Consider the following 72,089-nt stretch of genomic DNA (forward strand, 5'->3'; position numbering starts at 1 on the left):
TGTAACAAAAGACAAGTTTAGAGTCTCAGACCATGTCTCAATGGCAGAGTTTTTGATCTAGAACAATTTTAAAGGATTAGTCTAGGTTAGACTTATGTTTATCACTCACAAAGGGCAATGTATAAACGTTCCCTCATTTAAACCTAAAACCTACAAGCTGAATTGTCCCTCTCAGGTCTAGGTCTGGACAGTCCTCGGGTGTAACTGTGGCAGTTTCAGGACTACCACCAAGTAGGACGTACACAACGGCTGGGCTAAGTCCAGATAGGCATGGGCCTCCATGAAGAAAGGAGTGCCCTACCATTCTCCCTGCCATAAGGAACATATCACTTTCCACAAGAAAGTGAGATGCTGATGGTATGTAATGGCCTGGCTCTCCCTCAAAAACTGGAGTAACATTAGAGTTTGCTATAAGATAAATGAAAAGAAAGAAAAAAAAAGATTACTTCCACACAATACAGAGGTTTTCACAAAAAAACCTGACAGTTAATTAAGTTATGAAAAGTTATACAATATAATGATCATCAAACATAGGTATCGTCAACCAAAAACAAACTAACCAAAATTGATGCAAAAACCAGACATCAGCTTCTCCATGCAGGTTGATAAGAAAAAACGTATTACTCCTTGTCCGATAGCTGTATCCCCTGTCAGATCACCAAAATAAAGTAATGAACACAAGTATTTCTTTTAAGATATATTTATGTATTAGGAATTCACAACATGCAGTGAAACAGAACTTGTCCTAAAAATACTTATTAAACAGCAGGATCAGTTCCTAGTTTAATTTAGACAATGCATCCTAACACAGTGCAGATTTCATACACACCCCCAGGTTTGAACAGCAGCCAGCCACCTGTTACCTCCTTCAGTTTGGGAAACAAATCATTCAGGGCATCCTTTAACTGAAAGCAATAATACAAATACAATCTCTGAGTCTACAGAAATGACACATTTAACATTAATTATACCAACTTTACAGTTCCATTTTCATGATTAATGATGAATATCCAATACTAATATTATTTTTTGTAAATGCCATCTGTGACTTGCAGTGATGGTCACATTCAATAACACTTTCATTAAGCGAAAACTTCTCAGTTTTGATCAGTGAATAAAAAGAATAAGTTTATACCTCTTCATGTGTTGTGCTCTCATCAAGATGTCCTGTTCTTTGACCCATTCCTGCCTGTGTGTGGATATATTTTTCATGTTCATTTGGGGTCTTCTCCATTTGTTTTGGGAGCAAATAAAATACCACTTCAAGAGGTTTAGGCTTCTTAGCAGGCACCAGAGATGTAGCAGGGAATCGCCTTTTCCCCTTTCCTCTTGAGAAAATACCAGGAAAAGACCTGTCACAAAGATTTTAACAAAATTATTTAAAAGTGACTATTATGAATTGTTTATTTAGTTTGTTTATATTCAACACAGCACTAACACTGCAGTATACACAGGGCTGGAATTACGGGGGAGCTAGACAGAGTTCGGCTCCCCTGAAATCCCCCAACTGACACACTATACAGGAGCTCTATAAATAGCCTACTTTTAATTTAGTTTACATTGTGTTTTAACTACACTCCTTAGGTGTTTAGATTTTAAAAGACATCTAAAATTTTCTGTGTTAAGTTACATTTCACACATTAAATTTTTGTAATACTTATGATAATAACTCGCTTAATTTATTCTGTCACCATAAATGCCTGGTGGCATTGTTTTGATTGATGTAGGATTGACTGAGATTGCTAATCAAGCACGTTTGAAACATAATAGCCTCTACCTGGAATTAGATTGGCCAGAGTTATCCTCAAGTTTTGGATATAATGTCTAAGCATAAACTGGAGCATTTTGATTCAATAAACTGTAAAAAGGTGAGCTGTGAAGACTAAGGACAAGTGCAGTTCACAAGTTTTCTACCTAAGAAATCCCAGAAAATTGCATGGTGTCATTGCCCAGCAGCATGAAGCGACAGTGCAGAGGAAAAACTGAACCCGGCTCAGTACCAGCAGCCATCTGGGTTTGGAGGAGAGAGACAGAGACACAGAACTACCAAAAATATTTTTTATGTGATTGACTGTTGTTGTAATTCAAGCCCTGAGTGTAGAGCAGGTAAGATATAAAGTTGCATCCTAAATTTCATGCTCATGCAGAATGTTTAGTTTATGACTTTTTCACCTGGTCATTTCTTGCTGAACGGATGGTCTTTCAGGGTTGACCGAGCTGGTACCCTGGCCACCTTGACTCTGTTCTCTGCAAGATGTTGCAAAAAACAAAATCATATAGAGACAATATTGGACAAATAAATAAATATATATATAACAATTTAGTTACATGTAGCATTAAGTCATAAGTCTTGCTAAAGTAAACCTTGTATTCTGATTCATCACAGCAGCAGTTCGGTTGGATGATGTCAGCAACTGCAGCAAGTGTCTTGCTGACTGAATAATTTCATCTTGCATAATCTGAAACAAACACATACAGACAGAAAAAATTTATAAATTAATGTTCGATAAAATCTAAGAATTAATCATGTATTAGATACCAATATGAATATGTCTACCATAAAACTTGTGTGGAGCGAAGTTACATTCAATCAAGATGGTCTCTCAATGTCTTTGATGGAGATGTAATAATTGGCTTATTTGTCATTGCGTATTTCTTTACCCTCAAAGTCTTATTTTTAACTTATGCTAATCTGTTTAAGTTTAGATAGTATTTTTAAAGATGTTGACCACATCCTTTTCTGAAAGTGTGGATATAATGGATGGGGTAAGGTACTGGCATGCTACAACTTTATAGTTGTTAAATTCTGGGTACAAGTATACATGGCCATATTGTACATGTTTTTAATATTAATATTATTTTCATCATCCTACCCATGTTCCTTTTAATCAGGTTATGCTGTTTTAATGACTTTACAATATAATTTACATTGTGTTCCTTAAATTTTCCCTAATTGTATGTTATATTAATCCTATCTTTGCGTTTTAATATTTCTAATGTTTGCCTTGCTTTCTTCACTGCCTAGTCTGCCTCTGTCTCGCCTGTATGGATGCATTTACACCTAAATTTCCCCAACAAAGGATGTTTTAATTCACAGCTATTCCAGTGAAACACGAGTCTCCCATCTTCCTGCTACCGGTCTCGAGTTTTTGTTCACCAAAGCACACACCAGCTTCATACTGACGGACTTATCACTGCCCTATTCCCGCCTTGTCTGACCGTGTTTTGTGGCTTTGGTTCACTTCACCTCACTCTTCCCCATTCTTGTCATTGAATCAGGCCGTTCTGCAACCATGGCACCCATTCACTCTATGGTTTTATTCATGGTGTATTTTACCCCTTCACCAAATGCCGTTCTCGTTTCCCACGTTATATTTGCAGTGTTCGTCTATCTATCAATATCTGCGGAGTATGGTTTTGTATCGAGTATCCTATTTTGTAAAGCACAGCATGTAAAGGTTAGCTCGGTTAGCAGGATGCTAGCATATAGCGCTTAGTGAGACACGCCTCAGACGAGTTGAGCAAAGACCCCATCTGTGTACTTTATACGTGACCAACGGATTTAAATAAAATTAACGTTTCAAAAGACAAACTTGAAGATAAAATACAATATACTTACCGGAGAACCGCCAGGGTTTGCCGCTGCCATCTTGCCGCTCCTAAATTCAAAACTGCCTCTGCAGACAGGCAGGGGAGGCGCGGAAATTTTCTTTGAGTTAGTCAAACGTTTTCCTCAGTTCGAGTAGATGATAAAATAAAAGAAAAATGAATGGGATTTTAAGTAGGACTAGGCGTTCTGTAATGATCCCTATTTAGGAGAAAAACTTAATCACTCACCTCTAAACAGCTCTCTTTTCAGGAGACACACTGCTGGCTAACGGTGTCATGTGATCAAACAGCATAATTTAATTGTCTGAGAGCCGCTCGACTCGATCTTGTGCTGATTGCTCTGGCTTGGGTCATTTAAGTTCATCACTTTTGCAGTTGAAATTTTGCAGGTGAATTTTTGCAGGTGAATTTTTGCAGGTGAATTTTTGCAGTTGAATTTTTTGCAGGTGAATTTTTGCAGGTGAATATTTTTGCAGGGAAATTTGGAGGATAAAAATTCAGTGTTATAAATTCAATGTCTAAAAATAGTTGGATTCTGATGATTTCTTCCATATAGTTCTAGCCATTTTGCTTTGGACCTTATAAAAGCCCCTTTAGCCATGTTAATATATGCCTTATCTATTTCTTCCTTTAGTCTTTTCAATTTAATTTCTTCATCATCTGATAGAGCATCTTTCTTCATTAATGTGTTTAATTCATTCATAATACTGATTTCTTTAGTGTCATTTCTTTTTTTAATTTCTTTGCTTTGCCTTATTGCCCCTTCCCTTACCTTGAATTTGAAAAATTCCCATTTTAGTGTGTGATTCATCTTGGTATCCCCGAATATCTGTTCTGCCGTTTTTTCCACTGTACTACAAAATGTATCATCATTCGATAAATTATTATTTAGCTTCCAAAAACCACATAGTTTACTTTGACTTTGTTTATTGCCAACTAAGTGAATTGTGATCAATTTGTGATCAGTTAATGGAGCAAAATCATGAGAAGATTCTGAAACAAAATGTAAACATGAAGAAGATATTAACCACAAATCAATTCTGGATTGTAAAGATCTATTTGCATTGCTCCAGGTAAACTCTTTTGTATCAGAGTTTAAGAATCTCCATACATCTATAACTGCAAGTTGTTCACAGAGAAACGCAGTGCTTTTAAATTTTGAGTGTTGAGATGTTCTTATTGGTACTCTATCTATAAGATCGTCTGGAGCATCATTATAATCTCCTCCAAGAATCATGTGGGCTCCCTTATATTTTGATTTAAAAAAATCAAGTTTCTCAGATAATTGTATGCACATAGATTTGGCCTGAGTTGTGTTGTTATGACTGTATAAATTACAGACTATAAAGAAGGTGTTGTCCAATTTGAAAACCAGAATAATCCATCTGCCTTCATCTGAAGACAATGATTCAATAATATTACCTTTAAAGTTGTTAAGGAGAATGCCTACGCCTGCCCAATGTTGAGAGGCGTGGCAAAAATAACACTGATCACCCCACTGTGCTTTCCAGAATTTTACATCATTATTAGTCGAATGAGTTTCTTGTAGAAAAATCAAATCAGCATTTTTCCGTCTACAGAAAATGAAAATTGACTTTCTTTTGGTACTGTCACGAATACCTCGAACATTAAGGGATAGTATTTTTAAGGAACTGAAATGTAAGTCTGTCATAAGAAAAGAAGGGAATGAATAAAGTGAACTGGATGTCTGTTGAACTAACTAGAAATTTATAAGGTGCTAAGGTATAAACACCTAAAGAAGATACTCTCAAAAGGGAACACTAAGGCTACGTTCACACTGCAGGCGAAAGCGCATCAAATCCGATTTTTTTGACCCTATGCGACCCATATCCGATCATGGTATGACAGTGTGAACGGCACAAATCCGATATTTTCAAATCCGATCTGGGTCACTTTCGTATGTGGTACTGAATCCGATACATATTCGATGTTTTAGAAAGCGACTGCTGTTTGAACGGTCAGGTCGCATTAAATCCGTCTTTTACGTCACTGACACAAGACAGACGCCAATTATCAGCACCGGAGAAGCGCCCGAGAGGACATCGCAAACGCTTCCTGGCCATGCCGTGTAGATGTCAGTGAAACTGTTGGGAAGACAACGTAGGAGAAACGTGAACATTTTATCAACTATCCTTTGAAGCACCGCTCCTCTCTAAAACAGCAATAAGGATCATTATTAGGTTATATACATTATTAAAATAACTTAAAGCAAAAATTGGGAAACGTAAAGTCTGAAGTCTTTATATTAAGGCCATCAGTCAAAAAATATTGTTTGCTCTGGGTCTAAACAGAGCGCGCTGTTTGTGACATCTTCTTTTGCGCATGCGGGCCGCTTTGAGCGTTCACACTAGAGCGCGTTTGCTGTCGCATTTTATTTGTAGTGTGAACAAGCAGACAAAAATCGGATTTGATCAAAAAATCGGAATTGAGCATTAAGACCTGCAGTGTGAACGTAGCCTAAGTGTTGAGTACCTAAGTAAAATTCTTCAGACTCTTTGTTTTTCTTTTCCCCGATGCAGTGACCCAAATGCTTAAGCAAATTAACATTTATACACCAATAAAAGTAGGATATGTAACTACTCACACTGTAAAACATAAGCAAGTTCAAATAGATATTGGTACAACTAACTTGGAGGTATAAAAGTTTTATAGAAAATTTAAAGAGGATATTATTAGTTGTAAACATATTACCTAATGAACCTGAGGTATTTCAAGCAAAAACAAAAAAACAAAAACAATATACAAGTGCCTCAATTGTTAAATATTGAACAGTAACATTGGGAGCCTGAGGTAGTTGAAATACCTGTTAATGTTAGGTAACGTACAGAGTGAACTTAAAGTATTTCAGTCATCTTGCTGATCTTTTAATAACCTCTTATTTATGCAGTGTGTCTTACACCATCAATGATGACTACAGGACCAATCCATTTGGTCTTCTTTCCCTCGTCACGGGCTTGTTTGACAGTTGGCCACAGTTTATTTCTGCACTGTCTCTCCATGTAGGTGAGATCTTCAGCCAACCTGAGATTCTTCTTCTTCATCACATCAGAGTTGAGGGAAGCTCTCCACACTTTGTGTCGGAAGGTGCGCATGGTGAACTGTATGATGATGGGGCCAGAGCTGTTTTCATCTCTTGTTCGACCAACTCTATGAACAGTATCTATCATGAACTCGAATTTGTTTTTTTCCTCTGGGATGATCAGGGCAATTATATCCATCACCTCTTTTCTTATATCTTCGTTACTATGTTCAGGGAGATTCAGCAAACGCAGGTTCCACCGCTGACTATATCTCTCCGTCTCCTCTTGTTTCTCCTGAAGTGCAGCAATGCGATCTTTCAGCTTCTTCACAGTAACCTCTGTCTCTTTGCTCTGTATTTCAAGACCTTTCACGTGATCCCGCACGGCAATAATCTCCGCCGTGTTTTTGTTCACCATTTGTTCGAATTTGGAGAATCTGTCATTCAGCCCATCAATAGCGTTCAAGATGTCGGCATTGGATACAGCTTCCTCTCTCACCTCATGCGCTTCGATGCGGCTCTTCTTTGGGTTGGGGCTGTTAAGAGGGGTCTGAGGGAGAGGTTTGCATAAGCCTGCAAAGGTTTTATCTGGCTCCAAGTCCATTATCAGTCCTTCCTTTCTTCTTGCCTCTTTTTTGGCCATTTTGCAAGCTTATCCCGTGGCTATTAGCTAAATGTTTCTATACAAGCTAACACTTCACCGTGTTGGAATTTGGCAGGGGGAAAAAAAGAAACTCAGTTTGGCCTGATTTTATGTTATAAAGATGTCCTGTACGTGCGCAAAACACAAGTGCAATGAGTCACTTCTAATAAAGGAATTATCTGAGTCCGTTTAGATCATTTAAAACATTTGGTACTCATCAGAGATTCACGAGCTTACAGAGAAGCGTCCACACAGGTCGCCATCTTGGCTCCTCCCCAGGCGCATACTCTCCTGCACGCAATGGGCTTTGGAGTTGAAGTAACGCCGCAATGCATTGTGGGAGCGCAGCACCATATTGGCAGGCCACGAATCAAAACAAACACACTCTTTGTGTTGGAAGGAGCAATTCTGAAAAGTAGCTCAAAAGGAAAAAGGATGGTATAGAGACAGATTGTGTCCAGATGCAAAGAGACGGTACTTGATTGTTGAAATGTGGACCCGTATGAAATACGGCCATGGAGTAGAAACCCTTAAGACCAAACTGCTATTGACTTAGCATGATATATTCTCGTACCTTGTCTGTGAAGTCAGCACATACACGGCACACCAATTTCGCCATTATAAATCTCTGGAGGCGCACATCCAATTCACCAAGGACTGGGTACAATTGTGAGTACGCTGTCATTCAAACAAAGGTAAGTCAGCTCGAGTATTGCGAGTAAAATGCGTTTGATTCCCCCCGAACATTCGGATTAGTGCAGCATGAATTCATTCATGAGGGGGAAATTACAGTGAGAACATGTGGAGGCTCTGTTAGATGGATAGCATAGTGAGTTCAGTGCACTGATGTGACATTGTCCTGAAGGATTTAATTATTCTCTATGGTTAAAGAAATGCACTAATTAATTCATATTTATTATAAATAATCTTAATTACACTTAAAGTCGAACTTTATGCTTTCTCACTCTTGAAAGTGATTAAGTTTTTTGCTGATAGGTTTCTAAAAAGAAACATGCAGATTTAAAATATAACATGCAGCTTTCTATACATGGATACATAAAAACATTTTATTTGTTACATTTATGATTTATGTATTTGAACGTAGATACAACACATTTGTGTCAGCCTTGGCTTATTAAAGTTCTTGTCTTGAACTTTGTCTGTGTGTGTTTCAGGTACTGCACTCTCAAAGACTGAATCAACCAGCATTGCAGCCATGGGTCACTGTGAGCATCACAGGGAAGGTTGAAGCCGCCCACTGCACCTGTATGGCCGGAGTCGTGGAGACCTGCACCCATGTCCCTGCTCTACTGTTTAAAGTAGAAGCAACAGTGAAGATCCGTGGCACAAGGACTGTTACAGATGAACCTGCATACTGGGTTTTGCTGGGTAATATGACCAAGATACAGCCAGAGGTTGGCCAAAAGATAGACTTCTCCTCTTCAGCTGCCCAAAAAACGGCTCTCAATCAAAACATAAACAAACCCTCCGTAGTGACAGGTAAAAGAAGCCGTCCTCAAAACAGAAAAATTCCACCTGGAGTTGGATCAACTGATGGGAAAATATTTTTCCAAGCATATTTCTGTTCTGAATAACCCATAATGTTTTAATTTAGGGGGCCATGTAAATAATTTGCATTTACTGAATATGTACTTACTAAGCACCACTGTTCAAAAGTTGAATAAAGAAACAAACAAATGTTTACCTATTTTTAATTAAACCCACTTTGTAGAATATCACATCAGTTACAATATAGAATCAATGTCATAATACTAATAATGTGCATGTGTTAGTCCCCGTAGGGAAATTACTCCTCTGCATTTAACTGGGCAGCCACCAATGCAGCGCCCGGGGAGCAGTGTGTAGGGACAGTACCTTGCTCAAGGGTACCTCAGGGTAGCTGTTCAGTGGAATCGAACCCCCGACCTTCCAATCATGGGGCAACCACTCTACCTACCGAGCTATCCCTGCCCTATCACTGCCCTGCCCTCATGTATAGTTTACAAATGACAAAATGTTCACATAAAATCATGACAGCATTTATATAATATCACCCACTACTAGCATTCTGTAATTTACTGTCTCTTTTGAAAATGTATCACTACATATACAGCACAAGACTTTTAAGAGTATTTAACAAGAGCATTTTCCCCTGGTTTTACTACCACACTGGGGCACATGTTCACCAAAATGCAGTAAACCTTTGCCATCTTATCCAGGAGGGTCACATTTTCACCCTCACATGGAAGAAGTAATCTGATTGGCATGGTGGTGTGTAGCATGTAGTTTGAAGCAGGGATTTCGTAGTGCCCCATGTGTAGTGTTGGAACCCAGTCAGGATTTGTTTCATTCATTTCATAGGCTGGTTTGCTGCAATAATGCCAAATAATTAGCAAGTCTATAAATAAAGGTACACTGTAAAAACTGTGACTAGAGGTTACTTAAAAAACCTATGGCAACAAAGTGACACTTAATTTACTTAAGTAGATTTTAATTTCAAGCGACTTATGTAAAATTTATATAAAATGTTAATTAAATTTCAACAAAAAACAAAAATAGATATTAATAACATACAAACGTATACAAAATTTATAATATAACATTTTTCTGATTAATTTAGATTGTATGCACTGAAATTATTCACTAGTGCTTGCCCCAAAATAATAGGAAGAATAGGCCATAATTGAAAATAGACTTTCAGCCAACTTCTCGAGAATGTCAGTCTTTACTTTGGAGGTGGGCAGAAGATTTCCATTCTTTTTATACTCTCAGTGGCTCTTTCCAGTTACATTTCAGTTTTGTATGCAGACTGTGGAATGGGGAACAGTTTCGGCCAGCGCTCACAACGTTCTGTGAACTTCTGCCTTTTGAGAATAATGGTGTCCTGAGAAGTGGTTGCAGCAGAGTCTGCATTGGATACAACTGGATTGGATGATGAGTCATAGTCAGTTGACAGTTGATCAGAGGGGCTGCCGAAAACTGGCAGGATGACCAGGGTGATGCCAACAACCTTCACAGTGTCTTTGTCTTTTATCTGGTAACTTCTGTGAATACTGAAGTCATCCTGAAATTTTGGTTTAAAATACTGAAGACTGAAGTCGTTTGAAATCCCAAAGGTATCCTTCACAACACTTTGCAGCTCCTCTACTGTTGGTGGGATCCCTGATGGAAGAACCAACTTCTCGATTTGGTCATCAGTGATTACATGGAGCTCTATCTCGTTCAACCTAGAATAAATTGTAAATGGGCAGAGTTAACTTAGATTAAGTAGGGCCAACTTGGTCATTTTCTGCTGCTTTCAAAACTAGTAGTTTAATTTAATACAATCATCCATCACAACCTATTTAAAATGCATAGTCTACATACAGATCTTCCCATATTTGAAAAGACGTCCTTTTAATCAACGCAATGTCATCTCTGTATCCAAACACCATTGGATGTTAAACATAGAAATTATGAAAGACTTATGTCAGATTAAACACGTATTAGTATATTATTTCCTGAATGTACCTTTGTCTTGAAGATCGTTCTACAGAAACATAAACATTGTGACTGAGCATGGGTGTCACTGGTACACCGACCAAGTTTAACTGGAAACTCGCATCATCCCTCTATGTGAGCTGTGCCTGCACTAAAGTCACAGGGCTCCGACAGCATGAAAATGAAAACCAGTTATGTTGCTGGACTGAGCCACTTTAGCTTAATTACCACAACTGAAAAACACTGCATGGAGACAAAAGCTTCAAAAAACTGTGACTGACAAAATCCCGCACAAATGATTTTAAGTACATCACTCACCACTGAGTGCAAAACTTTTTCATAAAATTTTAAAAGTAAATGAGGGAGGTTACAGCACATCGAAATATATCATTGATATATTTTTTTTAATATGGTAAAACATGTGGTTAGTCAAACCTCTGAAGTAACACAGCTGCGAAGGCTTGGAAAGTGACCTTACGCTAGCAGTCCACTTCGTGCCATTTTGTGTAAAAATACAATACTGTCATTACAGTGGTCATTATTAATCTAATTTTAACGTATCATACTGTTTAGAACTTTTACTCAAAACTGCTATACGTTACTGTTTAAAACGTGTCGTATATTCGTACAAATTAAGATAATCTTAGCTCAGACAAAATGGAGATCATCCACTGCTGAAGCCTGTGTGTCCTGCACGTGGCACAACTGACTATGGGTGGAAGTGTAGAATCATTGAAATGAAAATGCTTTCATTAGTTAAATCTATTAGATTTCTTAATTTTTCATGGTACTCATACATTTTTGTTAAATCTGCTCAACAAACTATTGCTTAATTTACCCCAAACAAAATTGTGTAAATTTAAATAACTGAACATCTCAAAAATGTTTAATTTTGCTTAGATTTAATTAAAACAACACATACATGTTTTTACTGAGTAATAGTTACTATTACTTTCCTATTAGATACTAATTAACCCAAATCACAGTTTTTACAGTGTAGTTCTGCATATTTTGTTCTAATTTGCTATGACCTCAGAGCGCATTGAAAATAAAAAAGAATAATATGAACTTATTTAGAACTTACCTGAATGAAAATACTGGAGCACACCAACAGATATCTGTGGATGGTAGAGAACTGAATATCAGCTCGTCTCACAGCTGCTATCCAGGCTAGACGCATTCTTTTGGTAACATCCAACATGTAAGCTCCCTGATGATGCTTCCAGGTGAGGAAATAATGAAAAGAGAGCCTGTTTTTAAGCTTATTCCTTTGCCAGTAGTGCAATCTAACATTACAACCGACCACACACCAAGCATTTGTTTGGCCTGCTAATATTGCGCCTTAACCAAAAATCCTGGCTACGCCCCATCCGGTAAGATCGCGCTCCAGAGCCCTATTAACATACGGATCTAGAAAGAAGACGCTGCATTTTTAACTCTGAGGGAGATGGAGAATGAGCCTATTTCCAAAAAAAGTGGTGTGTGTTCCTTTAAGTACTATAGTGTATATATTGTCAAAAACTAAAGTGTACATAGCAGTTGTTGTATCTTGTTTACTGTATCACTGACAGATAATTTCAAAGTCAAGTGAACGCTACATTATAGTGAGATATTGTGTAATGTGAAATACTGTAAGCAAATGAATAAACAACCTAATTCTTGCTAGACCTTTGACTCTGTTTTGTTTGAATCCAACTGTTTTTTGTAAATGTAAATAAAACATGTTGTTACTTTTAGTATTATTATTATTATCATCATTATTGCACTAAATACATTTTAAATAAAGGATACTTTGATATACATTCTACTGTAAGGTTGGAAATGTATTTTCTTCACCCTAAAATATGTTTTGAAATGTATTTTGGTTTGAAAAAAATATATTTTCAATTTTAAAAATATATTTTTTGAGCATCACAAATACAACATATATTTACCATATATTTGAAATATATTTTGGCCAGGAAAAATATATTTTTTTACCGTATGGGCTTGATTGTGGCCATCGGACTGTATCATGTTGGTGTGACAGAGGAAAAGAAAATATTGAAAACATTGTCTTTTCATGCATAACTTTTGATTCCCTGATTTTGTTTTGCTGTGCTGCACAATTATGTGCTGTTAAGCTAAAAGTGAATGTTTTCAAAGCAGCAGTAAACTGGAGTCACTTCACCTTAAATATTGTGGCATGGAAAAATGTGCAAATTAATTGCATTTGACATGTAATGTTTGCAATCCTGTTCATTTTTCTTGTGCATTGTTCTGTCAGTCAACAAAAGTAGATGGTTAAGGCACAACTGAGGGTCAAACATGTCAGAACAGAGATACTGTGTTAATATTTTCTGTTAATTTTTATTGTTCAGTGGAACAGAAATAGCATTTATGATAAATACTTTGTCCACCCTATATTTAAGAAATTCTTTTATTACAGCAGCTGAAATAATAATTACGATGACACTATCTAGCAGATGATTCTCTGCTCAAGGGATCTATTGTCTGATTAGAGTAGTTTTCAAGTTTTGAAATCAAAGTGGGTGTTATAAGCTAAATGCCTTGCACAATAGATAGCTCATTAATGTTTTCATGTTTTTCTTGAGTTTTCCCTGTCCATAGAGGCCACCAGACTGAATGCAGGTAGGGCAATGTGTATTGTTGACAGACAAAAGAAGAACAAGGAAGGTATGTTACTCAGCATTTTCCAACAATGGTAGCACAATATTTTTTCTTTGAAGTCACAAGCAGAAAAAAAAGTACACCGTCTGAATGGTTCTTCAGTGTGTATTTGTTATTTATAAATGTGCAGATGCTAGTGATAATTTAAGCTTAGTGAACTTGTGTCTGAAATGAAAACTGCATAGGGTTTAAGTGTGAAGCACCTCTTTTAGACAGATATACAGATACAGATATATTGTATCTAAAGTGAGGGTTGTGAATTTTCTCACACAGTTCAGAATAGTTACATGTGGCATGAACGTTTGACATGCGTTTCATTTCAACATAAATTTTTAATTGAATAAACTTATGATATCAAAATTTTCGACTTACAAAAGACCCTCGGGAATGAATTAATTTCGTAAGTCGGGGTTCCACTGTATATTCATGAATGGCAATTAGTCTTTTACGGCACTGTGAAAGAATATTGGCTCACTCATCTTTGCAGAATTGTTGTAATTCAGCCACATTTTTGAGCATGAATTGATTTTTTAAGGTAATGCAACAGAATCCGACTATGCCATGTGTAGAAATGTTTAGCTTATTTTAGAGTTTAGACATGTAGGAATGTTTAGTTTGTTTTAGAGTTTAGAAATGTGTTAAGATAGAATGTAGAATTATGGTAGAGACACTGACACTGCCCTGGATATAAATAAAGGCCTGACTGTGTCATGAACTTAGGAGTAGATCTTAGGAGACCCTCCCCAGTTGAACTGTGAAAGTAAGACAAAGAGGAGTTAATGCTGAGTGGAAATTCCCCAGAGGATACCTGTGTGGGGGTCTCAATATTTAACTTGATAACTGTGGTCTGGAGGGGAGATGGTATTTATGGCCCCTAGGAAGAGACACACACCCACAGTGTTTTAACTGTTACACTCACACATCCACATGCACACTCACTCACGTGCACTCACATAGACACGCGGGTACGCGCACACACAGGCACTCACGTGCTCGTGCACATAGACACAGACACAGAGTTTGCAGCACATTGTGGGGAATTTATGATGGGGTCGTCTCTATAAAGCTGCCTGGAACTAACAAAGGGGTGAAGATTGTTTCAGAGGGACACCGGCCTCGTCTTCCCTTCTAGAAGTGCATGCTTAAATGAAGATGAATAAAGATGAATAAAGGTTTTGTAAAAATAACTACTGAGTTCCGGTGCCATCTCTGGATCCCTCGACGAATAAAAGAACCGGGGTAAAAACTGATTTCGTAACACATGCCAACATTTTTTTTTGTTTTTCTTAAACCATTCAGAGGTGGACTTGCTGGTTTGTTTTAAATCATTGTCCTGCCGCAAAACCCAAGTTTGCTTCAGCTTGAAGTACAAACGGATTGCCGAACATTCTCCTTCTGGATGTTTTGGTAGACAGCAAAATTGTTGGTCTAAACTACAGTAAGTCTTCTAGGTCCTAAAGCAGCAAAACAGCCCCAGATCATTAGACTACCACCATCTATTTTACTGTTAAATGTAAAGTAATCAGGCCTGGGTGTGGCTAGAGAAACTGTATGTATTATTGTATGGTCTACCTTACAATACAAAATGCCTTGAGGTGACTGTTGTTGTGATTTGGCGCTGTATAAATAAAATTGAATTGAAAAATAGAAATTGAACTCAGCCTTCCAGAGATGTGATACACCACAGTTAAGACTCAAGACACATACTCACAGACAAGACTCAGCTGCATATTTGCATCTAAAGGACAAAGGTAACTCTTTTGAGGATGCCAATGTTCACATTTTCAACAGAGAACACCGATAGTTTGAAAGAGGAGTGACGTCAAGTCTCATAATGGGTTCACCCGAAACCTTGGCTGATAATGAACCACACCAGTTTTCACACCTTGGCTCGTGTGTGTGTGTGTGTATATATTTATATTCTTTTTACAATAAATGCACTGCTACAGCTTGTTCAAGCACGCACTGTGGTCAACCACTGATTTGAAACTGTTGCATTACCTTTTTTTTCTCAAACAGACACACCATGTTTGGAGTCAGGACAAAGACACTGTGAAAGAGCGCTAGAGATTAATAATAACTAATAATTAAATGCAAAGTGGTGTATAAACACATAAACAGTGAAAAAATGTGACTGAAGAAAAAACACTGCATCACGGAAAGCCCACAGCAGCCTAGATCTGTAACTAAGGGGGGATTCAGGGTCAACTGATCTAGCCCCAACTAAATGCTTTGTGAAAAAGCAAAGTTTTAACTAATCTAAAAAGTAGAAAGGGTGTCTGTCTCCCAAATCCAAATTAGGGCTAGGTTCCACAGAAGAGGGGCCTGGAAATGAAGGTCCTCCCATTCTACTTTAAAATATTTTAGGAATGAAGAACCAGCAGTATGAAAGCGAAGTGCTTTATTGGGGCAATACGGTACTATGAGCTCTTTAAGATAAGATGGGGCCTGATAATTCAGGACTTTGTATCTGATGAGAAGGATTTTAAAATTGATTCTGGATTTAACAGGGAGTCTATGGAGAAGAGATATGCTCTCTCTTTTCAGACCTTTTCAGTACTGCTGCATTTTGGAAACCAGCATTTTGGATCAACTGAAGACTTTTCAGGAGTTTTTATGACATCTTGATAATAATGAATTACAGTTGTCCAGACTAGAAGTAATAAATGCATGAACTACTTTTTCAGTGTCACTGTGAGGCAGGATATTTCTCATTTCAAAGGCATTGAGCAAATGGAAGAAATCAGGAAATTAGAGGTCATCCAGGTCTCAATGTTTTTAATACATGCCTACATTTTTACTAATTGGTGTGTGTTATCTGGCTTTAACACACATCAATTAGGATTTTTAAGTTGGGTTTCATCTGCATAGTAATGAAAATGTATGATCTGCTTTCTAATGATACTGCCTGAGTTGAAGTGAAGGTTTTGAGGCTTTATTTGTCAGAGGAGCCACAGTATCCACGGTCGTACACAGTGAATATGTAAAACTATTAACAAGATCTATCTGTCTGTCTGTCTCTGTTTGTTTATATTTGTTTCTGAATTATGACCCAACAGCATATCAATATTTCAACAATGGTTTGTACAGCAGCCAAATCATTACTTTGGGTTTCATGCTAATAAGGGTGTGTTAATGTTAATAATTACAAGTTACATTGAAGATGGCATTAGTTTGAATTTCCCTGATGGTCAGCTGGCTTCACGACAACAGCAGCATCTCTGCTTCTTTGAAAGCTATTTTTAAGTGCTAAGTATTTTTTCAGCAGGAGAAATGAGTCACACAGGAAGAGACTGATGTTCACAATTAGCAAGACATCATGGGGGTTAAAGCTTTTTGCATCAAACTCAGTGAGTACTTTCTCTGTTTCCACATTAAAACTGAAATATAAGGAATTTGTTTAAGTTAGCAAAGTTATTAAACTACTGTGTTGTTTTAAAAATGTCATTTAGAGGAACCATAAGAAATGGCAAATAACAAATACATTTGTCAGTAGCTTCACAAGCATGGGAAAAAAAAATATTTATGTGCAACCCTTTTTTAGTCTTTTCAGTAAGTGTGATGATTCTGTTTTGTGCATGACAGGGGATTTCTCTAAATCACCCTGCCGTTCTTCAGCTGAGACATCTGAGTTAGAAAACACAAACACTGCAGTTGGTCAGTGCAGTCATGAAACGCAAGACCTGCGTCTCATCACTGTCTGCGTTCTTTATTTATACAGTTCTGTGTCTGTGTGTGTGTGTGTGTGTACAAAGATAACAACGTCACTCAGAGCAGCGGGTTTTTCCCTTTTCTACATCTGTATGTTCTTGTAAAAGAGCTGAGGTTTCACTTCTCTACATCTAAATGTTCTCTGAAAACAGGAAGCGGTTATTTGCTGAATAGGTTCATCACAAGTTACTAGGTGAAAAGTCATGTAGACATGTGCTTAATGAAAGGATACATTTCATGTAGCTGATCACATATATACAATTTTCCTTTGACATTCCGCCCTGTTTATCAGAGGAATGAAATGTACAATAAGTAACTACTTATCTTTCACATTCTTAGTTACTACATCATTAGCACTTCATCTTCATGAAACAAATAGGAAAAGAAGTCTTCATGATCTTCATCAGTTTGTGATGCATCTGCATATGCTGTAAATGACAAACTTATCAGCTGTGAAATTATAGCTTTTAAACATGGAATAAGTCAAATAAAGAAAACAAAATAAAATCAGGTGTTAATTTTGCTTGTTTATTCTCCATTCTCAAAGATTTTTGCTGGGCCGTCACTGGCACGCTTGACTTCAGAGTGGTTTACTGATACGGCCTTCTACTTCATTTCTAAAAAATGAAGCGGTATCAGTTTTATGAGATGAAACTCAACCGTTCTCCTTTTTCACCAGTACGTGAGCCTCAGCAAAGAAAACAATAAAAACAATGGAAGTAGTTCAGCAGCGTATTGTGCTGTAAAATCAACTTACTTCCAAAGACATACACAAAACACATATACATACACACAGATAGACATTTGCGCGCTAATTTGTCACGAAGTATTTCACGGTCACTTCTAAAACCATTCTAAACACAGTTCCTTGTGGCGAACTTAAACCTTATTTATCACAAAGTATTTCACGGCTACCTCTAGAACCACTCTAAACACAGTTCCTTATGGTGAACGTAAACCCTATTTCACGTGTTTTAAGAAGTAATTGTGGCTACTTCCAACCTACTTTGCGCATTTCACGAAGTAATTTCGGCTACAGCAACCCTATTTTGCGCATTCTTCTAAACCTTTCTGGCGGTTTAAGACCAAACAGTGTTTTCTTACCCTCAGTCGTCTTTTGCTGGTTATTCAGGTCTTCTGAATCCCAACGTCGTGGACCAGGACCGGCCTGGACCCGAATTCTGACGTTCCAGGACTTTTCCTCTACCTAAAGAGGGCTGTCGACAGACTTCAGTGCTGGCTTCTCACGATGTCAGGGTAGCAGTCAGACCTTACATTGGAGTCACAGAAACGTGTCTGCTTTTTCCATCGCTAAGCTCGAAGGACCAATTTAAATGACAGGGGATTTCTTTAAATCACCTTGCCGTTCTTTGTTCAGCTGAGACATCTGAGTTAGAAAACACAAACACTGCAGATTTTCTTTAACTCGCGAGGGCAGCCATGGAACGCAGGATCTGCGTCTCATGACTGTCTGCGTGCTTTATTTATACTTTTCTGTGTGTCTGTATGTGTGTGTGTGTGTGTGTGATACAAAGATAACAGAGTTATTCTCAGAACTCAGAGCTGAGGTTCCCCTTTTCTAAGTCTGTATGCTCCAGAACAGAAAGAGGAAGCTGTAAGTTGTTTATCACAGAAGAGTTCATGTCAAAAGTTATTATACACGATTTTCCTTTGACAGGTTGATATAAGTAAATTAATCGCATGTGCAAAATATCCAAGATTTTTTAAAACCCTGTGTATCCTTCAGGTTACACAGGGTTTTATCTTTCTAGTAACCATTTTGTCTTCCTCTTCTCTTTTAACTTTTTTTCCACACTGTTTCAAAGAGGCGAGCCTTTTCCCTTCTGTGGACGCACACTGGATCCTTGCCATTGCTTTAATGAGCGCTCTGGTGCTGTTCCTCGGAATGTACCTTGTCAACGATTGCTTGTACGTAAATGAAGGTAATATTTTGTACACTAAGAGCCATGAAACTTTGTGTTGATTAATGTTGGAAAAAAAACACAATTGTTTTTTTGAATAATTTTTTTATGGAAATGCTTTTTTCTGTCAACAAAAGCACATCATTCAGGCCATTTATTTATTTATAAATAAATAAATAAATTTTAAACAAATGAAAGCAAAGCAAAAAACAGTCTGCTTTCTTGTGTTGTTTTTCCTACATTTTTAAAAATCTGTACACATTATTTAGAATGAAACATTTACTCTAATTTTAATAAAACTAATTAATTAGCCTGAGAGGCTCAAAATAATGATATCCAAAAGCGTTTTTAAAGTTTCAGTACTGAGAAAAAAATGCTTTGTGCAATATAAGCCACATGAGATGGCGCGGCCACATCCAGACGCCTTCCTGACCGCTCTGCTCCGACTATGAACCTTTTTAGTTTTTTACCTTTAACCTTGAACCTTGAAGTTTTTTTATTTCTGAGTTCTGTAATGCTACGAAAGCAACACTGAAGCTTGACTATGTAAATGAAATGTAGGATAAAAATGAAGAAGCTGTTTAGAGCAGCTGATATTTATGTCATTAAGATTTATGTCTCACTCCGGCTATATCTCTCCATTAGATGATAACATGTTATCTTCTAGAGCCATTTACTACATCTTACGCGCGAGTGAGACTAAACTCAAAGGTGAGAGTAACTTTGATTAATGATTCCTAATGCATTACATTCAGATAATATGTAATATGTGATGCGTATAAAATATTAAATACTAGCAATATTAATAAATTGTTCATGGCAAAAAATTCATGTTTGTTAAGTAGCTGCTATGTGAAGTTAATTCTGGTGTGTAATACTAACAATAGCATTTTTTAATCGTTAAAAGAAAATAAATACATTTTTTGTTCTGTACTTCTTGTAAATCTGACAGGTTTCAAAAAAAGAGCAGATTGAAGACAAAATCACATCTGAGTGAAATTGAAGACGATTACCTAATCCACATTTATCACATATTGTTATTGCAAATGAACAAGCTGTACATTGTCTGCTGGGTATATAACTAAACTAAGAACTATAAGTACCAATAAATTTCACATGCTAACAAACGCTTCTGTCTGTTATGTAGACTTTTAAATTAAACCACTTGTTGCTTCTGCTCTTTTTGCTTGTGCATAAATGGTTCTCAAAAGAAAAAAGCTGCTGCAGCTGATTTCTTCTAAACAGCAGGTTCTCACTGTGGTCAACCACTAATGTAAATGTGTCGCATTGCTTTGTTTTCCAAAACAGATGAAGCAAATTTGTGGTAAGCAGTGAACTATAACTGCAAAGTTTACTACTGAGCATTTCTCTATGTGTGGTCTACTGCACAGACTGAATAACTGGTGGCTTGTTTCATGCTGCACTAGAAACTGTTCAGTGGAGTAAAAGAAAACAGGCTAATTTTGTAGGTCAGACTGTGTCTCTTGAGGAGTGAGAAGAGGATATGATTAAGATGCTGAGAGGTGGCTCTCAGCTCTTTTTTGCGTCAATATTTATAGTAAGCTTATAATTAATAGGGCAAATATCAGTATAAGGACAACAACTTTCAGCATATTTCATGATGAAGTGCAATATGGATTTTAACAAGGTACTAATTTATCAACCATATTTAATATGTTTACATCACAGCAGAAAACGTAAATATGGAAAGGATTAACATTACTCTTGTTTTTTTAATTAAATTAACTCTTAAAATTTAGACATTACTGAAATTTGTGTTTGTCATGATAAAAAACATTACTTCTAATTCAACCATGTAGGTGCCAATATGCTACAAATAAAGATTCTGTATATAGTGACGCCCTCAATGCCAGCCTGAGAGTGTACCTGAACCAGATGAGTTAAAAACTAAACTTCTCTGCCATCAGTGACTGTTGGTCTTGACACTGAACTAAGTAAAACCTCCAGGAGTTGTTTTCAAAATGAGCTTGTATAGAATAAATACTTAAATACTAAACCTGCAGAGCATGATGAGAAGTCTCAGTGGTGGCCAGTAAGAACAAAGCCTGATCTTACTGTCATGCTGATCACCACTTAATCTCCTGCTTTGAAATAGAAAAGAAAAAAATTCAATACATGAATGTGTCACAGGGCCAACTAACAAATAAGTGTGGACAAGAAAACACATTATAAATGCTTCAAATGCAAGAAATATGTTTGCAACACAACAAAGTTCAGCAGTTCATGTGAGTTAGAGGCTGACATGAAACTGATTATTTTTTAACTCTTTTCTTTAGTATGTATATCAATTGGAACTGGGATGAAGTAAACATGGGAAGTGTTTATGTAAACAGTTATGGCTGTACTGATGCACCAGCATTGGTTGAGTAGTAAAAATATAAACACACATTAACACGTATTACTTAACATGTGTGTTAAGTAATACAATACTAATTCTGTTTCTTTAGCGCTTTTGTTGATGACTGATTATCTGTGGAAGAGCACACATTATTATGTAATGAAGGGATAAACCTTTCCTCTGCTGCCGTCTAGTGGTTACTCTTGGTATTACAACGTGCTGCAGACTTATTGAACTCTAAAACTCCTGTGCCTGTGGGTGTGTGGCAAAATTTAAACTATATGTGGTTTCATTGTCCTGTTTAAATTGTCCTCTAAAGTAAAGATAAGAGAGATTCTTCAGGCCCAATGAATTTTATCACTTCTAACTAGAAATCTTAAGAGGTGTCTTTTGTTTACTGACAGTCCTCTGACTTCTTGATTCTGCTTCTTTGGAGGGAGAAAAAACAAACAAACATTTTTTACATCCAGCCAGTTTTACTATGGCATTAGTTTCTGTAATTTCTGCAGCCAGTCACACAGAGACTCAGAGAGGCCACGTTTCAGAGCCTGACTGTCATAATTACATTACCATCATGCTTCTTGCATCATGTATTTGTTTGCTTAACAGTTCACTGATTCATTTTTTGTTGTTGTTTGCTCTATTTCTAGAACCAGATGCATCATGGTCTGTGACTCTATGCTGTGTTTGTGGATAAATACGTGACCTGTGACTTTCTGGTTTCATATTCTGTAACTGAAATAATAAAGTCAAATAAATATAATTATGTGAAGATAATAAAGATCAGAAACAAGGATTTTCATATACAATTGCTTGATTTTAATGCCATTAATTGGGTGATATGTCAGCCAAATGCACTCAGTGTCAAGCTGTACCAGCTAGTTCAACAATTTTGATTTACTGCAGAGGGCAGACTGAACACAGCCAATAATTTTGCACAGTTCAAAAACAAAATGTTTAATATATTCTGATCAGAAAAACACATTTAAATCCACCTGTGTCTTTTATACATAATAAATAATCTCTGCAGACACATTCAGAGAGACCGCGTCATATTTACCTCATCTTACAGACTGTTTTCATAGTTGTGATTGTGGCTCTGCTGCTGTTGACAGTTTGTCTAGCTCAGACTTTCTAACTTGTGTTCACCTATCTGTTAATGTAACTGTCATGAAACAGAATACTGTCCATGCAATGATGAGAAATGGATCAATGAAACCAGTTATTATTCCATCATACTTCGTGTAGTTAATGAACAATTCACTGATTCATTAATTTTGCTTGTAATAGTGACCGTCTTAAGAAATGAACTGGTTGATCTGTTATTTCTACAAATACCTTTCTTCTGCCCTCAGCTGAATGTCCCTATCCAGCTTATGCAGAGAGCTAAACATTAAATGGCTTCAGTAAACACTCAGGAGACCATGTCGCATTCTTCAGAGCTTTACTGATCCTTATTTTTCTTTTGTGAAATTGTAATAACAGAAACAGAATACAGTGTATTCACTCTCCATACAAATACACAAAGATTGCATTAAATATTGTTGCCTTATGTAAACAGTCACTACACAATGTCAGCATCGACACTACACCCGCGTAGCATGTCAAGAAATACAGCTAACACAACATGCTGGTATGTTTCATGCTAGCAGGCTAAACAAAGGACTAACAGCTAGCTTATGCTAGTAATGTAACAAACTCTCTAAACACACAAGAAACTCATTACTTTGCTGAACAAGGTACTAGTAAGTGAGAACAATCAATCGTTTCGCCACACTTACAGATTATGCCTTCTCAAGAGCAACAGATGCAGGGATTTACAGAGACACGGAGAAATGGACCTTCCCTGTCGAGCGCTGGGAGAAAACCACTGCTTGAGCTCTTACATGGCGCTTCCCTGTCGACCCACTAGATGGCAGGCTTTGCCCAGAGAAGATCAAGAATAAACATATTTACTGACACATTGCTACAATTAATTACAGAACGAATGATTATGACCCATCATATAACAGACTTATAAAAAACATTTTTTTTCAATTTTCCTGTTGACTCCTGGGGGAGCATAGGTCCGCAACAACACCACGCCAACGGACTCTGTTCTGGGCTGCTCTCTTCAGCTGGGTCCACGTCATTCCAGCGGCCTTCACTTCGCTCTCGACAGATCTTCTCCACGTCTTATATAAAAAACATACCTCAGACCCGAGGGACAGAATAACCTTTTTTCACTCCTTTGTTTCACTTTGAACATAACTGATAAACATCTGCTCTGCGCTCATTACCGATCACATTGTGGTCTGTAAAGTTCAATGGAAACTCAACCTGATGTAACAGGACTCCCAACTTAAAACCATCTGTCAGACCAACTACACAAATCACCTCTAACTTGCTCTTCTCATACATGTGCATGTATGACTGCAACCCATCCACAGCATTGTTATTTCTCCATTCGTAGATTCTGTGGTGACTTTGTCTTTGTTGAAATGTATATTTCTCCTATTGTGTGTTGTTTTTAAGGTCCACATTTTATATACTTGAAATTAGGGGTGGGCGGTATAAACGGTATACACAATATAAATTTGGCCAACGATAGAGATTTTGACTATACCGTTCTACCGCGATAGCGCATGTTGATGGTGTCATCAAGATGTGCCTGTTTTGGTCAAAAGCATGGCAGCGGCTGCAAACAATACCCAGATAGCAAGACGACATTGAATCTATGTTGATTTTTCATCCGAACCGTCGTATATGGTCGGGGTTGAAATGCCAATGTTGTAACAACATTGAAATACTGTGGTAAACCGACGGTCTTACTATAGAGACGTTGTAACAATGTTGATTCACCGTTGTTTTTTTGTCATTGATATTTGATCTATTTATAGTCGACCAGGTGACAACAACAACGTCGAGAAAACGTCTATTTATAGTTGACGATCATTCGGCTCCGCGGAGCCGAATAAAAAACCATCGATTTGTAGTTGAGCATTAAATTGCATTGCAACTGATAGGGTATAAAGTACCAGAGAAAGTAGATTTATTGTTCACTTGTTATCAATGACTTGGTCTAGTTCACCAGCTTTAAAAAATCGTGTCTACGTGCAATTTATGTATGTTGACCGGGAAATTAAAGCAGCGATCACTTGGACTATTCCGCAGCACCCCTCTCACATTGGTACATCCCCCCAGGTATTCATTTTCTTCTACAGTAGAGCGGGACATTTGATTTACTCTCAGCGGAATTGACCGGAGAAGGCATCAGTTCATGCACTGCACTGGCCCGCACCACGATTAGTATAAGGTAAGAATGAATGAATTGTTTTTCTACTCGTTATTTCCATGTTTGCATTTGAATAACATTAAAAAACTCGTTAATGTTGTACATTAACAAGTTTTTTACTGTTATTTACGTTGCTCCTACAAAATGTGGGAGCCCGAAATTGTGTCTACTTCTTACAATCCGGCAACAAATAAATTGCACTGCGAACAAAGTATATCAACAAAGAAAACATTTTCGTTTCATAATTTCTTCGTTATATTCCCTTACAAAGCTAGCTTTAACGCTTCGAGGTTTCCTTTGTTCTTGCCGTCGCCTCGGCGCTTGACCCAGACTTTCGCTCATTTGTTGCTTAGTACTACAAAAAATTATACATCTGTTTTATGTGATTGATAAACGTAATGGTAACTCTATAAATGTGTTCAAGGACTTTGTTACTTTTAATGACTGGGGAGCACCCGCTTCAATTCGCACTCAATTCAAACTTTACGTTGCACGCTCACCGAACTTTACGTTGCACGCTCACCCAAATTTACGTTGCACGCTCAACTTTACGTTGCACGCTCAACTACCAATTGCGTGTGCACCGTTCGTCCGCAGTAAACAGCGTTTTTGGTCACTGAAAATGGAGATGTCTAAAAACGCCTGTCAGGGTGGATATTTTCGAAAACTCCGTTTTTGCATTTATGTGTGGACCAGAAAAACGGAGCAAACCGTCCACACGTACATGGGTATTTTTGAAAACGGAGATTTTCCGTTTTCGTTTTAAAAAATAATCCCGTCCACACGTAAAGGCAGAAATTAAGGAAAACGCTGCTAGGAACATGCCAAAGCAGCAGGTGGCGCTATATTCCTAACCGTGTAGAAATGTTGGCCAATCAGAAGTCTCGAAGCCTCGGTGGGAAATAGTAAACAAAGCTGGGGCATAGAAGCAGAACCGAGTCGTATGTGTGGAGGGACAGTAACTGTGTGTGTATAATGTTACGGGTTCGAAATTGAGGATGAGAGCAAAACAATGATAGTCCAGAAGAGGTCGTTCAAACAATTGATTTTAATGAATGCACGCTGCGTGGAGAGGTGCAAACTGCAAAACAGTTGTACATCTCTACCCAAAATACACTCTAGATTGCTTTTATAACATCAGGGTATTGTAACGCCCCTTCTTGCGTTTACAAGCACATAATTTGCATGTACAGAACATTCATGTATTTTAAGAATTAACTGCAAACACAGAAGTTCCTCCTTGTGGCATACTCTTAAGAATACGGTGATGATCTAAAGCCTTTGAGGTCACCATGGACTGGACATCCTTCCGTCACCTGTAACTAGGCAAACTCAAATCCCACAAGAAGCTGAATACATTCAGGCCTTTGCTCAGCTACTCTTTTACTGTACCAATATACTCAGCATATGAGTTATGATACATATATATTTCACTCAATCATTTTAAAGTAGTTATAACTGCACCTGTAATAAACATGTTAATATTTGATTATGATAACCCCTATAATATAAATTATAACATAATGCCAGCAGCTTCAATAAACACTTTGATGAAATGATAATTAATGCAATGATAATTCCACAATTCCCTCTTTTGACATTCCAATCAGGAATGTCACCACACTTCCTGTTGCATCCCTCCCTGCTCGGCTCTATGGGTTCTAAGTTCATCCTATAGATGCGCTCAACCCAGCCAGGGTTCACAACCCATTACCTTTACCAACAGTCCTCTTACACAAGGAATGATACAACAACCAGCGCTGACCAACATTCCCAAAAATACAGCCAATGAACATATCACTGACATAGCCACACCTTTCCATTGTCCAAACACAGATGTCATCCCGGACGCCAGCGGATTTCCGATACCTGAGTGCTCATGCATTGGTTTAGACAAAATCTTCAGACCCACCAGAGGTCAGGTTACTGAGCCATCTGGGGCAGTATTATAGGGATAAAAGTGCCGCACACGTCTCCGAACATGGCGCATACGCCTCCCCTCTCACGTCAAGGGTCATTTGATTTTACACTCCCATCAGCAAACTCAGACCCAATTGTTCTTCCACCCCATCATGGCGTCCCTGGTGAGGTTAGAGAGTCTCAGCAGGTTTTAGTGAACCAAATGCGGTCAAAATTTTGATTAGGCATTACCCAAAGAAATATACTCTCAAATCCTGCAGCTATCAGATTTACCAGCTTGTACTCGTCTGGAACTCCCCTAGGCACTCCTATGGAGTCTACCCAGGTAGGTGAGTTTAGGCGAGGATCATAAACATGTGTACCCTAGGTCCCTCTTTTGGCCAAAATCTGTCTCTTATGTCTGGCAGCTAAAGTTCGCGAGTTGTGTTATGGAATAGTCTTTACCTGGTTTCTAATCAGCATGAGTGGAGCTCCCAGTCGCTCTGTAAACAAACGTGGCCTGGCTAAAGCACAGGCAACATAATCAGATACATGTTGTTCTCTTGCATTTTGAGCCACCCAATCAAGCCAGAGGTTACTGTCCTTGAAACCAGTGACACGCTCGATTAAATCCTTAAGCTCCAGTCTAGAGTAATCTGTGGTCAGAAGTACTCTCCCTTTTGGTTCCTGTTGCTTTTGAGCTACTGCTCTCAAAGTTAGCATCTGATCAATCAGAATGGTGATAGAACTTTCTGCGAGCGGCTTGACTTTGGATCAACTAAATTTACCTAAGCATATCATGGGGTGATTGCAGACCTGTACATCATACGCTCTCCAACTACTATTAACTCCTGTACACTTAATGACGTTACACAAATCAAACGTGAATGAGCTGGTAGACCCTTTAACATAATTCAACTCTATGCCATTATTACTGCTGAGACACTCATCACCTTTACCTGACACCTCGCGCTTCTGTCTTTTTACCGATCCCATTTTAGCAACTACAGTCTCAGGAAGTGCTGGACTGGACTGGCCTCTGTGTTCAGACAAGGGTCTGGAGTACCCTGCAAAATATAAACAGTATACAACACAGCCATGGTTGATATCATTGCATACAATAAACATGTAGTGGCAAGGAACATTTTAATAAGTTTCTTAGCCCAAAGGGATTTTTATTTTACTCCTGTACTTGACAGGATAAGGGAAGTTGTTTTTTGTTTTGTTTTGAAATTCTTCCCTTCTGTGTGTGTGTCTACATAGGTAAGCATATTATAATCAACATAACATCCCTGATTTGCAAATTATTTTCTGCCCCCGCTGGAGGGCAATATCCTACATCATTTTGTGGTGAGTCTATGTTGGCTAGTTTAATACAGATATGTAACAGTTTCTTGATTCCATGGCCCACTCATAGTTGCGCAGTGTCAATGTATGTGGAGAGTTCAATACACATTTCTTGGCTAATTATTTTCCCAATAAAAGTGAAATCATACATTGCATTTGATTTCACTTATATATTATCATGTTCTGGGCTCTATCCATTATATTAACTTTATTCAATCTCAATACTCTTTATGTGTGTGAGCAACGCTTGTAGTTTTATTAAACACAACCCCAGTAAAATACACACCATCCCCATGTCAGCCTAAATCTCTGCTAAAAAGCACACTTCAAAATTTTCTATCTGGATTTACGTCTCTTTTGGCTTCAAGCATATACATAACATGCAAAGGTTACTGTTAATGCCCATTAGTCAAGTTTCCATTATCTACAGCATTTTGTTTCACCCGGCTCACCCTCACATGTTTCCTGTTCACTTATTGCATATTTATCTTTAAGACCTTTTACCTCAGTAGTTGCTAAGCAGAAACAAAGCAACCTGTGGTCCACCTTTACCCTGTAAAATAAACCCCTGTCATGTTTGTGTCTGTAAGCATGTTTTGCTTTCATTCATTACACTCCACGCCATTCCTGCAAGTTAGGAGCTGTAAAATTGAAAGCTGCATCAAGTCCAGGCCTCTGGCCTGGCCTATTTATAAATCATGTGTGTTTGTAAGCGTGCATGCAATTCACCTGCTATGTTCTCATCTTCCCTCAACATGTATCACCTGGACACTCTCACCAGTGAAGCTTAAAACCCTTTTGGACGGAACATTAACTCTAAACAAGCACAGTTATGCATTGTGTATAAAATGAACTCAACCTGTAAATAGAGACATCACTGTTATGACCAACATCGACCTCTGCTCAGCAAGAGCTCTTAAACATTAGAAGCATCAACTGTGACTTATATAGTGTTATTTCGGTACTTTATACTTCACACATTTTTGAACGTTGTTTATATGGGGAGTTCCTCTTTTTGTGTCTATATTTATTAATATGCCTTGTGCACTAAAGCTTCCTGTTTTTCAGTCTGGCTGAGCACTTGTTTGTGATTATAAACTGGCCTCTACAAGCCTTCATTAGCAGATACACATTACAAATGCTTCATATATACAGAGAAAAACCCAATAATCCACATTTCACTATTTTGTTCTTTGGTTCAGATTTGGATTCTGTATTGTTCTTTATTTGTTATCATTTATATTCAGATTGTTTTTTGCTAGTCTTGGTTTCTTATTGTCTGTTTGGGAGCTGACATAGTCTCTGTAAATAAACTTCTTTTGGTGGAGTAGCATCAGGAGAGAAGCTCCAGAGAGGCATCTTCCATGTTAAACACTAAAATATAACAAAAGAGATCTTCTCAACGTGTTGTATATTTTTAATATTTCCTTATTATTTTGTCATAAAATAAATCAACCAAATAACTTAAGCTGTGTGACAGCACCTTGCATTTACGCCAGGCTGTGAGCTGCCCTGAAGCTACACCCCCTTTTACCCCATTTAATTTCTCAATCTTAGTTTAAACTATTCCTGACCTTCTCCTTCTCTCGTCTGATCATCTCAAGTACGTCCTGTACCAAATTTGCTTCCTCTTTTCAGGTCCCACATTTAATTACAAGCTCTAAACTCAGAGCTGAAGTTCCCCTTTTCTAAGTCTGTATGTTCTACAAGAGAGCAAATCGGTAAACAAGTTTATCACAAAGGTTGTTAGGTAAAGGTCACATAGACATTTGCTTAGTAACCCTAAAACAGCACATTTCATATAGCTAATCGCATATATTAACACCCCCCTTTTTGTGACACATCTCATGTGTTACAAAATCCAAATCCTTCACTCAGGTTTGGGAATTAAAGCAAAAGTTTACTCCTATCGCATTATGTATAAATGCTCCAGAACTTCAAACCTGTGTGTTAACCAGAACATCACCTGTTATACCACTTATGATCCAACCTGTGTTATAAAACAAAAGTTAAAACAGAACAATTATCAGTCATGTGTTCAACCTGAGTCCAGTCTTTTATCAGGGTCCAGTCGGTCCAACCTATGGTCTGCGTGGTCCGTCCATTCACCTGTCCATTCCCACACATTCACTCACACGCATTAACATCTGGTAGTGGTAAACGTCCGCACAAATAATCAGATTTCCACTTTCAGTAAACTCAGTTAATTTATATAATCATTTATTTTCTTTTTAGTCGTTTCTAGGAAAATATTTCTTTATACTTTTGGACTGGATTGGCTCGCTGCAATCCTTTTAGACAGGGACTCACAATCTGATCAGATCCCCACACGTGGCCTTTTTCCTTCGCCCATTGTAATCAGAAAAAGGTCACCTTATTTTTTGTTTTCCTGAGACTATTGTCGGCGCCGTTATCCATTGTTTTCTTTTGCAGGCCTGCTTAGAACAAAAATGAGAAAAAAGAGAGCTGAGTATTAGCTCATCAAAGTACCAAACAAAATCACCTGACAGGTTTTTTCTTTATAAGTGCACTGTTACAAAACCCCTTAAGCATGTCCATGTTTATTAAAACTCCCTCTTTAAAATAAAACAACAACCTCAAATATCTTCAACAATCTTAAATTTCACCCATAGAACACACCCAAAACGTAAAGAGCTACACCGTTTCGTACACAATATCCCCCTTTAAGCATTTTACCAAACTCACATTCATCCTTAACATATAAGCACGTTCTCACAATATGTCAACACTAATTTAAAACCTCTTAACCAATTTTGCACCTCTGAACAATCTACCCCTCCTTTAAGGCCTCAATCACACACACAGCAACCTCCTCTGTCATCAATCACATAAGCTCCTTAACTAATTCTCATATTCAATCACATCTCAACAACTTAACTTGGCAAACGAAATACATGATTACACTTCATCACATTATTTAATTATTGTCAATTTCTTCCTATACTAATCCCTTGTTTTCATCAGTCAGTGCAAAGCACTCCTAAGTCACACTTTTAAACTAGTTTAATCAGTTTATTCAACATTCACACCATTCTATCACTCATACAAGTAGCAAGCCGATCTTCATTGCGTATGTTTGTGTGTGCTATTTTGCATATATGGCTTCACAGTCTCACAGACACTTTCCCATTCTCCAGTTAAAGAGTCAGTTTTCTCCGTCCCCGAATCACTAACCCAAATTTTACTTCCCCACCTTAAATCACAGCCCTGCTGGTCTTCCACCACCAGTTAGGGCTTGCTGTCAGGTTCCTGGACACTGTAAACAATTCAACCAGAAACTTGCCTTAACATATCCATTCATGTTAACCTGTACTTTCGTCCGACTCCTGCATCTGGAGAATTGGCGTGGGTCTGTTGTACCCCTGAAAATAACAAACTAAAACATTTTCATTATTATCACGGACGCCTAAACGACCCATTTCTCATTTTCTATTCAAAAATACCAATTATGTCATGTATGTAAGCGTGTTCTTCCTTGCGTTATGTGGTCATGTAAATGCAGTGTAAGCTGTTGTCTTCATTGCATGCCTTCATTGCGTTCTTCATTACATTCTCCTGTATTCATGTCAATATACACTAAGTGTAAGCTGTTTCTTAATTGCATGCCAGGTGATCATCTTAATTAAGTGTAAGCAGTTTCTTCATTGCATGAGTGTAAGCTGCTTCTTCATTGCATCCTTATGTGTTCATTGCATTTTCATGTATTCATATTTAATTTATGCATCTTTTCACTGAGCTCTAGATTCAAACTATCTCACTTCTGATTCGTTTCAAAAATAATCTCACATGTAACAATTTGTATATGTGTGTTTTCTATTCATTAATATAGTTGTCAGTTATTTTGATTATCTTTACCTTTTGTATTGTTTACCTCTTTGTTGTGAGGTGGTGGACATCCCTAAACGATCCCGAGTTCAGGGTTCAATTTCAATCCAATCATCTCCTATCTTCTCGCAGTCAAACTCGTCCAGCTTCATCTCTCACTGGTCCTTTTCCATTCACAGTGTCCTGTTCGGGCTTCAGGGCTCCAGCAAACACAGTGTGTTTCTTCTCTGTTTTGATCTTTCAGTATTTCCTCTTCCTTCAGTCTTATTTTCATTTGCTCTGTTTTCTTCTCCATTCATCTTTTCAGTCTTTTCTTCCAAGATTGCTCCAAGCTTGGCAAATATGACAGTCAGTGCCTTCAAGCAGACCTATCACGCTGTTCTTCACCAGCATGCATGTTGCATTTCGTGCTGTCTTCCATGCTGCTGGACTCATCAGTCGTTGTCAGTGTTACTGCTTTCGCCTGCACTGTCTTTTAGCTTTCGTTACTTCTTCACGTCCACGATGTTCTATCGGTCTTCATCAGGAAATTGGCTGTCCTTTGCGTTTCTTCTCGGGGTCAAGGACAAAGTGAGAGCTCAAGCTGCACAATTTCGAGCCAAAGACTGGCTTATTTTCTCCCAATTCATTTAATCTACTCTTCTGCTGCTGAACTCAAGGTTGCAAAGTTGAGAGAGGCCACCTGTATTGGCACACTAAAGCATATAATTAGTATCATATTTATTTTTATCTTAAAACCTCCCTTTTGCTTCATCTGCCCAGAGTTAAATCTCTCTCCAATACTCTGGGTGCACACTTGTCACCGTGAGCTTCCCTTTTATGGGCATGCATTTCCTGTCCCAGACACACACACACGGTTTCCTGTTTCTACAGCTTCTGCAGAGACTTCCTTTTAATAATCAGTCTCCAAATAATCAGTAATTCTACTGATACTTTATCTAAAAACAATATGCCTTCATTTCACTCACACACATTTAAATAGCGCTCTTTCACTCACACACATCACGCTTCTTTAGGTCAGTTTTGTAGCATCAGTCACACAATCATTTCTTGAGTGGGTGTACTAAGTGCATATACTTATGTGTTTTTAAACAGAAAAATAAAGTCAACCTCTCATAACATCACTCAAAGTCAAATATCTTCATAGTCCCAAAAGCAAGCATATTATTTCCCTAATCAAAAGTCAAACCGTTACTCACAGTAATTTTTAATCTCACAGCCTTTGTGTTTTGAGTCATGGTCAGTGGCCCCTATTTCACAGCAAACACGCACCTCTGTTTCAACCAGCCCTGTCTGACCATCCGTTATTGGAGTCAACACAAGACTAAACGTAAAGCCAGTCATATCTCTGCTATCTTCTTCCAAAACTCCATGGTCTGTTTCCTCCATGGAGTGTACAGGTTACATTACAAAACTACATTTGAAAGCCAATCGCACACATGCAAAATGAGACAGACATGTATCATAAATTAGTCATCGTATTTAACAACCGTAATGCCAACAAAGTAGAAATAAAAGCAATTCTTCCCTTAAAACACCAATATACGTCGTCCTTCACCCAGGCTCTGCAGTCAGTCATTAGCCACTCATTAGTAAACAGGAAATATCACTCTAAATAAGTCACAGGCATCTCATTTACATAGACACACTCTCAAAATAACCAGCCTGCTGCAGTGCCTGTGGCAGACAGAGCCTATATACAAACATAGAAATTATAACACAGAGACGTAAAACATCCTACTTTACATCAAAAAAGAAATATATCTCATACACACTTTTAAATATTCTAACCTCTTTCAGACGCCATGACCCGTCTCACACACACTGCCTTTTCTCTCTCAAACATCCACTTTCCACTCACTCAGACAAATCATGCAGAGTCACTCAAATCAAATACTGACAGCATTCACACGGTTAAAATCACTCGAAATACGCTTTCATACGAGTATTTTGGACATGCCTTCCATGTTCAGAAAGAGCAGGTCAAAAGAAAAAATAAATAAATAAAACTGAAACCTCTCATCGTCCTCACAGCTTCTCCCCACACACACATAACTAAAAAATAAACCACACCAACATTTATGGCTCACGAAATATACATCTATCAAAATTCAGTCATTTACTATAGATCCACACTAATATATTCAAACTGTATTCATACTCTCATAATAAGCAAAACCAACCTCTTATATACAGGAAAATTGGCAAAACGCTCAATACTGTCGAAACTGAAACCACCCTCTCTGCGCGTCCCCACTGCTCATTTGCATTTACACACACCATCAGTGCACATCCGGCTGTGCATTACTGACCCAGAGACTGATCTTACTCATAGATATCATATTTTATATTACAGACGTCTTTATATTTACAACTGCACAGATTTTTTAGGCCTTTAAAACACCTACCGAATTTCGACAAATTTGATAATAACCGCCCTGCGGAAAACTCCCTGAGTTTTTTGCGACCAATTTAGCCATTCTCGGCCCCGGGCCGTGGTCACATATCTAATGTTCTATCACAATTTAAAAGCGTCAACCAACTCAACCCCTGCCGAAAAGCTCTGTTTTGGGGACATTTCACATCCCAGGCTTCCCCGAAGTTTTAAGTTAAAAGTTACACGCCCGAAACCCGGTTTCTACTGACCAAAAAAGTGCAAACCACCGTCCCGGACGGCAAAGTGGTCCAACCACTAGTTATTCTGGAGTGCCCCAAGCTCCACAGTGACCAACTGACTATCCCTCAACTGAGGACAAGGTCTAAGCGTCCTTGACCTTGGCAACCGTTACGTCTGAGCAATGCACTTGTTAGACTCCCAGAGTCCCGTTCTATACAATTTAATTATTTTGAAGACACCCCAAAACTCACAAACCCACCATATCGGTGTCCAAGCCCGGCTTTATATTCAATTGAGACTTTAATGTCACAAACTTCACCAATTACCTATTATTCTAAATCCTCTTTATTCTAAATCCTCTTTATTCTAAATCCTCTTTATTCTTATTCCTTTGGGACTTTAACCTTTAGTGAGACTCTAACTCACTTTTACTCTTTTTCTTATCATTACTTCAACTTCAACTTCTCATGAGATTTTCACCAAAATCAAAACAGACCTTTACCAGTAGTTTTCAGTGAGTAGACTTTCAATTTGTTTTCAAATCCAATTCAGCACTGTTTGGAAATAATTCAACAGGTAGTGCCTTACCTTTAAATAAGCCGGCTTATGTCCACTCACTTCGACCACTGACTCGTGTCTGCCTGTTTGAGCACCTCGGACCCTCTCCGTCTCATTCTCCAACTTATCTCCCTCAACCCCGGGCCAATGCACCAAATGTTACGGGTTCGAAATTGAGGATGAGAGCAAAACAATGATAGTCCAGAAGAGGTCGTTCAAACAATTGATTTTAATGAATGCACGCTGCGTGGAGAGGTGCAAACTGCAAAACAGTTGTACATCTCTACCCAAAATACACTCTAGATTGCTTTTATAACATCAGGGTATTGTAACGCCCCTTCTTGCGTTTACAAGCACATAATTTGCATGTACAGAACATTCATGTATTTTAAGAATTAACTGCAAACACAGAAGTTCCTCCTTGTGGCATACTCTTAAGAATACGGTGATGATCTAAAGCCTTTGAGGTCACCATGGGCTGGACATCCTTCCGTCACCTGTAACTAGGCAAACTCAAATCCCACAAGAAGCTGAATACATTCAGGCCTTTGCTCAGCTACTCTTTTACTGTACCAATATACTCAGCATATGAGTTATGATACATATATATTTCACTCAATCATTTTAAAGTAGTTATAACTGCACCTGTAATAAACATGTTAATATTTGATTATGATAACCCCTATAATATAAATTATAACATAATGCCAGCAGCTTCAATAAACACTTTGATGAAATGATAATTAATGCAATGATAATTCCACAATATGTAAGCATTTAAACACTGCAGAGCGTACAATTAACAGTAACAGCATTGTAGAAATTCATTTCACCGAAACAATAACGTGGCGCACACTGTGTCGTCAAAAAAGGCGCACATCTTTGACGCTGCGTTTTCTCCGTTTTTCTCGTCCACACGTAAATGCAAAAACGGAGTTTTCGAAAATATCCACCCTGGCCGGAGTTTTTAGAAATCTCCGTTTTCAGTGACCGAAAACGCCGTTTACGTGTGGACGAAAGGTGCAAACGCATAGAAAAATCTGCGTTTTCAAAAATACCCGGGTACGTGTGGACATAGCCGCAGAGTCAACGGTCGGCGCCAATTTTGACGTCACACTGCGCTACGTTTTTGTCTCGGTGCTATGAAATCCTACAATGGCAGCCTTAGACAAAATACTGTTAATTTAAGTATATTCAGTGTTTAAATGCTTACATTTACACACACAGTAACTGTCCCTTCACACAAAGGACTCGATTCATCTTCTATGAGCTGTCTTTGTATCTAGTTTTCCCTCTTTATTGACGTTGTTCCTTATTTCTCCTCTTTTTTTCAGATCACATTTGGTTACTACCATCCACCCATCAATACGTAAGAAACTCACGTCCTTAAAAACTTTCCTATTGTTAAACATTTTGCTTATTTGGCTATTTCCAAATACAGCAATATTATTAAAATATCAATATATTTGTTTAATCTGATATACACTGACAATGACATCACGCTGGTCAAGGAGGCGCAAATTACGCAAAATGGTTGAGGCAGCAGAGTCAGATATAATCAGGCACTTTAATGAGATGGTTGCTGAAAAACATAAACAAAAGAGCAATGCACAAGTTGAAAATAAGCGACCGCAGGTTGCAGAAGAGTCTGGTGTGTCCCACTGTTGTCACCCGGGTATAGACAGTCCTGTATTTCCCAGTCGCTCTGAGCACATTTCAGAAGTATGTGAGACCTATGTATCTCCCGACAAGGATAATGACTATGACTTCAGTTTTGACAGCTTTGGTTGCCATGCACCACCGTTTGATTCTGATATTAGTGATGCTGAAGCTGATGACGAAGCGCCCAATAATGAATTCTTAATAACAAGTTTAAGATACTGGGCTTCTACATTTTCAGTCTCGTTGGTGGCAGTAACAGCACTCTTGGGAATTTTGCGTGTGTTTCACCCAGACCTACCAAAAGATGCCAGGACAGTTCTCCGGAGGTCAAATAAACACAATAAAAATGGATGGTGGGGAATACCATCATTTTGGTTTGGCTAAAGGGTTGGTCTCTCGACTAAAATCCTTGATCTTGCCTGCCAACTTGAACAACCTAAAATTGCAGTTTAATATAGATGGTTTACCCCTTTTCAAAAGCAGTAAACTTAAGTTCTGGCCAATTCTTGCAATTGCAAATGTTGACTACACCAAATCACCATTCCTTGTTGGTCTCTACTGTGGTCTGGGTAAGCCAAAAAGTGTAGTTCAGTTCTTGGACCCATTTGTGAAGGACCTCAGGCACATTTTGAAGTATGGCATTATCTACAATAGCTGCCAGATAACTGTTAAAGTTTGTTCATTTGTGTGTGATGCACCTGCAAGAGCTATCATTAAAAACATAAAGGCTCATAATGGTTATTCTGGTTGTGATAAATGTGTTCAAGTAGGTGAATGGAAGAACAAAATGACGTACCCTGAACTTAATGCAAAGCTTAGAACGGATTCAGATTTTCAGTTGATGACTGATGAAGACCACCACTTGAATCAAACATTGTCTCCTTTAGCTGGTATGGTTAAGATGATAACAATGTTTCCCTTGGATTATATGCATCTATGTTGTCTTGGAGTAACAAGAAAACTCATATACTTGTGGATAAAGGGCAAAGTACTTGCAACAAGGCTGTCCAGTCGAACAGTAGTTGAAATTTCAGAAAAGTTGAAAGCTCTGCGGCCTTATACACCAAATGAGTTTAACCGCAAGCCAAGGGAATTGTCTGAAATTGACAGATGGAAAGCAACAGAGTTGCGAATGTTTATGTTGTACACAGGGCCCATAGTGCTTAGGAATAGCATTCCAGTTGAGTTCTATGATAACTTTATGTTGTTTTCTGTAGCAATGCATCTGCTGTTATCCCCCTCTATGTCTAATGAAATGGTTGATTGTGCCAATGAATTCCTGGTGTCATTTGTTTCTCACTTCGGCGAATTGTATGGTAAGGATGAAATTACATACAATGTACACCAGCTGACACACCTTTCAGAAGAATATCGACTCTTTGGCCCGTTGGATAACATTGCTGCTTTCCCATATGAAAATTACTTAGGCCAGATTAAACATCTCTTGCGCAAGCCTCACTTGCCTTTACAACAAATTGTAAAAAGACTTTCTGAAAAAACGGATGTGAAGCCAGCACCGCCAACAAAAGCACGAAAGTTAATGCATCAGCATCATGATGGTCCACTTGTGGCTCCGATACGCCATTCAGAGCAGTACAAGAAAGTAGTGACAGAAAAGTACATCTTGTCGGTAGGGGATGGGGACAATTGTGTGCAGGTAGTCGATGACATTGCTTTAATCCGCAACATTGTGAAAGTAGATGGTGAGACATTTGTTATCTTCCAAAAGTTTTGTCACAAAGAGTCTTACTTTCAGTACCCCTTACCGTCATCCAGAATTGGATGCTACAGAGTGTCGCAGCTGAACAGCAGACCTGGCATTACAAGGCTCAATAATATTTCTGGCAAATATTTTCTTTGTCCAGACAACACAGCTTTCATTGCATTGCCAATCATGCATAGTCAATAAAAAAAACAAAAAATTTTTTTAATCGGGTTTGCATGTAAATGTTGCCTATATACATTTTAAATTATTATTTATTATTTAGTTCTTTCAATAGATATAGTTTTGTAGTGACTATGAAATATATTGTAATTATCTGTTTCCTGTTTATCCTAGACAGGGCAAGAAAAGACTCCAAATTTTACAAAAAGTTAAAAATGAAAGACTGGTGCATTGTGCAGTTCAACACTGGTGGTACAGAAATTGTCCCTAGTTCATGGTTAAATGGGAAGAAATTGTCATGGCCTCCATATCCTCCGCGAGACACATTCAGGATCCACGCCGCAGTAAAGAGGAGAGTTCATCCTGGTGCAACATGGCTCACCTATGCACCAGTCCGGCTTCTCATAAGCCATGGTGGGTATCATCTAGATTGGTGTTGTATAAATGTAACTATAACAAGTTTTTCGTGTTCTACTTTTTGTGTGGCCATACATTGTGTTTGTACTTCCAGACACATTTCAAGAAGCCGAACGCAGTCTCCAGAAATATCTCAGTGAACACTGTGATACATCTGACCTTCAGTCCGAAGCTGAAAGTCAGACCACTCTTAAAAGAAAGCACAAGTAAGACTTTTTTTATTCACAAACATATCTTTGATTGTTCAGAATTTATAATTTTGTCTTTTGTACATATCTGTGATGCTTGAATACTGCAATATAACCACATAAAATGGTCCAAAAAGTGTAAGTTGGTAAACTTTTTAAAAATGCAAAGCCGTGTACACTTGTACACTTCAAAAATTCATTCTATACTGCACCTTCGTGCACATCTCCGTTTCCTGTGTGTGTGTTGTTACAAATCAAAGTGTACAAAATATGCCAAACGCAGATTTGTAATTACTTATGAACTTTTTCTACTTATTTCTTTAGACCAAATCCCCTGTACACGTATAGTGACTCAGAGGATGAGCAGCCCACAAAAAAAAGGTTTCCCCAGGCCCCTCGAGTGAAAATACCAGGTAATAAAATAATGTCTAGTGTCTGTGTACATAACTGTGTGTCACACATGGAAACTTCTTGGACAAGTTGTCTGTATTCTTAAATACTTTAAAAAATTTATCTTTTTCGATACAGCCCTCAACGCTTCGCAGTCTTCCCCCCAGCCCACTGACAGCAGACATCATAATGCCCCTCAGCTTCCGGCACCTTTCGCCACTCCGGGAGAACATTCCGAACGACACACCTTTACAATCTCCCCAGCATGCAGAGTCTGATGTAGAGGCCTTCCCTATAGATGGTATGCCTTTAAATTTTGTTTTAAAGCTGAATCACAATGTCATTGTGCACTTATCTTCGAAAGCAGATATAAAGCCGTTTATACTGCTGAATGTCATCTTGTGATTTGTTTTTCTGTAGATTCCAGAGACTCTGTGAGGCCACTATTACAAGGCAAGTTCGAACATCTTGGAATTTCAGATTTTACATGTTATAAATGGTAAATGGACTATATTTGCACAGCGCTTTAACTAGTCCCTAAGGACCCCAAAGCGCTTTGCACATTCAGTCATCCACCCATTCACACACACATTCACGCACTAGTGATGACAAGCTACATATACAAATATCAGATATATGTGACAGGCAAAAACTAGCAAAAACTTTTAGCAGTTAAAACAACTAATAATTGAATGCAGAATGTTACACCATCACTTATGGATATATTAGTGTTTCGCCACACACTGCTTAAGCCATTAATCTTTCTGGAATTGTTCTTTGAAACAGATGCGACCGCACAAAAGTTTTTAACAATGCTGTCAGACCTGACGAGATCTGTCAACGAACTGCGTGAGGAGGTCAGAGCCATCCGCAATACCGGCTCAAATGAATCTCTAGATGCTGGGGTACTCCCTTTGGATTTGCCCTTAAACAGCATTGAGGAGCTAAACCATGCAGAGGCAGCTCTTACGTCGCAAGAGGCAATTAAGGCAATGGTAAGTATATAAAGCTTATGTACACTTTGTAACTATAAAGTGTAATAGCTGTCAGATGTGATTTAAATGCATAACATCCACATACACACAAGCACTTGCATAAACATTTAAGACATGAGACACGCTAATTCCATCTCTTACAATGTGTCTATAGGTGAGACGCTTTGCCTTGATTGGAGGGACCACACTTGAGGTGCGAGTCCGCCGTGTAATGGCTTATGCCATTACAAATGAGCTGGCCTCAGTACTAAACTGGGCAGGGAAAAAAACAAAGGACCAGACGAAGCAAAAAAAGGGCATTTAAAGATACTGCGCTGTGCAGATGCATATTTGGTAAGTTTTACCGTTTATTGTAGTTTTATGAGGCTAAAGTGAACAATAAAGGGATCAATTGATCTGCTGGGTGTGTTTCACATGTCCTATGTCCGGTTTTTGTCCAAGATGGCCTGACGCAGCAGTTAGGGGCAAACTCGATGTCAGAGTTTCTCTTTGCACAGGCAGTGCAGAAGTGGCTACGGTACGCCCCAGACCGTTCGGGTGGTGCAGGACGCACATCATCCGTCCCCATCCCGGGGGAGTAGTAAAAACTACAAAGTTATATTAAAATATAAATGTAAAATAGAAAACTGTGTTTAAATAAAGTATTTAGCAAACAAAACATGTCTATTGACCTTTTTTTGTTTAGTTTTTTTTTCTCTGTTACATCACATGCAATGCTTTCTTATTTTAGGATATTAATATTGACAAGATACATTGTGAGACATTTGATTTTTATAAAGGGTGTCCAGTTTGAGGATTCAGTGCAATTATGTGTTTAGGTGGTTTAAGTGTTTATGGAAACATGCAGTAGTTTAGTATTGGTTAAAATAACTATAAAGCAAGGTAGATTTCCAGTCATGGTTTAACTGTTGTTTTAATTAAAAAAAAAATGCGAAAGAGGTGGAAAATCAACACCATAGCTCAACAGTGTTTCAATATCAGAGTCTGACATTGTTTCAATGTCAAGAGTATTAGAAAATATAACGTTGAATCAATGTCAGGTTTCAACATTGATTCAATATCAAAACCTGACGTTGTTTCAACGTTAAAAATGGGTGCAAGAGTGACGTTGGGTCAACGTCGCACTTCAACGTTGCTTCAATGACGTCGCCTGATATTGACTCAACATCGTTTCAATGTTTCCTTGCTATCTGGGTATCATCTGCAAATTATGCCGGGCAACAGTAATAGCAAAGAGACAAAGCACTTTTGGAATATGGGGAAAGCCAAAAACTGCGCTTCCTCCACTTCTGTACCATTGATTTATTAATGCTGAATTCTCTCGCAGCTGCTCTATTCCCATGTTGTTGCAGTATGTTAATGACTAACCTCGTATTATGGATGGATCATCTCAGTTGTTCTCCTGACAAGTTTGGTCCGTTTACAGCTTCCTGCCATGCAATTGCATTTGTCCTTAACCACCAGAAACCCTCATGTTAACTTTTATCGAGTGGAAAAAAGTTAACGTTTATCCTCCAGCTTCACTGTGCTAATGTTATGCTAACATAGCTGTTTTGCTAGCGATCACATAGGACATCATTATATACCAGCTAGTTCAACTTCAGTAACCCTACAAAAGTCACTGCTGTTTAGTTTTCTGTCTTCACTTATGTTGTAAGTGATAACAGCGCTGTATGTTTGAATTTCTTCAGAAATCTCTCAGTCAGAACATGCTATATCATGTTTAGGTGGAAACTAGCGAGCTAACTTCCTGCTAACTTCTAACTCAGTTAAATTGAATAAATTCTGTTTTCATGGATGCCTGGATGTTAAACTTAATTGTCACACCTGGTAAAGCAGCAATGCTGATCATTTTATTAAAGATGAAAGAATTTAGACAGTTTTTAACTCTCAGTGTTCGTTTGACTTTGGGACCTGAACTGGGTGGAGTTTTGGACCCAGATTACTCCGCGAGGCTCCTGACTACAGCAGCCGTAATGCTCCGACAATCCATCAAGTGGTGCGGCTTCGTAGCTTACCAAAGTCGTACTAAAACATTTTTTGACAGATTTTTGAGCGTCGTGTATCACATAAAATCGGTTCGAGGTCAGTAAGCACAACCAGAATTCATACTTAAGGCGCACTGTTGATTTTTGAGAAAATTAAAGGATTTTAAGTGCGCCTTATACTGTGGAAAACACGTTATAGAGAAAAAAAGAATATATATCGTTACCGCACATGCTTCAAATCATACCGCAATATGGTTTTTAGGTCATATCGCCCAGCCCTACTTGAAATATTAAGAAATAAAAAATAAAAATAAACAAAATAAAATAAAAAACATCATTTGTGACAAGAAAAAAAAATGCAATACTGCTGGATGAGAATTGCAGGGGGCAGAATTTTACAGATGTGAAATTAAATCACTGCAAATGGATTTAATGTTTAATGTAAGCTAACTTTAAACACTTTTGCAACATTTTCTGTCTATTTTGAAGTTTTATTTATTTTATAATTTTATTTTCATTTATGTCTTGTTATACCCTCATACAACTATGTTATCAACAGTTCCAGTAGTTCTGGCAATATGGAGTTTTGATCCTGCCTTAGACTGAGTATTTGTGTTTAGTCTGTATCATGTATAGCATGAGTTTTATCTGTCTTGTCTTTCTGATTGGTGATTACACACACTTTCATTTGTAGAAGCATTCATTTAGTTCTGTGATGATAACATTTCTCTGATGTGCTTCACTTATTTGTTTTCCCCACATCCTTCTTTCCTCTATGGTTCATTGTGGCTGTTTTCTATGGGCTCAAAATGTGGTCATAAATATTTTGTACTTGTAAATCAGTTTTGTACTTGTAAATCAGGATTTGTATGTGTAAAAAGAATTTGTGTGTGTGTAAAAAAGATTTGTATGTGTAAAAAAGATTTGTATGTGTAAAAAAGTTTTGTGTGTGTGTAAAAAAGATTTGTATGTGTAAAAAGAATTTGTGCGTGCGTAAAAAAGATTTGTATGTGTAAAAAAAATTTGTGCGTGCGTAAAAAAGATTTGTATGTGTAAAAAAGATTTGTGTGTGTGTAAAAAAAATTTGTGTGTGGACTTTGCCAAAACCCCCCCTGCAAGTTACAGGTACGAATTTTGACCCTATTTTTCTTCCTTTCATCTGATTGGTCAATGTCATGTCAATCACAAATGTAACAATCCAATCAGAGAACAGATGGGTTTGGCTGTCGGAGGGGCACTTTTTTGAACTGCAGGTCTTTGAAGGGAATAAATGCCCTTTTACATGCCAACCCAGCGTTTTCCTTCATCACCACGAAGGAAAACAGTCTGTGGTCGTCTGAGTTTTGTGATATTTGTGTCACAGGTCTACGTGTTTAATACAGCGCTGTGGACCGCGGGGGGGGGGGCAGTGTTTTGGAAATGACAGTCTTCATTACAAAGCTTTCTTCGTTATGAATTAGCATACATGTTTTTATTGAACATTTGAAGAACTAGCAAAAAAACCAGAAACTCTTGTAGAGGACATAAAGTCCGAGATAGAAACGACAAGGAGCAGGTGCATCTAGTATAGGTAGAGCTGCTGCAAAAACCCACAGAGCTCAGCAGCCAGCGCAACAAATTCTGGATCCTTTGCTTTTAGTTAGCAGTTAGCATTAGCAGCACATCCTGCGTCCGATGTGAAAGGACCTTTATGCTGCGCACTGTGACTCACAGCAATGCTCCCGGGTCAGCCCTGACTTTGTGTTAAACTAATCCTAAAGTAATAATGGTATTTCTAACCATTGATATACCACAACTTTATCCTTTCAACAGCTGCTGAAAGTTAGCGGACCTAGCTGCTATCGGATATTTATATAGAGATCCTCCAGCTTCAAACTGTATTACCCTTCAAGGACCTGCAGTTCAAAAAAGTGCCCCTCCGACAGCCAAACCCATCTGTTCTCTGATTGGATTGTTACATTTGTGATTGACATGACATTGACCAATCAGATGAAAGGAAGAAAAATAGGGTCAAAATTCGTACTTGTAACTTGCAGGGGTTTTTTTGGCTAAGTCCACACACAAATCTTTTTTACGCACGCACAAATTCTTTTTACACATACAAATCTTTTTTACACACACACAAATCTTTTTTACACATACAAATCTTTTTTACGCACGCACAAATTCTTTTTACACATACAAATCTTTTTTACACACACACAAATCTTTTTTACACATACAAATCTTTTTTACACACACAAAAATTCTTTTTACACATACAAATCCTGATTTACAAGTACAAAACTGATTTACAAGTACAAAATATTTATGACCACATTTTGAGCCCATAGTTTTCGGAGTATGGTTTTCTTGCATTTGTTGGAATTTCTTTGACTTTTTTTTGTCGTTTACCTGAGTCCAACATTTGGGTCCTCACTCACCTGTAGTACAACAATGATTGGTTAGGTTTAGTCACTGAAAACTTGCTTTGATTGGGGTGTTTTGTCTATTTGGTTAGTTTTAGGAAAAAACATTTGTAACAGGAGCCCTAATTGTTGACATGTAGGGAATAACTGATCAGTTTTACTAATGCTATAACCTGGTGTGTCATGGCCATGTCAAAGGACCGTACTGATGCCCTGTGGGTGAAAACGGACTGCAGACTGACGCTCTAGTTTAGTTTGTAGTTTGTAGGGGATAACCTAACCATCAAGAAAATAATTAAGTTTAAGTCTTCTGTTTTTAAAGTTACATCAAACATATCAAAAATCTGATAGTAAACTGAAGCTTAACCTGACACGAGAATAACTTGGTTACTCTGGAAACTACTTTAGTAAAGTTACACGATTACATTACAATAAATATTGAGCATTCAGTTGTAAAATGTAAAAATAATAGTAGTATTAATATAAAACAGGGGGACGCCACTGCTCTCTTTTCACACTTTGTATCATGGCAGGGTTCACCTGTGTGTTGCGAACAGGACCCAGAAGCAGGTGTGGAGAGAGACACAGAACTTCAAAGTAAAACAGGAAATGCACAGACTGAACTTACAGACACAGACTCAGGGAAAACATAGAGACATAAGAACCAGGGCAGTGTGGGATTATAATATTATCTTATGCCACGTTATACCCCTAATTAAAGATTGTGAAACTATTATGTAGTTTTAGTTTGTATTATTCTCCTGAATTAGAAGAAGGTGATAATTATTACACTTATTAAACTGATTTGTATTACATTAGACTGCTGATTTATTGTGAATGGATGATATTGTTTTATGATGCACTATACTGCTGAGTTAAGAAGAGAATATTGTGTGCAGAGAGTCAGGGCCTTTCTGTTCTGATAGCAGAGGAGACAGAGCACATTCCACAGGAGCTTCACCCCCACCACCTTGTTGGAAGCAGATAAACAGGGAGCCAAGGTCATAACTTAGGCGCCGTGTGAGAGAAAGAATGTGAATGTTTAGGCTTTTATGACTAGGTGGGGGCCACTAGAGGCTATAACAGTTTGAGCAACGCTCCACTATTTTGAGATTTACAGCTGATGTTGCAGCGTACATCTCCCACGCGTGTGTTCATTAAAAATCATTGTTTGACCGACTCTTCTGGACCATTGTTGTTTTTGTGCTCACCCTCAATATCTGAACCCGCAACAGCAGGCAGAGAGACACAGAACAGAAGGGGCTCAAAATATAACCAAAACCCAACCTTAAAGAACATGAAAACAAGAATTAAGCTTAAACACAAGATAATAATCACCAAAACCAAAAGCCACTGAGTCACAGACTCAGGACCATGACAAGGAGTTACAATAGTCCAGCTGGGATGTAATAAAAGCATCAATCGCCTGTTCGAAGATAAAAATGATTTCACCTTAGATAAGGTGAAATCACTTCAATTTTGTTCGCAAATGGTCTGACCTCACAGCCCATTGTTCATACAGAGGGCTAGTTTCAGTAATTGTGCAAATGTACTGTTTATATTGTTTAGGTTGCCGGTTCGAGCCCCGGCTTGAACAGTCTCGGTCGTTGTGTCCTTGGGACACAACGACACTTCACCTGTTGCCTACTGGTGGTGGTCAGAGGGCCCGGTGGCGCCAGTGCCTGGCAGCCTCGCCTCTGTCAGTGCGCCCCAGGGTGGCTGTGGCTACAGCGTAGCTTGCCATCACCAGTGTGTGAATGGGTGAATGACTGGATATGTAAAGCGCTTTGGGGTCCTTAGGGACTAGTAAAAGCGCTATATAAATACAGGCCATTTACCATTTTACCATTCTCTCCATCATAATAAGATGGACTCTCCTCTGGAGCCATTTTCAACATCTTAGGCCTTGTGGTGAAACTCAGCCACAAGCTGAGACTCTGCCTGATTATAAAAACCATTTTAATGATGGCATTGAGATTAATATAAAAGATGCCCACTGCTCCCTTCAGTTTTCTCCTGTTGCTACCTTGATTCAATTTTTCTTTTTCTTTTACTTTACACAGAGTCCATGACTCTCCTTCTTAAACAAACACATTTCCTCTAGCAACATGGTTATTGTGACTCTACTTCTGCATCTACTGGGAGTCCTTCACTGTGGGAAAACTGAAGCTACAAAAACTTATTCTTATTCACCAACATGCAAGATAAATGTTGGTATAGTGGACAGTTTCTTCTATCACATGGAAGTCCACGTTTTAGTAGCATAGAAGAAAATGCTTGTATGAATGGGTTAATGAGGCAAGTTGTGTAAATTGCTTTGAGTGATCAAATTAGAAAAACGCTATTTAAGAACAAGTCCATTTAGACTTTTAAATGTCATTTCATTTAAATTCTGGCCTTGGTAGTAAACTTCTAGAATGAACTCTGCAAAACCCACTTCTCTTTCCTCTACGGATAAAAGCCGGGTTTGTCCCGGGACTAGTTTAAATGAACTCCACCAATTCTACCAAGAAGGGTGGTCATTATGCCAGAAGCATCAAGTCAGTTTGAACCCAGTGTGGCTTTGAAAAAAACAAAAATCATTTTTAACTTGTGCACTGAGCAGGGACTGGGCTCACTGTGTCCCCAGGTCACTCATGGGGCTCTCAGGTTATGCTGCATCTATTTCTATTCCTGTCCTGTCCACTGCTCCTCTAAAAATGTGGATTTGCTTCAAAACAAAATACCAGTGCAAAATATTAGAAAAAAAAAAAGAAACACTTAACCAAATGCAAGTCTAAAAAACATGAGGTTTTAGTTGTTTCTTGAAAGAGACCAGTCCACTGACCTGAAGCTCAGAGGGAGAGCGATACACAGTTCAGTGGCCACTGTGGCAAAAGCTCAGTTTCAGTTTTATGATGCACAATAAATAGGCCCTGTTTATAACATCAGGCACCTGCTGGGAATGATTAAATCTAAAAGTTTACTGATGTAAGCTGGTGCTTGTCCATGAAGAGCTCTTAAAGTCAGAACATGAATTTTGAAATAGAGTCTGTATTCAATGAGGAGCCAGATCAGCCGGTTCAGCAACAGTGTGACATGAGGGTAGTTAGAACATTTAGGCAGAAGAAGTGTTCTGAGCAACCTGGAGATGTCGAATAATCCAAGTATGATGAAATAAATGCATGAGCAATATCCAGTTTCAAATGTGACAATATTTCTTAACTAATAAAAAACAGGACCAAAACAGAGATTTGACATGAGCATCAAAACAAAGAGCTTTCACCAGACATAAATATATGAGGGGCTCAAACATCAACAATGTTTTTTCAACCTTTAGTTGGAGAAAGTTGTCAACTAATAAACATTTAATGGAGTCTAAGCACATATTAAGGATCTGCAACTTAGAAACATCACAGTGCTTAAAACAGACATGTCATCAAAGCATTGAGGTCTTGGTTATGGTTGGTACAGAGGGATCAACAGACTGAAACACTGTAGGTAAAATGTTGAGAGAAAAGTAGGATGCTTTCACCATGTCAAATAATTTTAACAGCTTGGGTAAAGAAACAGGTGAACAACTTTCTAAAAAAATAGGCTGTGCTGGAGCAGGAACATACACTGACAATGCTGATGGATAAATAGTGCTTGTCACAATGCTGTTTTTTTCTGAGAAGGAAATAGAGCTGGGCAATAGAACGATAACGATATGTATTGCAAAATAACTTTTTCTCGATAGAAAAATTTAACTATTGCGATAGGCCTCATCTCTCTTGTCCTCTTAAAAGAAAAAAAAAGAACAGCCAATCCAAATTAAGTAGCGCAGAGCCGAACCAATCACAGCCGCAGCGTCACGTCACGTGACTTGTTACGTACAGCACAAGTTCCAAGCCGCACATGTGTATTTGTTTGGGAAGCAGCCAGCCAGGCTGCCCAGGTAATGGAGGAAATGAGTGTGCCGACTAGAGAAAAATCAACCGAGAGCGTGAGCGAAGGTTACCGAAGAAAAAACAGATGATGGTTCCAATGCCGGAGAGATTGTCGAACGGAAAGGCCATAGAAGTTCCGTAGTGTGAAGGTATTTCGGCTATTTCAAGTCTGACAAAAAACAGAGTAGCGCGCACTGTAAATTGTGCCGAAAGCAAGTCTGGAAATACAATAAACCGGTGCATGCGCAATCTCTGACTGAAAGCGCTAATTCGTCATTCGGCTTTTGTCAGACTAAAGCAGTGGTTCCCAAACTTTTTTTGCCAGGCCCCCCTTTGTTTTACAAGAAAAATGTTCGTGCCCCCCCACTGCACAAACACATCCTCCAAACACACACACCCATATTTTGCTCCATTGCGGTTTATTTCACACCTCAAACATTTAGTAAACAATTAAGCAAATACAAGTAAACGGCAATAAATTACAGGTAGTAATAAAATACACTACTAACTCTTTTACGCTGCGTCCACACCTACACGGGTATTTTTGAAAACGCAGCTGTTTCTATGCGTTTGGGTCTTTCGTCCACACGTAAACGGCGTTGCGATTCACCGAAAACAGAGATTATTTAAAACTCCTTTTTTTGCGTTTATGTGTGGACTAGGATAGGGCTTTGGAGTTGACGTCACGCCGCAGTGCATTGTGGGATCGCGGCGCCATGTCAGTAGGCTAGAAGGCAAAACAAGCGCACAGTGTTGGAATCGGGACTGCCAGAAACATGCTCAAAATCAGCGCAAAAGACAAAGGGCTGTATCGCGACCGATTGCACCCAGACGCCAAGAGACGGTACTTTGAAAAAATTGCGTGCATCGGTAATGTGGACCTGTATGAAATAAGGAAGCGGATTGGAAACCCAGACGACCTACCGCCTTTGTCCTATCCCGATCTTCGCATATCTTGTCTGTGGAGTCAGCGCATACACAGCGAACCAGTTTAAGAATTATAAATCCCTGGAGGCCCACATCCAACTCACGAACGGCTGGGTGCAAGATTTGTCCATCTTTAAGCCTCCACGCTGCGAGTACGTTGTCGTTAAGACAAAGGTAAGTCGGTTTGAACTTGATAACTTTCTAAACAACTTCCTTGTTACAGTTTTTGATTTGCACGTACAGTCAACCCATCTATATTAGCCTTGGTTAATTACAGACCTTTTATTAAAAGTGGTTTTTGTGTGTTTCAGGTACAGCACTCACAACGACTGAATGAAACTGCACTCCAACCACTGTGACCTCGTTGTGTGGACACAGAGAGACCTTGCTGTGATACGCAAATTCACTGATGTGTATTTCTGGGAACCACGTTTAAAGCAAGCACAAGACTTCTTTCTTAAAGTGTGCCTTCCTGAACTTCTTGGGAAATACTTCTCCAAACAACGTGCTGCTCTAAATAGCCTGTAATGTTTCATTTTGTGGTTCAAGATTGATGCCAGCTGTGTGTTGCCATGTAAATAGTTTGCATTTCATTTTTATGTACTTGCTAAGTACATGTGAACAGATCAAGAATAAAAAAACAAAGATACTATTATTTTCTGTTTTATTGAAACTACTTCACACAAAGTACAGTTATTTACAATGAACCACACATGCAACACAACAGCTTTCTGAATACTCAACAAGAGCAAGTTTCATTTGGCGCTGGTTTGACAACCACACTGGGGCACATATTCACCAAAACACAGCAAACCTTAACAATCTTATCAAGCAGTGTTGTGTTTATTTCTGCTCTGCCCTGTTCATTGCACACACAATCCTTCGTCTGCCCTTTAGCTTCCGTGATGCTGTCTGTCCGATCGCCACTGTCCACATTTGCAGCTGGTACCTCAACCTCACTTATCCAACACAACTGCTGTCCACTGCCTCCATGACATGGTGATTTTGTTGTTGTTCTTCTGTCAGATCTTCATCGATTACTTCTGCAAGGGGCACACCTTCAGACTCTGCAGCTGCATAACAAAAGCCTGTAAGATAAAATTAGTGCACATGACAGGTGTGTGATTCATCTGGAAGTTATGTGCGGATTAGTGTACAATGAGAGCAATTTAGTATGTTTTTAGAGGCCCATGAGCAGTGTTGGTACCCAGTCTGGATTTGTTACATTCATTTCATATGCTGCTTTGCCTGCAATAATGCTAAATCATAAGCTACTCAGTCGACATGATGACATGACGTGGTTCTGCAGCATCACACATTAGCATGTTTTATCTCATTATCTATGACCTCAGCACATTGAAAAAACACTAAAAGCCTTTTAATAGTGATATGAATTAATTTAGAACTCACCGGAAAGAAAATGCGGAGAGCAAACCAACAAAAAGCTGGGATTGCACAGAACTCGATCCGCTCGTCTCACCGCTGCAATGCAAGCCTGACGTCTTTGTTTAGTATTATCGGATACATGGCATCCCTCACGTTGCCTCCAGGATGGAAAATGATGAAAAGAGAGCCCATTATCCAGCTTCTTGCCTTCACGATCGTGTGATCAAACGTTGCAACTGATAACACATCACGTACAAGCCATAGCTGAAGCTGCATCCTGTGTCTAGCCTACTGTCATGGCGGAAGGGGGCGTGGCCCACCTCCCGTGACATCACGCTCCAAAGCCCTATTACAGAGTTCGTCACGCAACGTCAAAGGTATGTGCCTCTTTTCACGTCACGCTGTGCGCCACGTTATTGTTTACATGAGATGAATTGCAGAATGGCAGATAGAGACAAAATACTGTTACTGTTAATCTGACTATCTTCAGGTTTTACACGCTTACATACACACATGCAGTTACTGTCCCTCCATTTAGAAAGGCAGAGGCGTCACGGTGTGATTATTTTACGTGTAGTTGTTTTTTTCCTGTGTAATAATATTCAGCATTGCTATCAATACATTTTTCAAAAAATGCCTCTCTGCACTGAAAAAAAGGCCATGTTGGATTTACTTGATTCAATAGTGGACATCGGTTGCACACAAATGTTTTGCTTTGGCAGAAACTTAAACAATTGAGTTCAATCAACACAACTTATTCATATTCAATAAACCTGTGCATTTTGTGTTCATAAAACGCGATTGAAACATGTTTAGATGAAGTAAGTTGAGCTCTTGGAATATTTTAATCCTTCACAATTTTGTCATTTTATTTCAACACTATTCAATAACTTTTACCCCAATACTACTTGGTCACTTAAATACTACATGTTCTCTTCATATTATATAATGTTCAACAAAGTCTAGAGTCTGGTTACCATAAAAATTGAATGGATGTACAACAACTACCATCCTCCTATCTTTATCCTGGTTGCAGGGGGGCTGGGAAATAACCCTGAAGTGATAGGTTACAAGGCAGGGTACACCCTGGACAACTCATAAGTCTACCACAAACAACCATTTGCAGTTACATTGACAGGTAATTTAGAATCACCAATTAACCTAACTCTAACAACTGCATGACTTTTAACTGTGGGAAGAAACCAGAATACCCAGAGAGAAACCAGTGCAGACGAGCCAGACTGTGGATTTGAACCCAGGATCTTCCTACTGTGAAGCAACAGCACTAACCACCATGCCAACAATCCAGACTTAACAAAAGTAGGAAAGCTATGATTTCAAGGCTTGATGCAGAATTTTTTTGTACGTTTTTGTCCTTGACAGGTTAATCCACAATAAATAGCAATAGCATGCACGTGGTGTGTGTATAATTGTCTGCCTCTTATAACTCCAGTGATTTTCCTGCAGTTTGACATGTGAATTTCATGAGTTCAGCAACTAACCACTCTTACTAGATTGTATCATGTCATCTCAACAAGAACAAGTTGTTGGATTTCACACAGATCCTTCATGATTTAATTACGTTTATAGAAACATGATATTATTGTGTTTAAATTACAAGTTAGACTTTTTTAATGTAACAACCACCCAATTTGCTCGATTTGACTGAGATGGATGCCTTCCTGAAACCACGATCCAAAGCGTACGAGACTGAAAGTTATTGACTTACTTCACTCGAACATGATATGAACAATTTAATCTAGCCTCTCTGCATATCATGTAGTTTCTACACTATATAGTTACACTTAACTTTAAAGCATGAGGCAATTGTGTTAAATACACGCAAGTTGCTTACATAAATCCAAGAGCTGGCCAATCCCTTTTTTTCAGTGTGTGCAAAATGGGTTTAAACAGATAAACAGCTGTGGGATGCTGTTTGTCCGTGATTTGAACCGAGGGAACAAATTACGGCAGGATCAGCCTGATATTATTTGTATCCCGCTGTAACTTTACTGCATAAAGAGCTAACATGTCCAAAATGTCAGGAGTAGTTAGTTATTACAAGAAGTGTTTGTGAACTAAAAATAAAGAATGTGGGATACTATTTGTCCGTGATTTGGAGAGCCCAGCGCTGCTCCCGACGCAGGGAAAACTAATTTTGCAGGGGAGACCTACCTTGGCACTTGTGCAGGTGACTCCAAAGGGAAGATATGCTTCACCATATTTTCTAGTCTTTGGCTTGGAAGGAAGTTGGTTTGGAAACATATTTGGTGATGCTTCATCTCCTGCTTTGCGTTTATGTGGGAACGCAAAAACCTGTCCATTATGTGGGCCCCACACTTTGGGAACCTCTGGACTAAAGTCACTGTTAAAACTGTTTGAAAAGCTAAGCTATACAACAAGGAGAGATTGAGAATTTCCTTTTAGTCAGTTTATTTGATATTGACAAAAGTTAGTCCATTTTGTCTGTTCTTCTGTAAAACAAACTAAGATTTATTTTTAGAATTAAAATTTTGTTTCTAAGTGGAATTGACAATTTAGTGGTCTGTTTTGTTTGTTCTATTTTGAAACTTAAATGCTTTAGCGGCTGCCTTTTGTGTAGTTTGCAATATTTGCCTTTATTTATCTGAAACTGAAGTCTCATGTTCCTTAAGTACATCTACCCTGTTGAACTTATTATGGGAAATAAATATTTAAATCAAAACAAGCTGCTGATTATTTCACATTTTACTTGTGAGCAACGGCACATTTAAATCTTACAAATATAGTTATTTGGCTTATATCGTGATATATATCGTTATCGCCTGAAATGAAAAAAACATATCGTGATATGAAAAAATCTTATATCGCCCAGCTCTAGAAGGAAATAAAATATTAACTTCATTATCTTCATTTGAATTACTGTGAAAGCAGGTGAGGCAGCAGTGACAATATCACTGATGGATCTTAAATAACACCTTAGAATTACCTCTGCTCTTTGTAACCAGGTGCAAAAAGGCCAGCTCCCCCATATTTAAATAAATCATTGTTGAATATTAATAGTATTTTTTAATGATCTACAGTAAAAAATGAAGCCATCAGTAAGTCAATGTTATTATTTTTTTTCTTTTTTCAATTTTGATAAAGAGTTTAATGTTATTAAATGTATGTTAACATGCTAATACATCAAAGTATGAAGGTGACAATGAGAAATAATCAGTGTTGGGAAGGTTACTTTTAAAATGTATTCCACTAGAGATTACAGAATACATGCCCCAAAATGTATTTTGTAACGTATTCCGTTACGTTACTCAATGAGAGTAACATATTCTGAATACTAGGATTATTTAATATATTATCATGCTGTTTACAACTATTGAATGTACTATTGTCGTGTGATTTATTACTATTACTGAGGTGACTCGCCATACCAATACCAACTAGATTTTTAAATCTTAATATAAAATGAGTAACAGTAGGGTGGATAATAGGTAAGGCTGCAGTTTTTGCAGCGATCTCGTATAGAAAACTATTCTGCGCGTATATAAAACAGGTCAGCGGCTCTGAACCATAGTAAAGGGACCTCTGGTTAATACATCGGGTTCCGTGTCGGGCTTGTAGCTGAAAACTAGCTTTACTTTGTTGTCTGGATCAACGTTGCTAGCGAGAGACAGAGAGGCGTTGAAAGACTGCTCCAACGGAACTTATTGTTTCGGAGGAAAACACAAACACAGTGTAGAATCGAGTCTTAATTGCTTACTTACAACTGGGGTCGTCGGGCACTCTTTTTGGCTGCAGTGGTTATTATTATATTTACATGCTTCCATTTCCCATTTCTGGTCAGTGACAACTCGTACTTTTTCTCCTTTTTCTCCCTCCTTCGCTCACAGACACATAACAGGTATGGCAGTCCATTCTCCCTGCAGCACAGACTACACTGCCCATGAGGCTACATTCTTTAGGGCTATGCCTGTAACACTCTGCCTATTGCCTTCATATTAAATCTCTGTGAAGGTTCTCAGTCATTCAGGTCATCTTATTCTAAGCTCTGTGAGAGAAACTCACCGAGAAGGACAATAGACCCCCTAATGATCCTCTACCTAATCACATGAGCCAAGATATGAAAATGGGTGTAGGTCACAATCAGCCAGGTTTTCGGGTGAGCTCATTGTGAAACCTGGCCCCACCCTATCATGTGATTTCCTGTGGTCAGATGGCCCAGGATGTGAGTGGGCGTCTGGGAAGGGATCTCAAAACAGGATTATAGATGGCAGACAGCTGGTGTCGTAAACCACCGCCTCTGTTCAAAGATGGTCATTCACAGTCGACATAGATGGCTTCTTTCACTCCTCTTTCAAACCATCTGTCCTCTCTGTCCAAAATGTGAACATTGGCATCCTCGAAAGAGTGACCTTTGTCCTTTAGATTAGCGGTCCCCTACCTTTTTTGCGCCACGGACCGGTTTATGCCCGACAATATTTTCACGGACCGGCAATAAGGTGTCGCGGATAAATACAACAAAATAAAACTAGTGCCGGTACCGAAAAAAAGAAGATTTATTCATAACACACGTGAAAAGACCCAGGAAAACCGAGTTAACGATAAAAACGATAACAAAATAACGCTGAAAACCGATAAAAACCCTGAAAACCATACATTTCACACCTGAGCCTCAACTCTCGCGGCCCGGTACCAAACGACTCACGGACCGGTACCGGTCCGAGGCCCGGGGGTTGGGGACCGCTGCTTTAGATACAGATTGTCCCGTGGAGGTGGCTCTTCTATGTTGTGCCATATGTTTGTGAAGTGGCTGTTTGGTCTCTCCAATATAGAGGTCTGGGCATTCCTCGCTCATGGGTCAGAGCTTAAATCTGGGACTCTCCACCATTTGACCCTTAGAACTGAAGAAGCTTTTCGGATGAGAGGTGAAATGTCTTCAAGCAACTTAAAGAACTCCAAATGCTTTTCTTTCCAAGCTCCTTAGACATCATATTAAATCACTTTTTGAATAATCGTTTTTAAAAATATTTCTTCACGTCACTATGCGGCCGCAAGTAGAGGTGACATGGGCCGCGAGACTGAGACACAGGCATTAGAGCCTCTTAATGCATGTTTTGTTTGGGTTTCCACTGGCCTGGAATTACCAAAAATAGAGAGGGTATAGACCAGGGGTCGGCAACCCTAGGCACGCGTGCCACAGTTGGCATGCGAAGGGTTAACTGATGGCACGACCGTAGCTGGACTGGCCATCGGGCATACTGGGCATTTGCTTGGACATCACTACCTGACAAGTTTAACTCTCTTCAGAACACTGCAGAGGCCTTATTGACAGTATTTGGCTCTACATATCTGTGTGAGCAGATTTTCTCTCACATGAAGAGTGTCCTCAGGTAGCCGTCTGAATGCTGGACACTCTGAGACCTGTGTCTCTGAGTGGGAGACCAGAGATCACATTAACATGTGTGTCTCTGTTGTGAGGAGACCATAAATAGCATTTGTATTTTCTGTTGTACAGTTCATTTGCTGTTATGGAGTTCTTGTTATGGATAAAAAGTGTCTTTTTTTGTTTCAAAATAGCTGATAACTATTCGCTGATAGCTGCCAACATCTGTGAACAAATATAATTCTATAAAGTGGTTCTATATATTGTGTAACTGTTCATATAGAGCGTTATTAAGTTTATTGCTAATGCAATCATATGGCACACTGACTTCTGAGGAAATTTTAAATGGCACTCGCCATCAGAAAGGTTGCCTACCCCTGGTATAGACTAACATATGAAACAGGAAAAGACCTCCGTGTAATCCATTTATTTCAACAAAGTAACTGTATTCTGAATATCACCTTTTTAAACAGTAACTGTGATGGAATACAGTTACTCATATTTTGTATTTTAAATACATAACACGTGTATTCCATTACTCCCCAACACTGGAAATATTGCATGACTGCAAGTTGCATTGAAAGCAGCAGTCTGCCTTTTCTCCCCTTTTATAGTGATCTGAAACACTGTGGGTAACTTGAATGTAACGCAGCTTCTTTGAAAACTATTTTTGTTTAGCATTGCGTTAGCTGCAGAAAGAAACCACAGAGTAAAACACCCCATGCTCACTGTCAGTTGTCCACACAGTCAGCAGCACGAAATCATGGAGGCCAAAGCTCTGTGCATCAGACTGTGTAAGTGTCTGTTTCCACATTTAAAAAAACAACAACAGCATTTTAAACATTTGAGCCACCATTAAATAATAGCATTTATTAAATGCCAAAGATTTAATAATTTATCTATTTTTTTTTTTTTAAAATTGTAGCACTTATGAGATGTTAACTTTTGTAACCTTTAGCTCTTTTGGTCTCTTTAGTGATGACTCTCATGATCCTGCTGTGTGCACATGATCAAAAAGTTGGTGAGTGTTATAAACTTCCTCATTGTTTATGGGTTTGTGTTTGATGGAGCAGACAATGTGTGAATGTATGAATAGTAGGAAAAAAGTATTTTTAGTGAACCTCTATCTCTGGAATATGTAATTCTGCTGTCATTTACTCAAGTGATGTTTTTTCATTGTTTAACAAACAGTAGTTTTATTACAAGTCTGAATCTTCTTTTTTTTCCCCTTTTCTCAGATGCAGTTTCTCTTCGTATCGCTCCAAACAGATTGCAGTTCTTTGAATATGAATCAGTGATATTTTACTGTGAGGGTGCTGTTTATTGGGAAGTTGTGCATAATTCCAAAGGGAAAATAAACTCATGCAGTCACACCAACCAGGGAAAAGCAGGATCATTGTGCATAATTAAAAATATGTATCCAGACGACAGTGGAGAGCGCTGGTGCGAGACCAAAGGAGCAAACAGAAGCAACAGCATCAACATCACTGTTACTGGTAAGTTTGCACCAAGACAGCGATTTTTAAAAAAGTTAATTTAAATTTATTTCATAGCAAATACATCTCAGTCTCATGTCATTCAGCTGGATCTGTGATCCTGGAGAGTCCTGCTGTTCTTGTGATGGAGGGTAAAGCTGTGACTCTTCGCTGCAGAAGCAAAATTCCTTCCTCCAACTTCACAGCTGATTTCTACAAAGATGGATTTTTCACCCACAGAAGCTCCACAGGAAGCGTGACCATCCAGAGCGTTTCAAAGTCAGATGAAGCACTTTACAAGTGTAGCATCTCAGGAGTTGGAGAATCACCAGAGAGCTGGCTGAAAGTCACAGGTGAGACACTGAGATGTTCTAAAATAAGGTGATCTGAATGACAGCTGATGCTCTTTATGCAAAGCTGTTGAATCTGGTTGTATTAGCATTTGTGAAATACTGAGAATTTTCCAGTGTGCAAACCTAAGTTGCAGATTTAAACAATTCAAACAGGTGGGCCAAAGTTCATGGTGTTTTAGAAGCTTTTAAGTTGATCAGTAAAATTTTTAAATGTCATAATGAAGAAGCTGAATTATGAAAATCTGATGGTTTACTGTTCTTGTCTCATTTAAACCTTGCTGTGCTTTGAAACCAGACATGACTCATTCCTCCTCTGCTGCCACACCTTGGATCATTGCCACCATTTTAGTCAGTGCTCTGTTGGTGGCAGTGGGACTGTATCACTTTAGGAAAGGTTGCTGGACGAGAGGTAAAGAAAATATTACTATTAGTAGTAGTAGCATAAAATCTGCAAAATTATTGTCTGTCAGGCGAATGCATTGTAAAATTTATTATCCAAAGTGTTTCAATAAAAGTGAACTCTATAAGCTAACTGGCTTAAACTGAGAAACTATCTGTGCCTGTTTGACATGTTTCTCTTCTTTTATTTGTTTTTTTAGAGGCAGGCACAGTGGATGCAGGAGGAGCAACATATGCTTTTGTAAGAAAAAACAGGAAGACAGGAGGTATTTTACCGAGCAACAATATCACAAAATTATGATTGTGAAGAAAAGTTTTGCCTTTGTTTTCTCATGTGGTGTTGTCTGTAGGTTGGTTAGACATGTATGTAATATTTATAAGTGTATAGATGCAAGTGATAATTTGAGCTTCTAAAACTTATGCCTCAAATGCGAACCACATAGAATACAGTTTTAAACAGAAGCAGTTTTAAAGCGGATCTTCATAAGCAGGTACTGTATCTCATACAGTTCAAAACAGTTATGTGTGGCATTAAGTGCAACTTCAGACATGCATTCAGTTTCAAATTTAACTTTAAATTTAACCCAATTACCTTCTCATTTAAACAATAATATTCAGTGAATGGCATTAATTGTCTTACAAAGTATTTTACTGCAGAAGAAAAAATGCAGAATACAACCAAGAATTTTTACCATTTGACAACCCATAAAAGAACTATATGATGGAGTAGTTACAAATGTGAAGACAGATGAATAAAAAACAGTATATGTTGTACAGTAAAACTAGAACAGAATTGTAAAGTATAATATCTTAAATTAGTACAAAAGTAGCAAAAACTAAGAAGAGCAGATGATATTCTCGTAGTCAAAGTAGAATTATCAGGTAAACAGCAGAAACTCACTTAGAAATGCACGTTTTTTGTTAGCTCAGTGTTCCGTTAGCAACACCTTACATAATGGGCTGATGTAGGAGTGACGTAGATTTTCTTTTCAAACTGTGAATGTCAAATTTTCCTGAATTTAAGATTAATTATTAAATTGAATAACAGACAGCCATCATCACTAATATTGCTGTGGTTATTATTCCCCTCACTCCCACTGTCCCTCTTCAATACAAGAAGAGGCCGCATCATCCTCGAGACCTATTTACTACAGCTTAGGCCTCGGTGACGCTCAGCCACAAGGTAAGACTAATTGTGATTCAAAGGCATTTAGATGATGGCACTGAGACATCAGAAACATCAGCAAATAATTTTAATTTTAAATGATCTTCAACAAATAAGTGTTTTATTATGTAGAGTCTTTTGGATACCAATTGATTTAATTCCATCTGTTGTCAAAGCAGAATCAGGAACAAGCACAGAGATGTCCTCAGCAGGTCCCTGCCAACCCATAGCAGAGGATCCCTTCTATTCTGTAATACAGTAGGTAAGACTGGGGACAGGGATGCCTTATGTGCTGCATTCACACAATCTGTGATGGATAATAGAGATCTATAAGTTTTGGATTGGTAAAATAGACAACTTCATATATGGAATATTTATACCTTTTCATACATACCACTCATTCACTCACTCCTAGATTTGTTTATGTAAAAACACTGATTTCACTACACTGGAAAACTGATATTTTACATTGAATGTTCTTTTTTGAAAATTACTCTATGAATTAATTATTGGTGTGTAATATGCACCATTATAGTATTTTTTCTATCTTTTTTTTTTTTAATTTTTTCGTCTGCACCTTTTTGTGTCTTACAGGTTGCAGAGATAGAGCTGACTGAAAACATAATCACATCTGAGTGAGAGCGAAAACAAAGAAGTAACCCAGTTTTATTACATATTGTTTTTGTTATTAATCATGTTGTACATCAAACCCAGACGGCAATGTCTGTAACCTGTTAACGGTTTTCTTTGTTCAGTCAGAAATAGCTGCTTGCCATTTCCGCGTGGTTATAAGGATATATAAAGTTTGAAGAAAAGCAAAGACACCTGTTGAATCAACCCCCACTGTGGTCAACTGCTAGTCTCAAAGTGTCACATTACTTTTTTCCAAAACAGATGCAAATTTGTGGTCAGCAATAAAATATAAGTGCCAAGGTTGATACTGAGCATGACTTTAACTGAGCTTAAGTGTTGTCTAGTACCCAGATATGTGGTGTCTGGTTTCATGCTGCAACGTGATCTGAAAATGATCTGAAAGCAGAAGTCAGTTGCTGAGTGAGGACAGCAGCTCTCAACTCCCGTGGGCTTGGCCTCAGTCGGTTACAATAGTTTATATTTTGAGAGGCTAAATAAGGTCTTTGAAAATGTATTGCTTTAGCAGAATTTCTTTTCCCCATGCCAATACTCTGTTTTAAATAAAGTTACATAACAATATAACAAATGTGGAAGTAAATATCGAAGAAAGGTGTGTGCAGATATTATGTGTCTGTAATTTGCAGATATAATTGCTACAATTAAAAATGAATTAAATTCACAATTAAATAAATTTAAAAAATCCACAGACTCTATGCAGGTAGCCTGATAGTGTTACAAATTTCAAATTTTACAAAATTCTCTACAGCTATAGGAGAAACTTGTAATGATCTTTTTTTTTTTTTTTTTTTTTTTTTAACTGACCCTGTTAATAATAGTGACTTTGGCACGAGTCAAATCTTTACTCTGGGCTTAGTAATAATATGTTTATGTGAGTATGTTAATACATTTCAGTGATATTGAAAATGATGAATATTAAATGATTTTGTTTTTAAAGCAGCATAAGTTTGTCTTTGTCCCCTTTGATAGAGAACTGAACACTAAAACTAGTTTTAAATACTAAGTGTTGTTTCAGCAGCAGAAATGAGCCACACTGTTCTCAATTCTGCAATTATTATGGAGGTCAGAACTCTGCATCAGACTATGTGAGGGTAAATTCCCCATTAAAACAAGTCAAAGTTTCAAGAGCTAAAAATTTAAAAATGTAAATAAATAATGATTTTGAAATGTGATGTTAATGTGTGAAGGTTTCATGCTGCCATGACACCCAAAAGAAAGGTCAAGTACAAGTGATGCAGCACCCCCATTGCAAAAGGCAGATATTATAGCACTCCTTGCATAATGCAAAAAAAAGAAAAAAAAAGAAGAAGTCAGTTCTGTCAAAATGTGTATGGTGGTAGTGTCTGCAAAAATTAAATAACTGCACTGGAACTTCTTGGTGAAGTTCCACTGCATCTAACTAACGCTGAGCATGGTAGCCTCTATTTTTCTTCACTGATACATCAATTTGGCATTACATTTTTACTGCTCTTAAGAGTTTTAAACTTTAGTTAACCTACGTAACCTGTATTTCTATGTTATAGGTTACCATTTTACCCGTCTTTATCATTAATGAGCTAGTCCAGTATTTACTTGGGCGTGACTCAACCAATTAACCAATACTAACCTGTTCTATGTCAGCTGTTCATCCATGAAGATGTGATTGGTTAATTTGATTTTTTTCTGTTTCCTGTTTTTAATTTAAGCACACTTTTACTATGTGTTAGTATGACCCTGATGAAGGCCACAAGCTGAAACGCGTTGGTCAAACATTAAAGTTGTTCCCCTTCCCCTTAAGTGTTGCTGGAGTTTCTGTATAGTAATATTTTTCTGCCAGCTTTTTACTTTTACTCCCTGCACTTTACGTCAGGATAAACAGGTTAGTTTGTTGTACTGTGATTGATTTAATGTAAAGAACAGTGTGTGTGACTGGTGCACATGGTCAGAGTTAGATTAAATGAAGTGTAGCAGAGATTAATTTGAATGTAAGCCGATTATGCTTAGATTCATTCACTAAACTCCATCTTCTTTCCGACTTTATACTGTCTAGTATAAAGACAGCATAAATGGTGTACTGCCAGTGTAGAGGGTGCAAATAAGCCAAGTTGGCTCATAAAACATCTACTGACATCTTGTTGAATTCATTTGTGCAAAGTCCCAAACAGAAGTAAATCTCAAATCGGTGTTAGCACAGGTCAGCTGATCACAGCCTATACACTAAGAAAATCTGCTGGAGCTCACAAATTAACAATTATCATGAGTTGTTATTCTTTCCCCAACGCTGAGCCAATGTAACCTTTTTTATGGATCCCCCACCTGTTGAATCCCAATTTAACCCGTGACTGTTCTAATTTTCACTAATTTATCTAATTTTGCTTTTTTTTACACTGTTACACTGGAACTCAAAACTCATCAGAGGAAACAGTTTGCAGTTAATCCAATTTTTATGTGCCTGTGTGAACTATAGCCTCAGTTTCCTGTATTAGATGGATTGCTTTGAATGATGAGGGCTTGTTATTAGCCTAATTCAACATATTTCACATTTTATCTCAAATTTCTTCTTCTTTGTTATAAGATTAAGTCACTTAGCATTTTTTTATACCAGTACCATGTTTTTCCATTCCCAACACAGTCCCTGCGGTATCTGTTTCTCCTGTTATATTACAGCACCATGCAATACACATACAGTAACACACAGAGAATATGCTCTCCACTGACAAAAATAAATCAGATGTTAAAGTTTGGTCACACTACATTAAAATGTTTTTATTCAGCATTTTACTTTTTACATTTTACTATTTGACCATTTTTTATACAGGTAATCCCGCTGCCCAATGTTTGCACAGTCAGAAAAACAAGAACAAGTTACCAGTGAGGTGACATGAACCAGCATACAAGTTGCACCAAACAGAGCATTAGTCTGAATTGGTTTGTTGTTCCGCCCCCTGATAGTGAACCGAAACAGTGGGTAACTCAGCTTTTTGGAGACTTTTTTTATAAAACTAGATTATTGCATTGAGTCCTAAAAATATTTAATGTTAAAATGTATTTATTAGCAACGACATACCTCTGCTTACTGCTGTTATACTTCAGTTTACCCTGCAGTCTTTAGTCTGCAGTAAGACAGCATGGACACCAGAGCTCTGTGCATCAGACTGTGTAAGTACTTTTTATTTCCACTTGACGAAAAAAAGTAATAAATGTTGTTAAAAATATGACATTTGTTTGTTTTAACATTAAGCCAAAGTACCCTGATCTGTTTTTGTGGTCCAGTTATAAGATGTGATGATATATTTACTCATAGCTCTAAAAGTCAACAAGGCTTAGTGAATCTTCTGGGTATACAGAAACAGAAATTTGGCGAGTGCTAGCTCTTTACTTGACTATAGTAACATTATTAATTATTTTGGAGTAGAGAGCAATTCAGAAGAAGAGCTGTGTTTGTTTCTCTTGTGATTTTAGTGAACCTTGTCCTCATCATATATCAATCATCATATAAGTTTTTGATACACTTAAATAAATATATTTTGCTTGTTCATTGTTTCAGTATGGTACAGCAGTTTTAGTAAGCAGCAAGCTCAGTGTCTCAGGTGAGACACTGAGTTCTTTTAAAATAAATTTTACACGCACATGTGACTGCTGATGCACTTTTCAGACAAAGTTGTTACATTTGTTTGTAGGAAATAATTTCTAAATACTACTTAAGTTTAGCACATCAGTTTTAGTAGAAAAACTCCAAACTCAGTCTTACGTTTTTCTTTGTTTCAGATACAGTGGCTTGCAAAAGTATTCGGCCCCCTTGAACTTTCCCACATTTTGTCACATTACAGCCACAAACATGAATCAATTTTATTTAAGTGGTGTACACGTGAGAAGTGGAACCAAAATCATACATGATACCAAACATTTTTTACAAATAAATAACTGCAAAGTGGGGTGTGCATAATTATTCAGCCCCCTGAGTCAATACTTTGTAGAACCACCTTTTGCTGCAATTACAGCTGCCAGTCTTTTAGGGTATGTCTCTACCAGCTTTGCACATCTACAGACTGAAATCCTTGCCCATTTTTCTTTGCAAAACAGCTCCAGCTCAGTCAGATTAGATGGACAGCGTTTGTGAACAGCAGTTTTCAGATCTTGCCACAGATTCTCGATTGGATTTAGATCTGGACTTTGACTGGGCCATTCTAACACATGGATATGTTTTGTTTTAAACCATTCCATTGTTGCCCTGGCTTTATGTTTAGGGTCGTTGTCCTGCTGGAAGGTGAACCTCTGCCCCAGTCTCAAGTCTTTTGCAGACTCCAAGAGGTTTTCTTCCAAGATTGCCCTGTATTTGGCTCCATCCATCTTCCCATCAACTCTGACCAGCTTCCCTGTCCCTGCTGAAGAGAAGCACCCCCAGAGCATGATGCTGCCACCACCATATTTGACAGTGGGGATTGTGTGTTCAGACTGATGTGCAGTGTTAGTTTTCTGCCACACATAGCGTTTTGCATTTTGGCCAAAAAGTTCCATTTTGGTCTCATCTGACCAGAGCACCTTCTTCCACATGTTTGCTGTGTCCCCCACATGGCTTGTGGCAAACTGCAAACGGGACTTATTATGGTTTTCTGTTAACAATGGCTTTCTTCTTGCCACCCTTCCATAAAGGCCAACTTTGTGCAGTGCACGACTAATAGTTGTCCTATGGACAGATTCCCCCACCTGAGCTGTAGATCTCTGCAGCTCGTCCAGAGTCACCATGGGCCTCTTGGCTGCATTTCTGATCAGCGCTCTCCTTGTTCGGCCTGTGAGTTTAGGTGGACGGCCTTGTCTTGGTAGGTTTACAGTTGTGCCATACTCCTTCCATTTCTTAATGATCGCTTGAACAGTGCTCCGTGGGATGTTCAAGGCTTGGGAAATCTTTTTGTAGCCTAAGCCTGCTTTAAATTTCTCAATAACTTTATCCCTGACCTGTCTGGAGTGTTCTTTGGACTTCATGGTTGCTCCCAATATTCTCTTAGACAACCTCTGAGGCCGTCACAGGGCAGCTGTATTTGTACTGACATTAGATTACACACAGGTGCACTCTATTTAGTCATTAGCACTCATCAGGCAATGTCTATGGGCAACTGACTGCACTCAGACCAAAGGGGGCTGAATAATTACGCACACCTCACTTTTCAGTTATTTATTTGTAAAAAATGTTTGGAATCATGTATGATTTTCGTTCCACTTCTCAGGTGTACACCACTTTGTATTGGTCTTTCATGTGGAATTCCAATAAAATTGATTCATGTTTGTGGCTGTAATGTGACAAAATGTGGGAAAGTTCAAGGGGGCCGAATACTTTTGCAAGCCACTGTATTTCCACTGTATAGTTCTCTTTGTATTGGCCCAAACAGATTGAAGTTCTTTGAATTTGAAACAGTAACATTTCAGTGTGAATTAATTGTTTATTGTGAAGTTGTGCATAAATTCAAAGGGAAAGTAAAATCATGTAACACAACTGACAAGAGAACATCAACAGGTTTATCCTGCAAGATTAAAACTGTTTATACAATTGACAGTGGAGAGTACTGGTATGAGACTGGAGGAGGGTACAGAGTATTTAAAGTCCTGGTCAGAAGCTTTGCAGCAGCATTCTGAACAACTTGCAGATGCTCCAAAGAGGCTTTACATAAACAAATGAACAAAGAATTACAATAACTCAGATGAGATTAAACAAATGCATGTATGACCAATTTCGAATTCTGAGTGTGATACAATGGGACTCAGCTTAGCCAGTTTTCCATCACCCTAGGTACAAATTTTTTAGGAGCACAAACAAGGACTTCAGTTTTCTCCTCATTAAGCTGAAGGAAGTTATCATCCATCCAACCTCTAATGGAGTCCTATGCAAAATCTGTAGTTTGGAAACATCTTGGGGCTTAAAGGAGATATATAACTAAATATCATCTGCATAGCAATGATAAGAAATGCCCTTAAAAGGGCTCAGAAGAGGGAGTATATACAACAGAAACAATAAAGGCCCCCAAACGGAACCTTGTGGTACACCAGGGGCAAGAAAAGTAGAAGAGCACCTATACTTATAAGTAACCACAGAAAAGGATCGTTCACGCAAGTAAGATGCGAACCAGTCACAGCAGTCCCTGATATACCCACCCAGTGTCTCAGCCTATCTAGCACAGTCCACAGTATCAAAGGCAGAGGTGCTGTTAGTACCATATTACCCCATTAGAGCACTTCACTCTCGCACTGCAGGCTTACTTTTTGTTCCTCGAGTATTTAAAAGTAGAATGGGAGGCAGAGCCTTCAGTTTTCAGGCGCCTCTTCTATGGAACCAGTTTCCTTCCAGTTTGGATTCAGGAGACAGACACTATCTCTACTTTTAAGATTAGGCTTAAAGCTTTCCTTTTTGTAAAGCCTAAAGTTAGGGCTGGATCAGGTGATACTGAATCCTCACTTAGTTATGCTGCAATAGGTGTAGGCTGCTGGGGGATTCCCATGATGCACTGAGTATTTCTTCTTCAGTCACTGTTCTCACTCACTATGTGTTAATAGACCTCTCTGCATTGAATCGTACCTGCTATTAATCTCTGTCTCTCTTCCACAGCATGTCTTTTGTCCTATCTTTCTTCCCTCACCCTAATACATCAGAGTCAGAGTGAACATAGAGAATAAAAAATGATTACAAGATTCCTTTAAGACAGGATTTGTTTGTTTCCCCCCCACTCCGAAAGAGAACTGTACATCAAAGCTATTTTTTTTTTTAGATATAAACTGTTGTTTCAGCAGAAGAAATGAATCACGGTGCTTTTACTCAGCAAGACATCATGGAGGTAAGAGCTCTCTGCATCAGAGTGTGTGAATACTTTCTGCACTAAAAGAAAACTATGGATTTCAAAATTTGAAAACATAAATGACTAATTCTGAAATGCGATATTAATGTGTGTTTAATGCAGATGAATCATTTGGTGTCAGCTCAGAGAAAGGTCAAGTAGAAGTGCTGCAGCACCCCCTGTTGCAAAAGGCAGACATTACATTACTCCTTGCAAATTGAAAAAACAAAAAAACAAAACCTATTTATGCACTATTACTGTATAATAATAAAGCTCACTTGTCACAAGGGGTCTCCACATGTATTAACTGACAGATTTTTAGGCCAGAATGATGCCATTCCCAATACAACACCAAAGGAACTTGTGTCTCCTTCTGGACAAAGAAATAAATCAAATTCAAGAATAATGGTTCCTTTCTTTAAATGACTCAAAGCATTGCGGATAAATAATATTACATAGTAGTTACCAGTAGTTAAATATGATGGATTTTTCAAAGTGAGCTATTGGCTAATCACAGTCTACAACAATAATATTTTTGAAGATAACCCTTTCTCCCATTATGAGCAGTTTAGCATCATCATTAACGAGTAATTTCCCTTTGTTGAGATAAAATTATTTGAAGTGCCTCAATTCTATGCTTTATATTAACTAAAATGCCATATAACCATATATATTAAGTGGACACGGCCCTGAAAATAAAGGCATTAGACTACGTGTCCTGGGTGGGTAGAATGCTGTAGACTCTTGCTCATGCTTGCCTGGGAGAAAGTAGATAACAGGGGACCATCTTCTAGTGGAAAGTTGCTGAGACAGTGTTGTTTCGACTAGAGAGGGACCAGCAGATTGATTGTTTGATTGTAACTGATTGTTTATTCTGAGACCACCTGTTCCCCTTCCTCTCGTTGTCCTGCATGTGGTTTTAAAGCCCTGTGTTTCTCTCAGGTAGTTGTCATGTCGTACCCTCACTTCACAGTGTTTCTTCACTCTGTGTTCCAAATAACTCGTTCTCATTTCCTGGTTTATTTTTTAGTGTTTTAGTTTAAGTTTTTCTGTTCTAGTTGTGAGTTTTGTTTTGTCCTGCTAATAATGACTTGCAGCAATAAAGCTGCCGCTTTCTGTAAAATTTCCCGTGTGTGAGTCCTGCATTTGAGTCCTGCCTGCCACACAGCACAACATGACAGGAAAAGAGAAATAAAACCCAATCAGCAAATTAAGTGATTGCATCCCTCTGAATGAGTTGAGCTATGGCAGAAAACTAGCACTAGGCACAGCAGCCTCTATTTGTCTTCACTGATGTGTGATTTTGACATTACATTAACTCATGTTAAAGGTTTTAATGAATTTCAATTTAACTTGATGATGCTTAGAATTATTCCACCTTCATACGACCTTTACTGTCCAGTATAAAGAAAGTATAAACTGTCAACCTGCAACCTATTTTAGTCTTACCGCACCAGAATCACCAGAATCCTAAGTCAAGATCTGACTGTTCTCATTTCCCTTTTTATTTGTGGAGGTAAAGTTCATCTACAATGTAGGCAACAGAAAATAGAGCAATAAAAAATCATTATTTTTCTCCACTTATGCTGTAAAAAAATGATTCAATCTGAGTGACTTCATTAGAATTAAAATTTAGAAAATGAGTAACACTGAATTTTTTAAAACTTTGCCCCCAGCAAAACCCCAGCATTGCCAAGGCATTCAAACTTTTTTTGACCCTGAAGCTTTTCTCTGATTCCAATTTAACTAGTAATTTTAGTTCATGGTTGTAAAAGGAGTTGGTAACCTCAATCTCCACAGCTGCTCGTCAGTCACTTCATTAGGTACACTTGTTCAACTGCTCATTAATGCAAACATCTAATGAGCCTACAACATGCTAGCAAATAAATGTTTTTAGGCAGGCATCAAGACGACCGGCTGGAGTTCAAACTGAATATAACAACAGGGGAGAAAGTTGAGACTTTGAGTCTCCTTCAACTTTTCAACCAAATTTAGAAATAATGAGGTACCACTTTTGTGGACATCATTTTGATGAAAAGAGAAGATATTTCACATTTCACTTTCTAACTAAATGAAATCATTACATACGTTCATGTATACATGAACTATGTTTAAATAGCAGAATGAATTACTTTATGTTGTCTGTCTTATCTGTCTTGTGGCTGAAAGAGCTTCAGTGACTTTGGTGATTCGCCGAGTACCCTAAGTATCACCAGAAGAAGTTTAAAATGTTCACTAATTCTGTGATATATCTCAGCATTTTACTTATTTAACCTTTAGTTTGTTTGTTTGTTTGTTTCACAAGTAATGGCACTGTGTCTCCTGTAAGAGAGAGAAACCTTAAAAGAATAAGAAAAAAAAAAGATTAATGTTTGGAGTCTTATTAAAAACAGTTAAAAGTTCCCAGTGTGACGCACGTACTACATCAAAACTGAGGATATGAGCATAGGAAACCAGTCTACAAGTTGCACCAAACAGAGTCTGAACTGGTTTCATGTTCCGCCCACTGATAGTGAACTGAAACAGGGAGGCTTGACTTGACACAGAAGCCACTCACCTTCTTCTGAAAATTATTTAGTAACACTAGATTATTGCATTGCATCGTCCTAAAAATATTTAATGTTAAAACTGATTTATTAGCAAGAAGATACCTCTGCTCACTGCTGTTACACTTCAGTTTACTCTGCAGTCTTTAGTCTGCAGAGAGACAACATGGACATTAGAGCTCTGTGCATCAGACTGTGTGAGTACTTTCTCATTTTCACTTGACCAAATGGCATTTTTTTGTTTTTACCTTAAGATAAAGTAACCGAATGCATTTTTTTGATCCAGTTATAAGATGTGATGACACGTTTACTCCTAGCTGTAAAAGTCAAAAAGAAAATATGAAACTTTGTTGTGTCTCTTTAGTGATGACCATCATGATTCTGCTGGGTGCACAGGATCAGAAAATTGGTGCGTACTATTTTCTTATCTATATGAAAATCATTAAACATTTTCGAGGAAAGAGCAATTCAGAAGAAAAGTTGTTGTTTCTTGTTCTTTTGTGATTTTATTGAAACTTGGCTCGTGATGATTAATCATCATATGATTTATGATACACAAAATGTCCTTTTACTCTGTCATTACTAAAGTCTAGTACATCAGTTTTAGTAATAAAATTCTAAACTGACTCTTTCTTTATTCTTTGTTTCAGATGCAGTTTCTCTTCGTATTGTTCCAAACAGATTGCAGTTCTTTGAATATGAATCAATAACATTTCACTGTGAAGGACTTGATCATTGTGAAGTTGTGCATAAATTTAAAGGGAAAATAAAATCATGTAACAGAACTAACGTGAAGACACCAACAGGATCATCCTGCAAAATGAGAACTCTTTATACAGACGACAGTGGAGAGTACTGGTATGAGACTGAAGGAGTGATGCGAAGCAACATTGTCAACATCTGTGTCACTAGTACGTTTGAAGAAAAATAAAGAAAGAACAACAGCTTTTGATAAATTTTAATTACTTAATATTGATTATAATTAAATATTGCTTCCTATTTAATTAGATTACATTAAATAAATATCAAATGTTTGTTGTTTCAGATGGTCCTGTGATCCTGGAGAGTCCTGCTGTTCCTGTGTTAATGGAAGAAACTGTGACTCTGAGCTGCAGAAACAAAACTGCTTCCTCCAACTTTACAGCAGATTTCTACAAAGATGGAGGTCACATCCATAGAAGCTCCACAGGAAACATGACCATTGACAGAGTTTCAAAATCAAACGAGGGACTTTACAAGTGTAACATCTCAGGAGCTGGAGAATCACCAGAGAGCTCGCTGAACATCACAGGTGAGACGCAAAGATAAATGAAAATGAAGCAAAGCTATTTAAAATGTGTCAGCCTGAACAAACACTGAACATTTGAAAATGAAGATTTGGATTTTTTTCTCTTAAATCAACTCTTCTCTCTTTTCAAACTGTCATTTAGACTCTCAAAATGTGAATTCAACTACTAATCCAGACAGTCACAAAGAGGCAGGTCCTTCCTCCTCTGCTGCCACACCTTGGATCACTGCCACCATTTTATTTATTTTTCTCTTGATTGTGACCATGGGACTGTATCACTTTAGCAAAGGTTAGTGTGACAGAGGTAAAGAAAATACTGAAAATTGTGTCTTTTCATGTAAAACTTTGGATTCATTGCTTTTGCTGTGCTGTACTGCACTCTCATATGCTGTTGAACTAAAAGTATATGATTTCTTAGCAACAGTAATCTGGAATCAAGGCACCTTAAGTATTGTGACATGGAAAAGTTAATTCAGTAAAAAGGACTAGATGTTACAGTCCCTGATAATGCATTGCTTTAGATGGAGAGACTCTTGAGGGATGGCTGTTATGAGGAAAGGCAGCCCAGAAACTTTGACAGCAGCAACACATCGTTGTGTGCCTCAACTTTCAGTCTTTTACCCAGGCTAATCTGCCATTTTCCTTCCTTGGTTAGGTTTAGGGATTAGAGATCGATCTAGATTATCATTTTAAATTTGGGACACATCATCAGTAGTGGACCTTGAATTCATCAGGTGTTTCGGCCATTATAACTAGACACCCTCATCCAAGGAGGCCCTGCCAGTGTTGATCAGGCCCTGGAGTGTGTCACTGGTTTATGTTAAATTGTTATTTCTCTTCTTCTTCTGTTTAGTTTCCTACAGTTTATTTTCTATCTATTCACTGCAACTGAGAAATAATACTTACCTCTTTAGCATT

At 38.2% G+C, this 72,089-nt stretch overlaps 1 long non-coding RNA gene across 2 annotated transcripts; it reads left to right on the top strand.

Annotated features, from left to right (window-relative positions):
* Positions 1–24,707: 24,707 nt before the first annotated feature.
* LOC109198435 (uncharacterized) lies at positions 24,708–39,672 on the top strand. 2 transcript variants are annotated; one of them, XR_002059232.2, is made up of 5 exons: positions 24,708–24,729; positions 36,310–36,344; positions 38,697–38,936; positions 39,034–39,145; positions 39,452–39,672. It is a non-coding gene; the product is annotated as an uncharacterized LOC109198435 (long non-coding RNA). The 2 variants fall into 2 exon arrangements; XR_003216471.1 differs by lacking the exon at positions 24,708–24,729 and having other exon boundaries at positions 35,997–36,344.
* The last annotated feature ends 32,417 nt before the right edge of the window (positions 39,673–72,089 follow it).

The sequence above is a fragment of the Oreochromis niloticus genome, linkage group LG3 (genome assembly GCF_001858045.2).
Source record: "Oreochromis niloticus isolate F11D_XX linkage group LG3, O_niloticus_UMD_NMBU, whole genome shotgun sequence".
Lineage (NCBI taxonomy): Eukaryota > Metazoa > Chordata > Actinopteri > Cichliformes > Cichlidae > Oreochromis > Oreochromis niloticus.